The sequence below is a fragment of the Chlorocebus sabaeus genome, chromosome 19 (assembly GCF_047675955.1).
Source record: "Chlorocebus sabaeus isolate Y175 chromosome 19, mChlSab1.0.hap1, whole genome shotgun sequence".
In the NCBI taxonomy this organism is placed as follows: Eukaryota; Metazoa; Chordata; class Mammalia; order Primates; family Cercopithecidae; genus Chlorocebus; species Chlorocebus sabaeus.
This window is the reverse complement of record NC_132922.1, coordinates 21,093,055-21,152,009: the sequence shown is the minus strand read 5'-3', so window position 1 is coordinate 21,152,009 and position 58,955 is coordinate 21,093,055. Positions and strand designations below refer to the sequence as shown.

At 55.5% G+C, this 58,955-nt stretch overlaps 3 protein-coding genes across 7 annotated transcripts; 2 read left to right on the top strand and 1 right to left on the bottom strand.

Moving 5' to 3' along the window:
• The first annotated feature begins 12,064 nt into the window (after window positions 1–12,064).
• On the top strand, window positions 12,065–23,868 carry CABP7 (calcium binding protein 7). The gene is made up of 5 exons (XM_007975350.3): window positions 12,065–12,596; window positions 19,702–19,845; window positions 20,682–20,794; window positions 21,107–21,260; window positions 21,495–23,868. The coding sequence occupies exons 1-5, from the start codon at window positions 12,488–12,490 to the stop codon at window positions 21,620–21,622; spliced, it is 648 nt and encodes a 215-aa protein (XP_007973541.1). The 5' UTR covers window positions 12,065–12,487; the 3' UTR covers window positions 21,623–23,868.
• Window positions 22,976–53,850, bottom strand: ZMAT5 (zinc finger matrin-type 5). Of its 4 annotated transcripts, XM_038007630.2 has the most exons (7): window positions 53,735–53,764; window positions 40,988–41,132; window positions 38,632–38,784; window positions 32,297–32,359; window positions 30,525–30,605; window positions 29,712–29,823; window positions 22,976–23,366 (listed from the first exon to the last, which is right to left on the bottom strand). In XM_038007630.2, exons 3-7 carry the CDS (start codon window positions 38,756–38,758, stop codon window positions 23,237–23,239), a joined length of 513 nt encoding a protein of 170 aa, XP_037863558.1. In that variant the 5' UTR covers window positions 38,759–38,784; window positions 40,988–41,132; window positions 53,735–53,764; the 3' UTR covers window positions 22,976–23,236. The 4 variants fall into 4 exon arrangements, with proteins under 4 accessions (XP_037863558.1, XP_007973540.1, XP_072862929.1 ...); XM_007975349.3 differs by lacking the exon at window positions 40,988–41,132 and having other exon boundaries at window positions 53,735–53,850; XM_073006828.1 differs by lacking the exons at window positions 40,988–41,132; window positions 53,735–53,764 and adding an exon at window positions 43,771–43,793.
• A 108-nt stretch (window positions 53,851–53,958) lies between these two features.
• On the top strand, window positions 53,959–57,028 carry UQCR10 (ubiquinol-cytochrome c reductase, complex III subunit X). 2 transcript variants are annotated; one of them, XM_007975351.3, is made up of 2 exons: window positions 53,959–54,341; window positions 56,762–57,028. In XM_007975351.3, exons 1-2 carry the CDS (start codon window positions 54,192–54,194, stop codon window positions 56,801–56,803), a joined length of 192 nt encoding a protein of 63 aa, XP_007973542.1. In that variant the 5' UTR covers window positions 53,959–54,191; the 3' UTR covers window positions 56,804–57,028. The 2 variants fall into 2 exon arrangements, with proteins under 2 accessions (XP_007973542.1, XP_007973544.1); XM_007975353.3 differs by having other exon boundaries at window positions 54,139–54,400.
• Window positions 57,029–58,955: the final 1,927 nt, after the last annotated feature.

Genomic DNA, 58,955 nt, shown 5'->3' with positions numbered 1-58,955 from the left:
TACTCAGGAGGCTGAGACAGGAGAATTGCTTGAACCCAGGAGGCAGAGGTTGCAAGGTCGTGCTATTGCACTCCAGCCTGGGCGACAGAGCGAGACTGTCTCAAAAGAAGAAAAAAAGAAAGAAAGAAAAGAAAAGAAAAATGCAGGAGCAGATCAGAGGGCCCTGGTGCAAGGGGTACTGGAAGAGCCAGCAAAGAGGAGGGATGTGAAAGCCCAGAACCAACAACGACCAGTGCCAGAAGCCGGGGGTGGTATCTGTCCCATTTTAAAGATGAGAAACTGAGGCTCAGAGAAACTGAGGCTCAGAGGTGAGGAAGGATTCCCCCAAAAGGTCATGCAGGGCAGAGAAACAGAGCTGGGCAGGAGGCAATGCTCCACAAGAGCTCTCAGCCCGTTGGACCCCCACGTCCAGGAGTCCTCCCCCTCAGCCTATAGGCTCAGCAGCCTGAGGACACCCCCACCAGCACCAGCACCTCCTCATTCAGGGAGGCAGCTGTCCCCTTCGCGCCGCCACGGACAGGAGCCAGGCAAGAAATATCACATCATTAAAATGACAGATCCCTTCACTAACTGAACCGGAAGGGCTGCCTCCTTGCCTTGGATCCTCTCAGTCCCCCTGTCCCTCCCCCAGGCTCATCTCCCCTCCCAGACTGGCAGGTGGGCATGGGAGCCTGTGCGGGGTATGGCCTGGTGTGGTCGGGACCATTGCCTTACCCCTGAGATGACCTTGGGTCCCAGACCTCTGCTTCATGGCATGGCTGTGGTGTCTGGGATCCCATCAGCACTTTCCAGCAGGAGCCCGGGAGAAGTAGGGGCTCCATTCTACAGGTGTGGAAACTGAGGCTTGGAGAGGAGACCCTCCAGGTAGGACACCCCTCTGCAAAGCTCCTGGCTTGGACCTGAGCAGAGGCCCTGCCATCCCTGCCATTCCATAGCCCATGTCCTGCCCCTGCTCAGAAGAACAAGAACAAAGCATGACCCACGCCTCAGGATATTTTCCCAACCCATAACCCGCTGCAGAGCCTGTCTTCAGGGTCAACCCTACCCCCACCAGGACGGGACTTGATTTTGTCTGAGCCCCACCTTGTCAGGAGGCCAGAGCAGGGGTCATTCTCCTGAATTGACCAGGCAGGAACCTGGCTGCCTTGGGCAGGCTACTGCCCTCAGTTTCCCCATCTGGCAATGGGAGGCTGCTCCTGTTCCTTTTTTTTTCTTTGAGACAGAGTTTCACTCTTGTTGCCCAGGCTGGAGGGCAATGGCTCGATCTTGGCTCACCACAACCTCCACCTCCCAGGCTCGAGGGGTTCTCCTGCCTCAGTCTCCTGAGTAGCTGGGATTACAGGCATGTGCCACCATGCCCAGCTAATTTTTGTATTTTTAGTAGATGGGTTTTCTCCATGTTGGTCAGGCTGGTCTCAAACTCCCGACCTCAGGTGATTTGCCCGCCTCAGCCTCCCAAAGTGCTGGGATTACAGGTATGAGCCACCATGCCTGGCCAGCCCCTGTTCCTTTCGATTGAGGCTGAGCTTGTGCAGGGCCTGATGGGTGTGGAGTGAGCACCTGTAACTTGTGCATGGTGCACAGCACATTCGATGCCTGTGATGTGTGCACACTCACCACATGTATGTCTCCGCCTGCATCTGCCCTGGCCCCGGGTCCTCAGGGTGTCAGACCCCTGTGTGTGCACATCCCCCCGGCACCCAGACACCCAGCTTCAGGGGCATACATCTGCACCAACAGCCCACGTCCACCCAGACCTGTTCGTGCACATCAGTGTCACATGCCCACAGACATTGAGAGCCTGCGTGGGGTCCCTGTTCCTCTGGGGAGCAGGGCAGGTGAGCAGACGGCAGGAGATGTCACCTGGCCCCGCTGGCAGCCCTGGTTCCCAGAATGACCCCCCTCCCTGCTCCCCCATCCCTCCTCTGGGCCCAGCTAGCAAGGACACACCGTCCGTCCGCCCAGTGTCCTGGTCTCCTTGGACGCAGACAGAGCCCACGGAAGCGTCTGGCGCATCCTGACACGGCCGCAGCAGCTGCACCAGCACCCCCAGCCCGCTTCCCTGTGCCCAGTGCTGTCCTGCCTGCCCTTCCCCACCTGCTGGGCAGCTGAAGCAGCTGCTACACGCCACCCACCGGGAGGGGGCTTCTTGCAGCAGCTACCACGAGGGGCCTCTGTAGCCCTCCTGCCTGACCTTGGATAGGTCCTTCCTCTCTCGAGGCCTCAGTTTTCCCATCTGGAAAATCGGAGGGAGGCAGAACTGGCTTTCCAAGGTCCTGTCCACATCTGGCTGTGGGATTCTCCCAAAGGCCAGGACAGGAAGGTGGGGCCAGGGCTCTGGTGGGGAGATACAGGAGGAGGAAGTGGGGATTTAGGGACAGGCCTGCACCGCTGGGTTCGGGGCTCTGCTTCTAGTGCATTCTCTCAGCTCGTTCCCCCCGCCCCCCGTCTCCCAATGGGGCTTCGTCACCATTTTACAGATGAGGAAACTGAGGCCTGGAGAGATACTACGCAGGGTAAGAACCCCCCGCCTCCAGCTCCCTGCACTCCTGACACTGAGGGCTGGAGCATGGGAGCCATGCCCAAAATATCCCGCACTCGCTGTCCTGCCCTCAGCCAGGGAGGTGGCGTTCCGGGAATGGCTGTCTCCAGAGCCAGGCCTCTCCCCACCCCCTGCTCCAGGCTCCTGGCTCTGAGCCTGCCCCAGCACTGCCCGTCCATCTGCTGTTGCTTCCTGGCAGGGCGAGTGGGCCATACATCACCTGGCCATGCCGAGGAGGCTGGGCCAGGCAGCTGGGCAGGGTGTTCTGGGCTCGGGTGCGACCCCCTCTGTGGGATGGCAGGCACTGACACCTGCCTGGGAACAGGGGTCTTCTTGGGGCCCCAAACCTCACTCCCACCCTGCAGATGGCAGGAGCCTGAAGGAGGCAGCTGGAGGCCACAGGGTGACCTGGCTGAAGGGGAGTGGAAGTCAGATTGACAGCCAGGAAGGTCCGAGGTGGCGCGGCTCTGTGGCATTTGGCAGGAGGACAGAGATTTTTATCTCCCCAACCCCCCCACCTCGCCATGCAATGTGCTGATGTAGGTCGCTGGGGCGCTGTCTCCTGACTGAGCTGCTGCCAGGGGGTTGCGGGGGGGACAGGTGGGAGCCGGGGCAGCTGGAAGAAAAGGGGTCACAGCCAGGGGCGTCTCAGCCACCACTCCTGTCCCCAAACCCACACACCTGCCTCCGACCTGGCCCTGCCTCCCAGGGCTGCTCCCACAGGCAGCCTCTAGCTCTCCATCCATCCCACAACTAGTACAAGCACCCAGTGTGTGTCCCAACATGAGGGACGAAGCAGTGAGCAAAACCCAGCCCCAGGCAAGGAAGGAGTCTGCGGTGTCACCAGGAGAAGGGCGAGGTTTGTCTTTTATTTATTTATTTTTAAAGCTAGGGTCTCCAGAGAAGACCCAAGGAGAAGGTGAATTTTGAGTAAAGACCTTGACTGGGCGTGGTGGCTCCCATTCGGTAATCCTAGCACTTAGCAAGGTTGAGGCAGGAGGATTGCTTGAACCAGAAGTTGGAGACCAGCCTGGGCAACATAGTGTCTCTATAAAAAAATTTTTTTTTAATTAGACCGGTGTGGTGGCACACGCCTGTAGTCCCAGCTACTCGGGAGGCTAAGGCCCAAGAGGTGGAGACTGCAGCGAGCTATGATTGAGTCACTGCACTCCAGCCCCCGTGACAGAGCGAGACCCTGTCTCTAAAAAAGAGAAAAAAAGAAAGAAGAAGAAAGAGGGGGAGAGAGAGAGAGAGAGAGAGAGAGAGAGAAAGAAAGAAAGAAAGAAAGAGAGGAAAGAAGAAGGAAGGAAGGAAGGGAAGAAAAGAGAAAGGAAAGAAAGGAAGGAGGGAGGGAAGGGAGAAGAAAGAAAGAAAAAGAATAGGAAAGAAAGAAAGAAAGAAAAAGAAAGAAGGAAGGAAAAGAAAGAAAGAGAGAAAGAAAAAGAAAGAAGAAAGAGAGAGAAAGAAAAAGATGAAAGAAAGAAAGAAAGAAAAGAAAGAAAAAGAAAGAAAGAAAGAAAGAAGGAAAGAAAGAAAGAAAGAAAAGAAAGAAAGAAAAGAGAGAAAGAAAGAAAGAAAGGCCTGAAAAAGTGAATGTGTTTGGGAGGAGAGCATTCCTGGCAGAGCACACAGCAAGTGCAAGGGCTCTGGGGTGGGACTGTGCCTGCCAGGCGAGGCCAGCAGAGCAGGTGAGCTGGGGGAGGAAATGAGAGTAGAAAGGGGAGGAGGGAGACACTGTGGGTCCTGGGGCAACTTTGCTGACTTCAGCTCTTCCTTGGAATAGGGTGGGAGCCACTGGAGGACTGGGAAGGGGCTGTGCAGTTTGGGGGAGTGATTGGTGGTAGCTTAGGGGCCCAAAGGGAGATGCCGGAGGGTCAGTGGGAGGGGCCTAGAGGACCAGGGTCTGAGCACGTGACAGAGGCCCTCTGCCGTCTGTCTGTCCTCCTGCTCTCCCTTCTGCTCCCTTTTTTTTGCTTCCTCTCACTCATTCATCCAGCAGGTATTTGCCGAGTGCAGGCACAGGTCTAGCCTTTTATGAACTCAATCCAAGGGACACTTCGCCCTCCCCACCCCCTAGCAAGGCACCTCCAATGTCCGCCCTGCAGCCTGGGGTGGAGGCCAGGCCGCCTCAGCCCCTCTCCACACTCCAGATGGTCAGCCCAAGTGCCGCCTCCTGTGGGTGTAGAATGAACACCCGTGTACGTGTACAGGGCTGTCACACACACGTCTAGGACCAGCCTGGAGCACACAGGATGTCCTCTTCCCTCCTGGGCCTCAGTTTCCTCATCTGAGAAATGATTGGAGGACAGGACCTAAAAGCCTGTCCTATTCTCAAATCAAGACACACTGTGGTTACCCAGTGCCCTGGGGGTCACCAGTGCCAGAGGACAGTGCTATGGTTCTGCCTGTGCAGGCTTGGGCACCGGTGCAGGCTGTGGCCATGGGCCAGGCTGCACAGAGCCCTGTGAGCCCCAGAAAGCCCAGGAGACAGGTGTGTGAGGACATGGAGAGGGACTTGGCTGGGGGAGCCCCTCCACCCTGGCCTGTGGGGACCTGGGCAGTGAGCTCTGGAGTCCCTGTGTGAAATGCGCTCATGGCCCTCTTCCTCCTGACCTGATGGGATCCTGAGTCTAGGAGGAGTGGTGTGTAGACCCCTGGCCAGGCCCCCCTCACCCAGCTGCCCCAGGAGTAGCAGGAGAGCAGGAGGTCTTAGCAATGACCCAGTTGTAGCCCGGGAAGGGGCCCCGCCCCTGTTCCCTGCCCTTGGCCCTGCAATAGCCCCCCAGCTCACCCGGACCCCTGCAGCTCCTCTAATTACACAGCCATAAAGCACAAATCTCTAACGATCCAATTAGTAACGCTGTAACTGCTCTGTCCAGGACTAAAATTACCAATTAAACTGCTGTCGATTTTATCATCACTTAGACTCGACACAAATGGGGCACTGCAGGCCTCAAAGTCCATCCTCGGACCCTTGGGTGGGGGGCCAGCCAGGGCTGTGGGCCTAGCTTAGTCCCTCCATCCACCAGGGCCCTCACACCCCACTCCAGTCCAGTCCCCAACATCAGGGACTCCACAGGATTAGAGCCCAGTTCCCTGTAGATCCGCTGGTGGCAGTGCCAGGGCTCCCAGAGCCCAGCCTCTCCCTGGCAGTGCCTCCAGTCTGGGCCTCCCTCATGTTCCCTGGGGACAAAACACATCTATTCTCAGTGTCGGGCTCCTCTCAGCAGCTGAGCTCTGAGACAAGGGATAGGGGTGCTATCTGAAGGCCTGGCCCCACGTCCCCTGCTCTCCTTCCTCTGCTCCTCTCGCTGCCGCAGGCTCAGGGTGCCAACCTCACAGGGTGTCCCCCAGTGTGGAGAGAGGTTCCACTCCGATGCGGTGTCACAGGTTAGTATTGTCCTTCTCCCAGTTGATGAGCAGGTGCCCCTGTAGGGGCCTCCAGTGTTTTATCTCAAAACGCGAAATACATTGGAGCAAAAAGGTCAAGCCCAGGGACTTGATGAATACTAGCCTTTGACTTCAGAGGGGTGAGCTCCCTGTCTCTGGAGGTGTGCAAACAGGCTGCACCCAGGCCACATGGTGGCAGGCAAAGACAGCAGGTCATGCACAGGGAAGGGGCAGGGTTGGACTGGATAACTGAAGCCAGATCAATCATTTGGTCCTCTTGGGAAAGAATTCGAGATGTTCAGTCTCCTGCTCTCCATTCCTGCTCTAGAAGTACTTCCACAAAGAGAGAGGGACAGGGGCAGAGCAGGGCAGCAGGAAGGGTCCAGTCAGCCAAAGATGGGGAGGCAGCCACAGCGTGAACACTCTGCCCAAGGCAGGTGTGCTAAAGGCCCCTGGTCCATGACATTGCCAGCTGACGCCAGAATATTTGTGCTGTCCTGGGCCCTGGGCTCAGTGTCTCTCATCCCTTACTCATCCTGAGAAACAGGTGCCCTTATTCCCAGGTGAGGCACCAAAACTCAGAGCTCCAGTGACTTGCCCAGGGGTTGATGAACCCTTTAATGAAGCCATGCCTGTGCCCCCTAGCAGGACAAGGTGTGCCCGGCGAGGCCACAGAGCTGACCTGGCAGCACCTGTATATTTTAATGAACCCATTGTCCAGAAGAGGAAATCAAAGTGGAGAGGGTGTAACATAGCACCAAGTTCAAGGTCATCCTGGGAGCGTTGATCACAGCCCTACTGGAGCTGCCGGTCCTGCTAGGAGAGAAGGAGGAGGGGAATTACCTGTGGTGGGAAGTGGGTATTCAGGGAGGGCAGAATCTATGGCCTCTGCTCCTTGCTGAGGAACAATGTTGTTCCAAGAACCTGCTGGGGACAGTGTCTGGAGGTGAATAAAATATTAATTTACCCGCAAACTCCTGAAGTCTATTTCAACACCTGCGCAGCTCCTGGTTGAAGTGGAAGCTTATGCACAAACCCTTTATGTGACACAGAGAGATGCAGAGAGGAGGGGGACAGGGCCCTGGGGGACTGCAGGGTCCCAGCCTCGTTCTGCTCCAGGACCTGGCAAGGAGAGGTGACTTTCTTCCACCTATCACCTTAGGCTAATGCCTGGGCCGACGGGAGCCAGGGCCTCTTCTCAGGCAGCAGCCGCCCCAGGCAAGTTGGTCTCATCAGAGGCAACAGACTGAGGCAGGGATCTGGGAGCCCAGAGCAATTAGGAGCTGCCTCTCGCCTTGTCTCCCGCCAGCTGCCACAGCTGTCACTCAGGAAGGGGGCCGGGAGCAAGGGCTAGGCCTGCAGTACCCATGGTCCCCCTCCCATCTGTGAAGGTTCTGATCCCTGGGGCAGCCTCCCAGCCAGCAGCCTGGCCAGGCACTGGGCATAGATGGAGGCCCAGAGGACACAAGGGACAGGATCTCTGTGATTTCCTAAGCGGGACATCCCCAGGTTCCTCTCACCCCTATCCAGACTCAGTTTCCCTCTGGAGCATTGGTTCTAACCCTGGCTGTACCCTGGAAGCATGTAGAGGAGCTTTAGAAGAATACTCCTGCAAAGTTCTGCTCCCAGCCCAGACCAACGGAAGCGGAAACTTTCGGGGGGATGCAGGGCCACGGACTTGAATGTGTGGCAGGGCGAGCCAGGATTTTGCAGTTATTGACATCATCCCTGCCCTGAGGCTGGGAGCTTCTTTCCTCTGGAGAATATGTCTCCCCTCCCTTCCAGCTGAACCCAGTGCAGCCAGGGGAGACTGTCCTGGCATGACCTTGAACTTGATGCTTACACCCTCTCCACTTTGATTTCCTTTTCTGGACAATGGGTTCATTGATAGCCTTGGCCAGCTCTCCTAGGTCCCTCCATAGCTTCACCCTCCGCAGCTGGGCCCTTAGCCTGAGAGGGAGGCTCAGAAGGTCCAGTCTCGGATATCAGCACCAGGCACTGTCACCTCAGCAGATCCCTGCAGCAAGCTGTGTGGTGGCAGCAACTCCATTGTACAGGGACGCAAACTGAGGCCAGGGCAGGGGCTACACTCAAGGCATAGAGCTGGTAGCAGGGGTCAGGCTTCATCCCAGCCACACTGGGCTCCGAGTCCAGTGCTCTTTTCCCATCACTAAGTTCCTTCCCCCAAATAGCAACAAATTCAAGGGTCTGTCCCCTTCACTCTGTTTCCCTCACATGGACTCTTCCCTGTTGTCCTTTCCGCTCCTGTCACCTTCAGGAGCCGGGCATGTGAGTGTTCAGAAGGAGGTGGCCAGAGAAGAGCAGGGATCTCAGCAGTTGGGGCCTCTGGGTTCTGGCCTGCACCCCCTCTCAGCCTGGTCTGCATCTTCGAGTCTATAAATTCCATTATTCATTAGTCGACTTCGGGAGTTTGCCCGGACAATGAATATTTTATTCACCTCCAGACACTGTCCCCAGTGGGTTCTTGGAACAATATTGTTCCTCAGCCAAGGAGCAGAGGCCATAGCCTCTGGCCTCCCGGGACACCCCCTCCCTACCACCACTACCTCCCCTCCTCCAGTACCTTCTCCCCCAGCAGGAGCCCTGGCTTGGGTGGGGCTGCAGTTATTGGTCCCAGCATGACCTTGAACTTGATGCTTACACTCTCTTCACTTTGATTTCCTTGTCTGGACAGTGGGTTCATTGATAGCCTTGGCCGGCACTGGTGGGTCCCTTCACAGCTGCACACTGGGCCCTGGGCTCTGCCGGGAGCTCTCCCTGGTGCTGAATGTGGCAAGCGGATGCTGGCTTCAGACAAGAAGTCTCTGGCCAGGAGGGCAGGGATTATGCTGCTCTTGAAAGGAGTGGGCTCCAGTCTCAGGGGGGAAGAGTCTGGCCTCTGGACAGGGTAGTTCCCACCTCTCTCCCCTTGTCTCCTCCCCACTCGGGGAACCCTATCCCCGGAATCACAGGTTTCAGCGAGTCACCTCTCCCAGTGTCTTCAGCCCCCTGAGCCAATGATTAGTCAGCAAGGCCTGTGGAGAACCCCTCTTGGGAGGACCTGAGGCCCAGGCATCTCCCGGTGGGCACCCAGGGAGTGCAGTGTGATGGCAGCAGCACCTTCCCCAGATGGGGGAGCGACAGACATAATTCACACCCTGTGATCATGCCATCTGCTACCCCATGACGCACAGAGGAGAGGACGGGGCTGCAATGCCGAAGGGCGGGGGCTGAGCGGGCAGTCATTCATTCATTAATTCTCTCATTCATTCATTTGACAGATGTTCATCCAGCCCCAGCCACCTTAGCCCATCCCAGTCCTATGCCAAGCATGGGTCTGGAGAACCCAGACCTAGACCTGTCCTTCAGAGCTAAGAGAGGTCCTCTCACACTTCTGAGCTTTTGCCCACCCTCCTCCTGATTCCTGGAATTCCCTTGACTTGAAAAAAAAAAAAAGCCACCATGGGCCACACTTGTAATCCCAGCACTTTAGGAGGCCAAGGCGGGTGGATCACTTGAGATCAGGAGTTTGAGACCAGCCTGGCCAACATGTTCTCTATGAAAAATACAAAAATTGGCCTGGCGCGGTGGCTCAAGCCTGTGATCCCAGCACTTTGGGAGGTCAAAATGGGCGGATCACGAGGTCAGGAGATTGAGACTATCCTGGCTAACACGGTGAAACCCTGTCTCTACTAAAAAATACAAAAAACTAGCTGGGCGAGGTGGCGGGCGCCTGTAGTCCCAGCTACTCGGGAGGCTGAGGCAGGAGAATGGCGTAAACCCGGGAGGCGGAGTTTGCAGTGAGCTGAGATCGTGCCACTGCACTCCAGCCTGGGCAACAGAGCGAGATTCTGTCTCAAAAAAACAAAAACAAAAAAACCCCAAAATTAGCTGGGCGTGATAGCATGTGCCTGTAGTCCCAGCTCCTCAGGAGGCTGAGGTATGAGAATTGTTTGAACCTGGGAGACAAGGTTGCAGTGACCAGAGATCATGCCACTGCAATCCAGCCTGGGCAACAGAGCAAGACTCCGCTTCAAAAAAAAAAAAAAAAAAAAAATCCACCTGGAGAGCAAGGCCAGGAGCTTCCCCTTCATAGGGCGAGTACCAACACACTCTGCAGCAGCCTCCCAGGGAGTCACTGGGAGCTGGGTTTCCTGCCAACCTCTCAGCAGGCTCTAGCCCATCCTCCCTTGACCCAGGGGTTCTGATTTAGAACTGACAGACCTGGGCCGGCACAGCCTGGACATTTAGTAAACGTGGAACGACTGAGCTGCTGCTGTGCCTCACTCTCTCAATCAATTCTCAAAGCTGTAATTATTATTAATTCCTATTCCTTGGGGGTGATGGTCATGCAATAGGAAACTCCCAAGAGTTTCAGGGAGGTGCTGCCTGGCACCTTTCCTACATTATGTCACTTCATCCTCACCACTGCCTGGGATGCCGCACTGCCACCTTAACTTCACAGGCGGGGAAACTGAGGCCATGGCAGGTTAAGGGACATGACCGTAGTCCCACAGTGAGGAGATGGTGAATGCGGAAGCCCCAATCTGCCTGGCTGTTGGTGCTGGGTTCTTTCTTCCTCAAGTCTCTGCTCCATCAAAAACACTGGGGAAGCTAAAGGCATTCAGCTGTAGCAGCGGAAGTTCAGAATATGGGACAGGTGGGCAAGCAGAGCTTTGGAGTGGGGTGGGAGCTTTTCTGGGGCTGCTCTCACCTCCAGCCCCCGATTCCAGTGGGCAGCCAGCTAGCCTGGAGAGGCCTGGGGAGACGGACAGACAGTTGGGATCCTTCCTGGCTCCTCTGCAGGTTACAGATGTTTCTAGGAGCTCCCTCCAGAGCAGGGCCCAGGAAGTGCTGGGCCCAGGCTGGGCCAACCCCAATTGGCCGGGGCTAGCATCTCTCACTGAGCCCCTTCTCCCCAGACCCTGAGACAAGGCTGTGATTAATCAGTAACAAAAACAGAAACAAGCAGAAAAGTGTAATTAGCTTGGGAAGGGCAGGGCAGGGCTGGGTAGGGCTATGCAATCAGCATTCCTGCTGGGACCTTTAGCTGATTGGGCCAAAGGGGGCAGGGAGGTGGTCCCAATAGGGGGATTCAAGGGAGCACCCAGAGATGGGGCCACAGCCAGGCCAGAAGGTCACCTCCTCCCATGCACATCTGTGCACCATATGCCCACACCACTCCCAGCCCCAGGGCCTGCACACCTCCCCGGGCCTGCCGGCGTACAATCTTTGCACACACAGGTGGCCACACGCTCCCGACATTTGTCCATCTGCATATGGAGTCACAGACACCTGTGCACGTGCCCAGTGGCACACACACGCCCTCATGGATAGCAGACATATGCACACGCAGGCTGCTCCCTCAAACACCTGCCCCCGCCCCAGCTCTGGGGTGCCCACGTGCCCTGGGGCCTGGGGAAGCCCTGCACATACATTAGGTCTGACCTGCAGCCATGTGAACTGGCAGGCCCTCACACCAGACCCCACAGGCACCGGGCCATGTCTCTGTCCCGAACTGCCCTGGGGGCCATGAGACACTTTGGCTTCTCTTCTGCAAGCTGAAAGCGGGCTTGGGAAGGGTCCAGGACTGGGGCCCCATTGTGGGGAGCAAGGTCAGCGGCAGAGTGTCAGTCATAGGCAGGGCAGGAAGCCTACCCCAGACGTGTACCCAGCTCTTACCTGCTGTCCCTGCCCTGTGACCTTGGTCAACGTCCTTCTCAGCCTCAGTTTCCCCACCTTAGAACCTCCTGGCACGGAAACGGTGATTCTTCTTGAGGACCCAGGTGCTTGGTGCCGGTATCACCTCTCTGGGTCTCCTGTTCTTAGTTCCCGGCTCTCCGTTCCTGGTGCGTGGATGGGGGGAGGTGAGCCAAGGGGCAGGAAGGAGGACCCCCGCAACCCAACCCCTCCCTGGTCCTAGTGGCTGCAGACTTAGGGTGAGGGGAGCCAGTGATCAGAGGGGAACCCTAGTGGGAAAGGGGAATTGGGGCCGAAGGGGAGGGGGAGCCCCTGGCAGGTTTGGGGCGGCCGCTCAGGGGCCGGCTGCGGGAAGGGGCGGGCTGGGGGTGGGGAGCGCGGAGGGGGCGGGCGGGCGGCTGGCGGGGGAGGCGGGGAGCGCAGCCAGCGCGGCACAGAGCGAGCGAGCAAGCGAGCGGAGAAGCGCCTAGAGCCTGAGCGCCGGGCCGGTGGCGGCCGCGCCGGCGAGCGGACGAGCGGGCGGCGAGCAGCGCGGAGCGCGCGGGGCACCGAGAAGCGGGCGCGGCGGGCACCGCGGACGGCAGTCGGAGCTCTCGGAAAGGCCAGAGCGGCGCCGCCCACGCCGCCCCTGCGGGGCCCCGGCTGGGAGCCCGACAAGGGAGCGGGCGGCATGGCCTGGCGGCCCGGGGCGAGGGGGCGCTAGGCCCCCGGAGGGGCGCCCCCCGCCTCGTCGCTGCCGCCGCCGCCCTCCTCAACCGCGCGCCCCGCCCGCTCCAGCCGCCCCCGGGGCCGCCACCGGCCCATGAGCCCCGGCCTCAAAGTTTGCGGCGGGCGGGCGGGCGCGGAGCCTCCAAGATGCCGTTCCACCCGGTGACGGCGGCGTTGATGTACCGGGGCATCTACACCGTGCCCAACCTGCTGTCGGAGCAGCGCCCGGTGGACATCCCGGAGGACGAGCTGGAGGGTGAGTGTCCGCCGGGACCCCCGCCCCGCCGGCCCTCCTACCTGTGCGCCCAGGTGAAGCGCCGGCCAGGGGCGCGGGGGCGGGGGGCGGTCCGCAGGTGCCGGCTGCCAGGTGGGCGCCCCAGCGAGCAGCTGCGCGCGGCGGCAGCACCGGTCCGCACTCCAAGGCGCAGCTGTGGGGGTCGCCCAGGCGGAGGGCGGCCCAGACCCTGCCCGCGTGGCCCCCCGCGCTGCGGAAACTTGCCGGGCCCCGCAGCGGGGTCATGGGGCCGCGCAGTCCGCGGTGACGGTGCGGCAACGCGGCAGACTGGGGTTGGGGTCCGCGCTGAGCCCCCAGCGCCGGCCCGGCCGGAGCACCCGCATCCTGATCCCCTCCGCGGCGCCCGCCCGCGGCTTTCTGCTCGCATTGACATTCCGCTCGTGTCGCTTTAAAAATTCAATCTGCTCGGGCAGCAGAAGAAGGGGAGAGGGCGACTGCCCTGCTCTTGCCCGCTGCCGGGCCGCCTCCGTCCCCACCTGCGGCCGTAGCCGCTTCCCTGCAGCCCTGCGGGGACCCCTAGCCCGGCGCGCCGGGAAGGCGGCCCGGGAGGCGGTGGCGACAACAAGTGGCCGGATTGGGCGGCTCAGTCGCGATAGCCAAGCCTGGAAGGGAAAGCTAGAGAGGCCAGGACCCAAACCTGCCCCCACGCCGTTCTCCTTGCCTCTCAGACACGCAGGAGGATGGCAGGCCGCTGGCTGGGCGAGGTCAGAGTAGAGGGCAGGGGCAGGGGTCTGGGACAGTGTGTCCTGAGGAGCAGTGAGACCCCTGGGGCCTGCCCAGCTCCTTCCCTGCTGGGCTGGGGGAAGTGCTCAGGTTTCCCCTCCCCCCAGACCTCCTGGAGCCCCCATATGGAGTGGAGTGGGGGATCTGGGCTGATGGGGGTCATGGCCTGCTGGGATCTGCTTGTCTGCTGTTGCCAAGGGGCTGAGCTCACCCAGAGGATGGGCCTCTTGGGGTACCTTGGATCCAGGGGTCTCTGAGATCTGGAGGCTCATTGGGGCCTGGGAGGGTGCTGTGGAGACCAGCACAGTCAGGGAGGATGGTGGGAGCCCAGGAGAAGACATGGAGGGAGGTCCGTCTTCAACCCAGGCCCAGGTGAGGGCAGATCTTAGAGGAGTCAGACTGGGTCGGGGGAAGATCCAGAGAGAGAAGGCAGCCTTTGCCACGCTCACTGCACCACAGGCATGAGCCACAGGCTCCTCACCAGCTGCCCCGCAAACCCTCAGATGCCGGGAGAGCTGTGGAGACAGGGTCTGGGGTCTGATGCGGACAGGACAGATGAATGATTGGGGCCCCCTGACATGACCTCACCATTCATCCCTAAGACCCAGGGCCAGAGCCTCCTTCAGAGCCTGGGGAAAGGAGGGGTACGATGCGGGGCGAAAGATCAGGAGATGGAGCATAGGCCTTCTCTTCCCCACCTTTGTCCCCTCCAGCCCTGGGCCACCTCAAATCTCCTGCCGGTTTTTCCCTCCAGAGGTCCTGGCCATCCAGGCGGGAGTCACCATGTCTCCCAGACCCCAGGCAGCTTCCACTTCACTCCCTCCCCTTGCTCCCAGCACCCCCACCAGGACCCTGGCACCCCGACTCCAGGCTTTGCTGGGTCCCTCCTCTCCTGATCTCCAGTCCTGGAGTGCACTCCCTGAGGAAGGGGAGAGGCTGAGAGGCTGGCTGCAGGGGCGAGGGGCTGCAGGGTGGGCAGCGCAAGGGCAAGGCCGGAGGCTCCCCAACCAACGACATGGTGTGCTGGCAGGAGCCCAGCAGCGTTAGTCACCAGCCACAACAAGTGCCCTCCCTGCTTCACTCCTGTCCCCTTCTCCTGGGCCCTGGGGAGCTGAGGGGCCCTGACTCAGGGGGCATCTGAAGGGCAGGGCCCTCCCTGGGATGAGCAGGTGGGGTCGTGGAGTAGACAGATGCCTGGGTGGTCCCAGCTCATCTCTGGGCCAGTGGGCAGCTACAGATGAAGGCAAGAAGTTTTCCATGACCAGCCCCCTTCTTGGCTGCAGGTGCCCTAAAAGTCCTCTGCCGGCCCCAGGTCCCTTTCAGCAGTCCTTGAATGCCAGGGCTGGCCGTTCCTGGCACGGATCCCCCTCTGCCCTCTGCAGGGCCTCATGAGTGCTCCTGCCCCAGGGCAGTCTGGGTGAGACCCAGGCCCTTTGCTGGGAGGACGCCATCAGCGGAGGAGCCACATGTGCCAGGAAGAGGGAGCTGGGCAGCCCGGGATGAAATGCTGCAGACAGTACGTGCCTGCCGCAGAAATCCAGGGGGCGGTCAGTCTGAGCGGAAAGGAGGACCAGGCAGGGAGGTGGGAAGCACAGAGTTAAGATGAGGGCTTCCCAGCCAGGCGGCGCTGGGTTTGAGTCTCTGCACCTTCAGCTCATGGAGTGACCTTGGGCAATCGCTCACCTCTCTGAGCCTTGGTTTCCCCACCTATAAAAGGGGGGCTGGTGACGGAGCATGCAGTGAAAGTACCTAGCCCAGGGGCTCAGCGACCCAGATGCAACATGAGGGGAGGCCCTGCAGGGGTAAGAGGCTGCAGCGTGCAGGGCCCAGGCCCATGAGGGTGTGCAGGAGGCTGGGCCAGAAGGGCAGGCTGGCAGGGAGGTCTGGGTGGAAAAGGCCCTGAAGGTCTGGAAAAGGTGCCTGGGGACCTGTGGCCCTGGGGAGGCATGGAGGGCAGTTGGCAGGGTAGGAACATAGTTGTGCAGAGCTGGCCTGAGGCCCACCCAGGCCCTATGAGGGAGAGGCACGGGCTCTCCTAGATCACCTCTGTGTGCCCACCATGGCTGGGACACACCTTTTCCAACATACACACACAGCAAGTCCTCCAGGAACACTGAAGCTGACCCCAGTATCATCAGTGGACTGAGTACCTGAGGGTGGGAACGGGGTGGCCGAAAGTCCTAGCCCTTTCTGGCCGAAGAGAGGAGGAAGGAGTCAGACCTCCAGGCAGACAGTCCCCAGGGCAGGGCTCTGGGGCTGACACTTGGCCTGCCCAGTCAGTGAGTGGAGCCTTCATTGAGAGTGGCCGAATGGGGGCCTTTAGGGCAGGGGAGGCTGGGGAGTCCCCTTTCCTACCTCTCTGCCCTGCAAGCCCAGCAGCCGCCTCTGCACAGCCAAAAGCTCAGGGAGGCCAGAGTGGTGAGGCACGGGGCCAGTGCCGCGGAGAGTAGCAGCCGCTGCGGAGGATGGACACTACCCCCTTCAGTGACCTCCAACCAGTGCCCGTCCTCTGGACTCCGGCTCCCTGATGGAGTGTGGATGTCCCTTGGAGTCTGCTGGGGACTTGGGCTGTGATGAAGCTCCACAGGTTGGGAAGGAGATTGGGGGGTGTCAGGCTGGAGGTGGCAGGTAGGGGACAGGTCAGCCTGGAAAGCTGGTCGCCCTGCCAGCCTATTCCCGGACCAGCATCCCCATGCCAAGATGGAGCCCGGCAGGCTTCCCTTGGCCCCACGGGACGGGAAGGGAGCAAGGCTTTCGGGGAAATGCACCCAGCTGTGAGGTGCTGATGGCACAACAGTGGCAGGAAATTGCGACACCCGCCCCACTCAGGGAGCCCCCAGCAGAGTCTGTGCTTCGGTGATGGTGCCAGAGTTGCTCCCCATTTCACAGATGAGACACCCGAGGCTTAGAGAGGGGTGTGACTTGCCCAGGCCACTGGGCAGCTAAGCAGGAGAGCCAGAATCCAAGCCCACGCCTCTGGTCCTGGCAACCGCCAACAGGAAGGGCGGCCTGGCGTCCCAAGCTCACTCAGTCCTCCCTCTTCTTCTGGCTCTGCTATCTGGGACGTTCTGATTTATAGCATCCATCTCTGAGCCAGGACCAGCCAGACACATGCTTGATTTTCTTGCTTAATCATCCCAGCAGCCCCATTGTACAGGTGAGCAAATACCTGCCCAAGGTCCCCCCGCCAGGATGTAGGAGGGCTGGGACTTGACCCTCTGTCTCTGCCGCTTCAGGCTGCCTCCCTGTCCGGGAAGGTGGTGCCTGAACCTGGCCTTTGTGGGTGGGTGGGAGTCGGTTGGGGCTGGGGCTGGGCTGGGGCAGGGTTCCCAGCACAGGCAGAGGCACCGAGGTGAGACTTTGTGGTGTGTTGGATGCGCCAAGGAGGGGTGTTGAAGGGATTCATGCATGGGGAGGTGGCAGTGTGTGTGGATTTACCTAGTGGCCTGGGAAGGTTAGCCTTGCCTGAGAAACGGCTGCTGGGCCCGCAGAGCCGCCTCTGAGCTCATTGCCTGCCCGTGCATCCCAATATTCACCTGCCCTTCCCTCGCTCTCCTCGGCCAAGTGCATTTTCTCAGGGTCTCCAGCAAAGCGACCCAGGGGCTCCAGCAAAGCAGCCCTGGGCTCTGGGAGCTCCCGAAGTGTAGGAGGGATGGCCTGGAACTCAGCTCACAGCAGGCAGGGGAGGGGCGGCTCCCACTGCAGCCCCTACTGTGAGTCCAGGACTTTGCCATCCCACCCAGACGTCTCCCAAGCTGGACCCCGCAGAGGAGGAAACGGAGGAGGAGGAGGACGCAGAGAACAGCAGTGCCAGACCCTGGTCTTCCTTCCCCACACCAGCATCTGGCCCCCACCCGTCTTCAGCTTGACGCCCCTCTTCCACGGGTGGTCCGCAGGCAGGTGGGGATGGTGACCTTTGGGTCCGGAGAAGGGATCGAGCAGCCTCCTCAGCCTCCCCATCTGCTTCTTGGCTGCTTGGGGAGTGGAAATAAACGCGTCCCCTAATCAGGACTGTTGGTGGGCTCTGAGTAGCAGCCTACAGCGAGCAGCATGTGAACTTGCACTCAGAAGAGCCGGAGAACTCTGTGTGCTCCAGATGGGTGGGCTCCCCACATCATTCATTCATTCATTTCATCATTCATTCAGCAAGTGTTTATGCTTGAAGAGGCAGGCCCCGTTCCAGGACAGGGACACAGCCATGAGCAAGACCAGCCCCTGCCTGCTGTCATGGCCCTCGTAGTGCACAATCCAGCGTGGCCCATGCAAGGGTGGGACAAGAGCAGGGCCTGTGGGGTCCCAGAGGAGGGCCAGAGTTGGCCAGTGGGGGACAGGGAGGGCACCAGGGAGATGGTGCCGTTCAAGGTGAGAACTGGGGTTGTGTCAGGGTTTGCCACGGTGAGAAGAGCACTTCAGGCAAAATGGGCCGCGTGTTCAAAGGACTGGAGATGGAGCAGTCCTGGTGCCCATAGGACCGAGAGGGCCCCTAGCCTGGATGGAGTTCAGGACACCTGGGATGGGCAGAACATGCGGCCGGGCCAGGAGGCCAACAGCAGTGGCCGGAAACCTAAGCGTGTGTGTGCAGATGCCTCCAGCTCTACCTGGAGGCTCTAGGGACTGGAGTCCCCTCAGCAGCCTCCGTGGCTGTCAGGCCTCAGCTCACACATCTCCCGTGACGGGGAGCACACCACCTCTTTGGTGACCCAGGAAAACTCGAGGTGGGAATTGGCCTGGAGTTCCCAGAGTCCAGGATTTGCAGAACCCTGTGGCCCTGGCACAGACCTCCCCGCCCAGCTGCTTCCCTGGCCCCGGGGCCACTGGTTAGGAGACAAGATTCCCAGGTCCTGGTGGGAGTGAGTGAAGGGTAAGTCCAGAGTCAGAAAGTCTAGGGGCCCAGGCAGCCCTGGTGCACACACATGAGCCTGTCTGACCCTCAGGGCTTGGGTATGGACACCGGTGGGATGAGCCTGATAAGGGTGGGGCCTCCGTCCAAGCCACCTTGCCGTGTGGCCTGGGACATGTGGCCATCCTCTCTGGGCCATGGCCCCTAGTCTGTGGTGAGACCAACAGGCTGGGTTAGGCTCCCCTGTCCCCCCAAGACTAGGGAATGACTCCAAAGTGCAAGGTCCTGTGAGCAGTTTTAGGGTTCATGGACTCTGAAGGCAAGGCCTGGGCCAGCCCAAGCAGCAGCAGCTCCGAGCCCACGCTGACTCTGGGCCGGCCACCCGGCCTCTCTCAGCCTGTTTCTGGTCTGCAGCATGGGCACCTCGCCTATGTCTCTACTTTTAAACACACAGATACACACCCTCTCTCGCATGAGAAGCTTGATTCTGCCTGCTGAAAGCTAAAAGCCCACCCAGGGGAACAGCTTAAGCAAAGGCCAGGTGGCTGGCAAGCAAACAAGGGGATCCCCAGGGAGCCGGAGAGAGCGCTTTGAGCCCCACCCCCCGACCCCCAAAGGCAGATGCCCTTTAGGGCCCTGCTGGGGCTGTGATGATTAAGGGACAGCAACCCTTAAAAACAGAGAAACAGAAGAGACAGAAGTATAGCTAAGGTGACAGGTGAGGAGCCCCTCACCTTTGTGCCAGGGAGTCCCCACCATCATTCTGCCCATTTCACTGTGGGTAAAACTGAGTCCAGCCCAAGGTCACAGGTTGGGTTCCTGTTTCCCGGGCTCCCAGCACAGTGCATTGCTCACCACCTGAGTCACCGAGGTTGCCAGGCCTCAGTCTTCTACTCCGTACAGTGTGGAGGGCAACCCCCACCCAGTCTGATCTGGCCTGGACCTGGGGGGCCTCCATCCCCCTCTGTCTTCCCTGAACCAAACAGGTCTGTGCCGCCCGCCCGTCAGCCCATTAGTCTGGAGCGTGCCGCCTCACGTGGCTGCCATTAGCGAGTGTTGGCCGGTGTTAAGGATCTGAGCCTGGGGGAGGAGGCGCAGCGGGATGGGGATGGCGGGGGAGGGGGGATGGAAGGAGTAGGGGCGGGTGGGGAAGCTGTCAGCGGGGCCGGGGAGATCCAGCGTCCTCCCCTGCACGTGGTCCCCACCACATGGGGTCGTTGTGAGCACACCAGCAGAGGCCGTGAGAGCCTGGCACAATCGGATCCCGAGAAGTCACTGCTGGAGGGCCCTTAGCCCTGCTTTGCTGCCCTGCTCAGCCTGCTCAGAAGTCCCAGAATACGGCACCCTTGTGTACCCTCGGGCCGTGCTCTCACCAGATCTGCAGGCTCTGGGTTGGGCTCTCAAAGCCATGCTCAGGCTGCGGGGTCGGTGGTCCTGGGGGTCTGGAAAGGGGGTCTGTTGGGGACCGGGGTGAAGTCCCAGCCTGCTCCATTCTCTCCTCAGAGATCCGAGAGGCCTTCAAGGTGTTTGACCGTGATGGCAATGGCTTCATCTCCAAGCAGGAGCTGGGCACAGCCATGCGCTCACTGGGTTACATGCCCAATGAGGTGGAGCTGGAGGTGATCATCCAGCGGCTAGACATGGATGGTGAGCACCCCCCCGCCTCGGTTTCCCCACCTGGCACCTGGGCCCTGGAGGTGGGGCAGGGGCTGGGGCTGGGGCCTGAACTGCTGAGGCTGCATCCAAATTGGGTCTCTTGCTCCCCTGACTCCCACCCTCAAAGTCCGTGGCAGGTTGCAGCCCGGGCTGGCCCCATTTCTCAGCCTAGAGAATTGAGGCCAGAGAGGTAGTGACAGTCCCAGCCACATGCAGGGCTCAGAGACGGCTCCTCTCACTCTGTGTTGACAAGTTTTAAAGTACAGAGAAGTAAAAGGGTGCAATAAATACTCCAGTTCCCACCACCTGAGATAAAATCGCTACATGAGTTGTGTTTGCCACCTGGCATTTTATTAAGGAAAAGTTCATAAGAAGGAATGGTGATGCCAAGACCCCTCTTTATCGTGCCTGGGCCCTTCTCCTCTTCTCCATCCAGAGGCCAGGTGACAGCCTGGGCAGGTTGCCCCACTCTGAGCTTCAGTTCCTGTCTATATGGTAGAGGACGGCCCACCCCAGGATGGCTGCAGGGTGCTGGGAGCAATGGAGGGTTCTGGGTGAAATAGGAGGGTCACAGCCCACCTGCTGTCTACCTCCACCTCCCCTTGTAAGGCCTCATCACACTGGGTGACTTCAGCGTCAGCCCAGAGCCTGGCACTTGGTAGATGCCCCTGACACTGACTCAAGGCTCAGAGAAGGTGGGTACCTGCCTAAGGTCACCCAGTAGGCCCAAGGTATATCAAGACTCCATCCCAGGTCCTCTGGGCCCTGGGCTGCGGGCCTGGGCCTGGGCCTGACCCACTGATTGATTGGCCCTGTGCCTCCTGCAGGTGACGGTCAAGTGGACTTTGAGGAGTTTGTGACTCTCCTGGGACCCAAACTCTCCACGTCAGGGATCCCAGAGAAGTTCCATGGCACCGACTTTGACACTGTCTTCTGGAAGGTATGCCCTGGCTAGTTGGGACCCAGGGCTGTGCACACTGTGGAGTGCTGTTCTGCGGCCAGTGAATGGCTGGGCCTGCACTGTAAAGGGGGGATGACCACTTCAGGCTTGTGTCCACTGGACATTTCACCTCTCAGAGGGCCATGGGCTCCCTGGGGAGGCTGGTGTTGGTCAAGGACTCTCTGGGGGAATGGAGCTAGTGTTTTCCAGTCCCCCAGAATCTGGAGGCCTGTCACTGGGCCTGTGTGGCCATGGGGTGCTGGGTGGGGGCTGTGGTGGCTGTCAGAGCACCGTATTTTCCCCCTCTGCAAGTGCGACATGCAGAAGCTGACGGTGGACGAGCTGAAGCGGCTGCTCTATGACACCTTCTGCGAGCACCTGTCCATGAAGGACATAGAGAACATCATCATGACGGAGGAGGAGAGCCACCTGGGCACAGCCGAGGAGTGCCCCGTGGACGTGGAGAGTAAGTGACTGGCTCTGGAACCCCACGGGTGGGCTCGATGGCTTGACCAGGGGGATGCACGGTGGGGGGGGCAGTCTGCAGAGGGGGGCTGGGGGCCGCCTTGCCTGTCCCAAGCCTCTGTCCCATTGGGGCACCCCATGGGATGAGCCCATGTACCGAAGGGCAGGCAGCTCCTAATTCCATCGCTTCCATGTCCCCTTCTGTCTCCCTGGTGCTCCCGGCGGGCGGCCACAGCCTGCTCCAACCAGCAGATCCGCCAGACGTGCGTACGCAAGAGTCTCATCTGCGCCTTCGCCATCGCCTTCATCATCAGTGTCATGCTCATTGCGGCCAACCAGGTGCTGCGCAGTGGCATGAAGTAGACGCCACCTGGATGCCCCATCCACCGCATGCGGTGCCCGTGGCCCACCCCACACCACCGCCACCTGCAGACCCCTCCCTTGGCCGGCTCCCTGGGCCGCCATCTGCGTGTACTTCAGGGCCTGGCTATCTGGCGAGCCCTCCCCACCCACCCGCAGGCCTCACCTGGAGCTGTGGTCTGGCTGTGGAGGGTCGGGTGGTGGCTGTGTCCTGTCCCCACCCTGTCCCCACCCTGGCCGGTAAGGAGCACTCACTCTTCCTACCATCCAGGGGCTCCTGGGAAATTAAGGAGGGATTTGCACAAGAACCCCCAGGACCCAGTTGCTGCTGTGGTCCCTTGGGCAGGAGGGGGCACCCTGTGCCTGGAGACAGCAGCCTATCTGGGGCCATACAGCCAACCCAGCCCTGGTCCCTGACGCTTGCCCAGGGCACTGGGCGGGGGGACAGGGGACAGAAAGCCTCCTCCTTGGGGAGGGTGGGAAGCCAGGGTGTCCTGGGCCCTGCTGCCCGGCATGGCCTGAGAAGGCTCCTGGGTCCCTTCCTCTGACCCTTGTTGGACCCCAACCCAGACCCCCTTTTTCCATGTGCCTGCTGGGCCAGCCCATTTCATAGGTGAGGAACCCGAGGCTCAGGGGCTTGAGACTTGGCCTCAGTTCTTCCTTCCACAGGGATTTTCAGGAAAGGCAGAAGCTGAGGTGGCCCTGCAGCCCCCCACCTTCTGGCCCTCCCACCAGAGGCCTGGCCACCAAGGCCACATCGTCCACCACCCCAGCCTAGAGCCTAGAACTGTAGTCCAGCTGAGGAAGGAGGCAGAGCTGGGGCCTGAAGGCTCTGAGCAGCCTTCGGCCAGGGGGCTCCTCCAGGGCTGAACCTGAGGAGGGCCCCTGTACTACCTCCTGGGCCAAGAAACTGGCATAGCCCCGCACAGTCAGTGCCAAGAGGCTGCGCCAGGCCACTCTCTCAGCCCAGGGCCTGCCCTCCTGTGTCCTCTCACTTCTCTACGCCCTCAAGGCTGGAGACCCCGCTCCCATGCCCCAGCTGTGCCATCTAAAACACTTGGGCAGCAGCTCAGCATGGGCAGACATGGGGGCTGTGGATTCTTTGAGGGCGGGGATGGCAGATGGAGCCCCTGGGCTCCTTGGGCCTAGAGCCACTTCTTACTGGGCCACGGGGACAGCCACCCTGGCACACCCTCTGCCTGGCTGCGCTGAACCTCTGCTGGTCCCAAGGGAGGAGGGAGTGAGCTGGGTCACCTGGGGAAAATCTCATCTCATTCCCGCCCTGCCCGACCTCTGCCAGGGGCTAGAGAACAGAGCTCAGAGCACCCAGCGTGGGGAAACACAGCCAGACCACTGTGGCGACAGACTTTCTTTATAAACATCTGGAAGTTTTCTCCCCCATCTTGATAAGGAGGAGGAGGCAGGTGGAGGGGAGTGAGGCAGGAGCTGCCTGGTGCAGACCCAGGGCTACACTTGCTGCGGCCGTGTCCTGAGCCTCAGTGAGGCCAGGCAGATGGTCTCAGAGCCTCCATGGGGCGTCACAGGAACAGGGCTTGGCTTCCTGCTTGTGACTGATGAGAAAAGTGACCACGTGGGGGTCAGTCGGGGGCAAGGGGCTCAGCCCCACTGGACTCTGGGCTGCAGGGGCCACCCCCCAGGTGGGGGTGCCCGCAGGGATGGGGGCAGCTCTTGGACTGGTGGCCAGCCCACGGGGTACTGGAAGACGGTGGTTCTGATGGGTTCAGCCCTAGAGAGAGAGAGAAGGGGGGAGAATTAGAGTGGTGAGTGGGGTACAGCCCAGGCTTATGCCACTCCCGGCCCACCTGCCTCACCACCCTGGCTGTGGGGAGGGTCAGCTGCCTGCACGACTTTTCTGGAAGGCAGAGTCTCGAAAATAGGCAGACCCTCTGAGCCAGCGACCTCACCTCCAGGAACTGAGCCCAAGGAAACAGCAGGGTTGCGGGCAGACACTGAGCTACGAGAACAGCCATGAGACAATGGGAGTAACCTTCGTGTCCACCTGTAGGGGACTGATTCAATACATATGCACGTCCACAGCAGAGAATGCCATGCGGCCTGTGTAAGAATTCAGGCAGACCTATATGCACTGATGAGGAAAGACATACTGTGTGATAGGGAGAAAAAGCAGCTTATAAAATAATGTATATAGCATGATACTATTTTTGTTTAAAAATATATAAAATATATAAATGCATAAAAAAATCCTGGAAGACACAGCAAAATGTTAACAGTGGTTCTATCTGAGTGGTGCCATTATGGGTGAGTTTTTTACTCCTTTATACTTCTCAAAAGTTTTACAAGCACGCAAGCCTTTGAAATCAGAAAAAAATATTGTCTAAATGTTTTTAAAAAGCCTCATTTCTCATGCTACTCACTGTCCTCCTCCTCAACGTCCACCCCGAGCCACCTCCCCTGGAACTCAGGGTCCATGTAAGCACTTGCCCTAAGAGAGGCATCCTCCATGCCCAGCCTGGGGCACCCTGCCAAGGCCCATTGAGGGTCGCCCCCATTCTTCCACCTGTCCCACACTCAGATTCTTCTGGCCTTGGGCCCCACCCAGGCTGCAGCTCCAGGGCCACAGGGCCCTTCTCAGGTTTCAAAGTACTTTGAACCTTTGAGCACTCTGAACTCCCAACACCCCAGCTGCCTATAAACAACCTTTCTGGAAGGCAGAGCCTCGAAAACATGCAGACCCTTTGAGCCAGCAACCTCACCTCTGGGAACTGAGCCCAAGAAAATAGTGAGGTTGTGGGCAGCCACTGAGTTACAGCAATAGCCATGAGACAATGGGAGTAGCCTTCATGTCCAGCTGTGGGGGACTAAATACATGGGCACGTCCACAGCAGAGTGCCATGCAGCTGCCGCCAAAATTCAGGCCGGAACTCATCTGTCTTCCGTGTAGGACTGGAGTTCTCAGAGGATGTATACCAGGGATAGAGGTAGGGTGTATTTGTACCCCAATGCACAGGGCCAGGCCTGGTGCCAGGAGGCCACCCAGTGACTGTGGAACAACAAACAGAATGCTGAAAGATCTTACTGACCAGGCGCTATTCTGGGCCACACACCATGACCAACAGAAACCTTAAGAATCCTCAGGCAAACCCCATTTCATAGATGAGGAAACTGAGGTGCAAGGAGTCAGTCACGTGACCAAGTGACACCCTCAGGATGAGGCCTGAGGGCCTGGAATGCCAGCCCCACATCGGTTGCAGACACAGCCCTCCCACTTCAGCTCCCTCAGCTCCAGCACACCCCCACACCCCAACATCCAGCCTTTAGGCAAGGTGAGGCCCTGGCAGCTCCCGGCAGGTTCAGGGGCCCAGTGGCCAGCCCTCTGCAGACAGAGAAGGGCCTGCTGAGAGGGGTTTGGCGAGGCCTCTGACCTCCGAGGGGGAGAGGGGGAGCCGGGGTCAGGAGCCCTGGGAGTTTCCCCTGCTGCACCCACCCAGCCTGCCCCTCCGTGGGCCAGACCTGCCATGCAGAGTCAAGGACTCCGGGGAGCTCTGGGTGCAGCCTCCAGGACCCCCAGGTGTGAGAGGACAGGGACATCCCCTGCTTCGTGGCTCACTGCCTGCTAGAAAGCGCAGAAGGCAGCTCCTGACATGATTTATGGCACTGGGGAGATTTCATAAACTCCACCAGCCGCAGAGAAGGCGGGGAGGCTCCGCAGTTGCTGGAAGGGAGTGCCCCAGCTGCCAGCCAAGCCTGGACTCCCTGCAGGGCCACAGGGACAATGGGGATCCCCCTGGGAGGGTGTGATCCTGGGGAGCCCCTTCCCCTGAGCCTCAGGCCCTTCCTCTGGAAAATGGGGCAGATTCCCGGGAAGCTGGGACCTCCTGGGTCCAAGTCTCAGCCCCATGCCCCTGCCTGCCCTGAGGCCCCGTCAGTAGAGAGGCATACCCGGTGCCTGCTCACACACACTGGCACATTGCCAGGGCCCCAGACACGTGAGCCAAAGCCTTGGGGACATTGAGGTGCGTGTCTGGCACAACTCGGCTCGTATCTTCTCTAGTGACCTGTTTGTCCTGTGCGTGAGGACAGGAGCCACTCTCTTGCATTTCCCCAGCCTCGGTCCTAATCAGAGGAAATAGAGTCGAGGGAGGAGGATGGGCCAGGATGGCAGCGCCCGCCCAGAGAGGGGTGCAAAGGAGAGATTAAGAGGGATAGAGTCACAATCTGAAGAGCCAACAGTGGGCAGCAGGGCCAGGCCTGGCTCGCCGGGGGGATTAGTCTGTGTGTCTGAGGCCGCCTCTGCTCTTGACAGCTCCCTCAGGGTCAGTCTGTGGAGGGGGATAAGGGCAATGCCACCAGGCTGGGGATTCGTGGACCCTCTGCTTCCCCACATTTACAAGGAGGGCTGGCCTGGCTCACTGGGGAGGCTCGGCTCAGCCAGTGGGGGTTGGAGCCTGCAGGTCTCGGTTTCCCCAGGTGGGGTGGGCAGCCCTCTGTGCCCTGTACCCTGGGGGAGGAAGCAGATACCCTGAGAGGAAAAGGGGGTCCCCCAGGCTTCCAGACCAGGCCCAGCAAGAGGCTCGAGGCTCGCAGCATTAACACCCGGGGAAAGCCCAGACAGCAGCCTAAATGCTCATTCATGCAGTCAACCTGTCCTGGGCCCCCCAAGTCTGCCCAGGCCATGCGGGAGAAGCGGGGGCTGGGAGGGGTGAAGTCTCAGCTAGAGCTTCCAGGACAAGTCTGACTCTGCCAGGCAGAGAGGTGGGAGGCAGTTTCTGGCAAGAAAATAGCGTGCACAAGATGCCCCGAAATCACAAATGATGCCACATCTAAGAAGCTGCCGAGCGTCCAGTGGGACCAACAGTCAGGCCAGAGGCAAGAGGTGAGAATGCGATCCCACCAGCTGCGGAGGCAGCAGGGAGGGTCCCCCCGCCCCAGCCCCAGCCCTGCAAATGGGCCTGTGGAGGCAGAGGTGGAGGAAGTGGGGCCAGGCTGCATCAGGGCTGCTGTGTGGAGGATGCCCTGTGGGAGCAGAGGGAAGATGGGAGACCACGGAGGGGCCGCTATAGCCCCCAGGAGAGCCAGGGCGGAGGAAGAACGCTGTTCCTGCAGCACTGCCTCCAGGCCGGAGAGGGAGCCAGGAAGAAAGTGAGGTAGCTTTGCGGGGGGCTGGGACTGGAATCCACCCCCTCCCATCAAGCAAGGTAGGGGGCGTGGATGCAGGGGAGGGGCTCAAAGCCCGGGGCCCAGGGAAAGGCTGCGAGGCTTCAGGAGACCAGCCTGCCTAGAGACGGTTATGGACGCCCAAGGCAGCAATGGCAAAAGCAGGAATAAACGGTCACCTCCCTTCCCACAGCCCCTTTTTCTCAAGGCTGGACAGGGCTGCTCTGCCTAGAGAATAATTCATTTTGGCCCCAATCCCTCAGGAGGCTGGAGGAAGTCAGGTGGCAGATCCCCTGGAAGGGGCCAGGCTGGGTGGCCAAAGGGAGAATGGCCCAGAGCACAGGGCTCAGATCCCCTAGAGCCGAGGTGGGCCCCAGTTGCAGACCCCACTCCCAAAACAGTCACTGCCATCCGGGCAGTCTGCCACTGCCACTGCCACTACCCACAGCTGCACGGAGCCCTGGGCCAGCCCTGAACTTCGTGTCAGAGGCAGCCTGGGGTCTGGACACAGAGCAGGGACATAGCTCTCTCTCAAGTGAGGGCTAAGGGCAGCAGGGCGCATGTGATCAGGATGGCCCCACCTCCTGGAGAGGTTAAGATTCCTCAGCTGCAAAATGGGGGTGCCAATCTCTCTGAATGCCCCAAACACTGGGAACACTGTAAGCACCAAACTCAATTCTCATATGGTCGCCACTTCAACCTGTGACTGGAGCCAGTCATTCAGCCTCAGTTTCCCCATCTTGTCCCCTAGTCCCCCGAGTCTCAGATTCATAGTGCCTTGTGTCAGCACAGGGATGCATCTGTCTGGAACCCAGGCAAGGACTCTCGGACACCCCATCTCTACCCCACCCATTGGCGCTCACTCCAGCCACAGGCACTCCATGAAACCTTGTCACAGCCCCAAGAGACAGCCGGGCCTCTGTGACTCGCTCCCGGCGGAGGACACCACGGAGCCAGAGCAGGGAGGCAAGGGGCTGGTGTAACCCGGTTAGCGGGTGGCAGAGTGAGGATGGGACCCACAGGGGGCCCTGTCCAAGGAGCGGCACAGGGGCCAGAGCTTTCTGGGCAGCCTCCAACCAGCCCAAACCTCTCGTACACGGGCTGAAGGAGTCTGGGGTGTAGGATGTGGATCCCTGGATAGCAGCCAGTCCCAAGGGAGGTACTCACATTCCCAAAGACAGGATAGAACCCCTTTAGGCGGACCCTTCAGATAGGACCAGAAGGACAGAATGTCACACTCCAACGTTTGAGTCATGTGTGTATCATATATACTTTTAAGGTGGGGAGACAAAAACTGAACACAGATTTAAAATAAAGGTAAAAGACAAAGCTAGTTTTAAAACACCTTCACTGGCCAGGTGTGGTGGCTCACGCCTGTAATCCCAGCACTTTGAGAGGCTGAGGGAGGTGGATCACCTGAGGTCAGGAGTTTGAGACCAGCCTAGCCAACACGGAGAAACTACGTCTCTACTAAAAATACAAAAATTAGCTGGGCATGGTGGTATGCACCTGTATTCCCAGCTACTTGGGAGGCTGCGGCATGAGAAATGTTTGAACCCGGGAGGCGGAGCTTGCAGTGAGCTGAGATCGTGCCACTGCACTCCAGCCTGGGCAACAGAGCAAGACTCCATCTCAAAAAAAAAAAAAAAAAAGGTGGGGGCAGGTGTGGTGGCTCATGCCTGTAATCCCAGCACTTCGGGAGACCAAGGCGGGCGGATCACCTGAGGTCAGGAGTTCAAGACCAGGCTGGCCAACATGGTAAAACCCTATCTCTACAAAAATACGAAAATCAGTTGGGCATGATGGCGGGCGCCTGTAATCCCAACTACTCGGGAGGCTGAGGCGGGAGAATCGCTTGAACCCGGGAGGCAGAGGTGGCAGTGAGCTGAGATCATGCCACTATACTCCAGCCTGGGCAATAGAGCAAGACTCCATCTCAAAAAAAAAAAGAAAAAAAAAAAGGAAAAAAAAAACACCCTCACAGTCTCTTTCACTGGGGCACAGAGAAGGCAAGAAGTTTGGCCTTCACCTTCTGGCAGAGCCCCGAGGGAAGGCCTCACCCCACAGACTGTCTGGCCAGGCCCCCTCAGCCCAGGCCAGGCCAGGCCACCGTCCTGCAAAGCCGCATCACAGAGGTTGTCAGGTCCGAAGTCCTGTTGCAAGATGGGGAAAGCAAGGTGGCCAGGATGGGAAAATGTGTCAAAGTCGTAGGCGGCTCCTGGGCGCAGCTTTATCCCCTTTTCCTCCCCTCCCCCTTCAGTCCCTGGAGGAAGAGCCCAGGAGCTCAGGCTTTGGTTTTGGCCGCGATGCCCCTGCCTGCCCTGTGTCCCATTCTGCTGATGTGAATATCACCTGAGTCCTTTCCCTCAAAGAGGAGGACCAGGGACAGCACGAAGCACACACCCCAAGGACCCCGACCCAGCAGCTCCCCTTTAACTTGTGAGTGTCCCAAGGGCTGGAGCCATCACCAGACCCCCTTCCTTAGAAAGACAGTGGGACCAGGACCTTGTCATCACACCCTGTACAATCCCGGCTCTACATTTTCCTAGCTGTGTGCCCTCGGGCAAGTCATACCCCTCTCGTGAGCCTGTTTTCCCTTCTGCAAGGCCCTAGCGGGTAGCAGTGCATGGTGACCACAGCCCAGGCCCCTCCCTCTGGCAATGGACTTGGTGACGTGCAGCCAATCAGCTCAGCCGCCTGCCTCCCCTCCAGCCAGCACAGACTCCAACAGGAGCCCAGCCTCGGGAGAGGCTCCTTCAAACGCCCTTCAGTCTCTGGCCAGGGCCTGGGGCCCCGAGAGCACCCAACGTGGCCCCTCGGAGAGCTCTGTGGAGGCATCTTTATTTGGCCCCTGGGCCTGGGCAGTTCATGGAGATTCCTGAGCCTCAGGAAGGGGCAGGCGGGCTGGGGTGTTGCCCCTGAGGGCACAGGGGGAGGGAACCCTGGGGACCTGTACCTGCTGCTTGGGGCTGAGCTCAGCCGCTTGGCTCTCTTCTCCAGCCAGTCCTCCAGATGGCCCTCGGGGAGCTCGGGAGCATCTAGCAGCCACTCCCTGGCTCGCCTCTCCTCTGTGGGGACAGGGAGACAAAGGCAAGTGAGGGGTACACGCCTGCCTGCCGGAACCCTACCCTCCCACAAAGCAGAAGCAACTGGTAGGCCCTGAGCAAGCTCTGGGAAGTTGCAGCAACCTTCCAGGAAGATGCACCTGGACCACTTCTCCAGGCCATCTGTCCATGAGGGCCCAGCACTCAGCCTCGCTCCAACTAGAGGAGTGAATTTCCCAAAGGCGAGATGTCAGCTTCCATGGAAGCTGAACTTGCCCCTCCCTGGAATCACCAGGCTGTGAGACTCCAGAAGGCAGGGAAGGTGTGTTCCTAAACTCCTTGCTCCCAGACTGTTGTAAGAGGTCTGCTTGGTGCCACGTGGAGACTGGGTATGCTGCCTGATTGAGGGAGGGACGGGGTGTATCTGCCAGTGACTGCTGAGCTGGCCACAGGGTCCAGGTGGGGCTGAGGTGCACCTTCAGGGCTCCCGGGCAGGAAGCCACGCAGGCTCCCTATCAGGGTACACAGGCCTGCCTTCTCCACTCATGCTGAGGCTGTTCCTGACACCTGGCCCAAACCGGGGGCTCAGGGCTCCCCGTCACCCTGGGTAGCCCTTGGCTGCCAATGACGGGGAGATGGGGAGGCACAGGCCAGCTTCCCCGGTCTCAGAGCCCACGTGCCCTAGCACCCCACTCCCGCTTAACCCAGGGCATCCCGAGACGTACCCTCCACCTGGATGCTTAGCTCCTGCAGGTCTCGCTCTGACATGTGGGAAAATCTGCAGTTGGAGCCAAAGTCGCACTGGCCTGCAGCAGGAAAACAGAGTTACTCGCTGCTCAGGAGAGGCTCCCCATGGGGGCTGAGGGGTGCCCTGGTGAGGGGCCCCAGAATCTTAGGGTCAGGACTTCAGGGCCTAAAGAGTAGCAACCGTGACCCTGGACAGAAAATGGAATCTCTCTGGCCCTGCCCACTCAGCAGCCAGAGCAACCTCTTACCCATGATGCCACATGCTCACGACCCTTTTCCAGCTGCCCCCGGTGCTGGGGATCACTTCTAACTGAAGCCTGTCACGAGTGGGCCTCGCAAGCCTCTACAGCCTCTCTGTCACCAGCCCTCCCAGCCCTGCCTCAGTGAACTACATATGGGTTCCCGAAAGGGCCATGTTTCCTTTCTCCACTCCAAGCCGCAGCACGTGCTATGCCCAGCCTAGTATTCTGCCTGCCTACCTGGCTCACGGGAGCAGTTGGACTGCTCCTTAGAAAGGCTTCAGTGGCAGCCTTGCCAAGGAGGCACCAAAATCTGGGGTGGCTTCCCCTCTCTCAACCAAGGAGACCAAAATGTATGTCGAGATACTGGGAGGCTGGAGGTGTCTCAAGCCAGGGTAACCTACCAGTGACATATTCACATCAAGGCAAAGTCCGTGGGGAAGCCCCTGATCTGCAGGCTTGGTGCCCATCCTAGGGGAGCTTGGACATTCACCCAGTTTCCCTAGTTCAGCTGAAGCACCTCTCCCCAGTGCTAAGCTCCCTTACAAACCATATGAATCATCATAGTTTTCCTCTTTGCCGTGGCTGCCAGGAAGCTCAGAGTCAAACCCTTAGAGAATACATAGGACCTCAAGGGCATGCATGGAGGAGACTATTCTCTTGGTTTTATCTTACTTTTCCTACCCTTATTTTTATCTGTCTTTGGTTCATTCACTTACTGAGGTTTTTATCGCTTGTTCTCTCTTTTTTTAAAAGAGACAGGGTCCTCACTCTGTTGCCCAGGCGAGAACGCAGTGGTGCAATCATAGCTCACTGCAGCCTTGAACTCCTGGGCTCAAGTGATTCTTCCACCTCAACCTCCCTAGTAGCTGGGACTATCAATGTGTGCTACCACGCCCAGCTAATTAAAACAAAACTTTTTTTTGGTAGAGATGGGGTCTCGCTATGTTGCCCAGGCTGGTCTCAAACTTCTGGCCTCAAGCATTCCTCCTACCTCAGCCTTCCAAGTACTAGGATTACAAGTGTGAGCCACCATGCTTGACCTTTTATCTCTCTGACCTATATGCGTCTCTAGTAGCTGAGTATTGAGCAGTCAAATCTATACCTAGCATCCTTGGTTCTGATCCCGAACTTCCTCAGATCATCAACCCTGTTTCTCTCTGAAGTTCTGCCTGCTGGGACGGAGGCCAGGCTCCCAGGCTAACTTAATCAACAAGTCTATTCCACCCATAAGTGTCTCTTGGATTTACTTGTAATCTCCCACGGCTTGCTTGTTCTAGGTGAGCTGACACAATCACATTCTAGATCTGAAGAGCTGAGGACCAGTCTCTAGGAGGTCCTAAGACACAACACCTGGGAAGGCCCTGACTGGCCAGTCAGCTGGAGCCACCACTGCAAAGTGGGCTTAGGATGGTGGCCCAGGTCGGGGAAGACACTCTGCAGAGGTCCAAGTGGGCCAGGTTGGACATCGCAGGTCCCCGCAGGGACCTGAGCTGTGCAGAGCATTTTACCTGTCAGTAGAAACTTCCTGCAGGGCCGCTTGTTCTGCTCATCCAGCAAGATGGCAGCTGCATCTGCGAGAGAAGAGAGGGACGGGATTCAGACGGTTCAGGCTCTACCAAGGGAGGCGGGAGGTGGAAGCCACAGGGGCGTGGACTCTTTATCCTGACACAGCTGCGCAGAAAGAAGAGTTTCCCATCCACGGAGGAGTGGAAGCAGGAGATGACCACAGGTGGGAGTCCTGGGCAGATGGATCCAAGCTGCAGGTGACCTCAACCCCTCCCACCCGACGCAGGACCGGCCAAAGGCAAGGACCAGGTTTCAGGCCAGAGGTTCTCAACTTGGCACAAGGGAGTCACCTGGGAAGTCTGGGGACTTTCGGTTTTTTGTTTTTTAGAGACAGGGTCTCGCTCGGTCACCCAGGCTGGAGTGCAGTGGTGCAGTCATGGCTCACTGCAGCCACTGCCTCCTGGACTCAAGCGATCCTTCTCCGGTCTTGGCCTCCCAAGTAGGTAGGACTATAGCTGTGCGCCACTATGCCTGGCTAATATTTTCTATCTTTTTGTAGAGCTGGTGTCTCATTATGTTGCCCAGGCTGGTCTTGAACTCCTGGGCTCACATGATCCTCCCATTTTGGCCTCCAAAAGTGCTGGGAATACAGGTGTGAGCCACTGGGCCCAGCCTGGAGGTATAATACTTTAAAAAAATCCTGGCCCTATGAAACGTCTCATTATTATCTTTGCAACTTCCTGTGAATCTATGATTATTTCAAAATAAAATGGTAAAAAATTTAAATAAATCCTAGTGCCCAGGAAGCCCATCGGCTAATCCCAGGATCCAGGCATTGCTCCACAGGCAAGACTGCAATCCCTGGCTTCTGTCTTCCCTCCTTCCACCAGCTGTAGGGTGCTCAGGGCCAGACCAGTCACTGGACAGGACAGGACTTCCGACAGTCATTCTGTAGCATCGGCAATCACTCTGATCCTAACCTTAACCCTAGTTTCCTCTAGGGTTGTTCTAGGTGAGCTGATACAATCAGCTGATACAATCAAAAATGGGATTTTTTCCTATTTTTCTTTTCTTTTTTTGAGACAAGGTCTCACTCTGTCAGGCTGGAGTGCAGTGGCACGATCTCAGCTCCCTGCAGCCTCGACCTTCCTGGACTCAGGTGATTGCTTCCCTCCCAGCCTCCCGAGTAGCTGGGACTACAGGTGACTGCCACCACGCCTGGCTAATTTTTTTATTTTTTGTAGAGATGGGGTTTTGCCATGTTACCCAGGCTGGTCTCAAACTCCTGGGCTCAAGTGATCCTCCCCACTTGGCCTCCCAAAGTGCTGAGATTACAGGCACGAGTCACCGTGCCCAGCCTATCTTTACTTTCATCATATAGTTATGGTTTTAAATTTGCTTCTTGATAGGCAAGCTATTAATCAGTCAAAATCTGTAAGGAAGTAGGGTACCTGAGGGTGGTACCCTGACTCAGCAGCCCTTATATCCACCACAGGGGAGGGGAGCAGTCAGGCCTGGGCTGGACATTCACCCACCACCTTTTCTAGAGGCCAAGGAAACACCACGGGCTTCAGAGTCCAGGAAACCTGAGCTCTAATCCTAACAACATATGATCACATGCAAGCTGCATAATCTCCAAGTCTCAGTTTCCCCAAATGTCAAATGGGAGGATAGTTCCCACCCGGCAGGGCTGCTATGAAAATGTCATCAGATAATGAATGGAGAGTGCTTTGCAGAGGAGGCCCATGGTTCCCAACCCTGGTGGCACATGAGAATCACTAGGAAAGTGACCAGGTCTGCCTCTGGGGCCAGCAGTGGCCTTAGCACCATGTTCTCCAGGTATGCGGCCAAGACTGGGTGGGTGCACAGCAAATGGTAGCAATTCTTCATTTTTTCCTCACAAACCCTCTGAACAGCACAAACATCCCCATTTTGCAGAGGGGAAAATGGAGGTTCAGACAGGGGAAGTGATTTGCCAAGGGCAGGTGGTGGTGTGAGGGTGTGAGGGTGTGGTTTGCTGGGATAGGGAGTTGGTTATCAGAGAACTCATGCCAGGGGGACCAGCAGGGTGGGGAGGGTCCATCTGTCAGTGCTGGGCTTGTCAGACTCAGTGCACCCAGCTGGTGCTACAGACACCACTGCCTGCCCTTCCCTGAGGGGGTAGGCTAGTGGAGGGCACGTGGACATTGCCCTGGACCCCCCTGAGGCTGTGACGGCTGAGGCTGGCAGCAGGGCTGAGCCTGAGTCCTGGGCAAGGGGCTCTTCCAGGTGGCTTGGTGTGGGAGTATTCCAGGCTGCCTGCATCTGCTCAGTAGTTCCCAACCCTAGCCACACATCAGAATCACCAGGCAGTTTTTATTTTTTTATTTTTTTTTTTTTTTGAGACGGAGTCTCGCTCTGTCGCCCAGGCTGGAGTGCTGTGGCGCAATCTCGGCTCACTGCAAGCTCCGCCTCCCGGGTTCACGCCATTCTCCTGCCTCAGCCTCCCGAGTAGCTGGGACTACAGGCGCCCGCCACTGCGCCCGGCTAATTTTTTCTATTTTTAGTAGAGACGGGGTTTCACCATGGTCTCGATCTCCTGACCTTGTGATCCGCCCGCCTCGGCCTCCCAAAGTGCTGGGATTACAGGCGTGAGCCACCGCGCCCGGCTACCAGGCAGTTTTTAAAGTACATGGACACCCAGCCCCAGCCCTCCCAGGTTCTGCTTTAATTCATTGAAAGGGAGGGCATCAGAATCGTTTAAATCTCCTCAGTGACTCTGAAGTGTACTCAGGGTTGAGAATCCCTGGCCCAGGCCCTGCACGAGGAAGCCCATGCTCTTGCAATGGGTATTCAAGGCCCCTCGTGATCTGACCCTATGGGTCCTTCTTGCTTCATCTCCCAGAATTAACAGCTGCCCCTGGTGCCCCATGTTTCTTTGCTCATTCACTTAGACATTCATCTGCCAAACATTCACTGAGCATGTCCTGTGTGCCAGGCACCACGCCAGGCCGAGGATTTAAGTGGAGAACAAGTCGGAGCTGGTCCTTCCTTCTGGTCCAACAGTCACACTAATCCCCATGGATGTAAGCGGGGTAAACATCTAGTGTGTAGCCAAATGACCTGACCCATTCTAGGGGTCGGGGAGGATGTCCCTGAGGATTTGCTGCCTGACTTGAGTTCTGAGGTGGGAGGGCCTGGCTTGGGGCAGGGAGGACAGCAAGAAGGGCATGTCTGCAGAGGGGACAGCTTATGCCCAGCAGATGCAGTGGCCAGGGTGGCTGCAGCTGGGAGGGAGAGGCCGGCAGGACAGGGGCTTTGCCCAGAACACACCTTCGTAATTGGGCACAAGCTTGCTGAGGAGAGGGGCCCTATTTTATCCACCTTTGAATCTTCAGAGCCTGCCTGGGAGCCGAGGATATGCTGAATGAATGAGCCGTGAGATGGCCGGAGGGAATCCTTTTGAGGACCCACAGGCACCATGCCTACTTAGTAAGCTCTTATGTGCCATGCAGTCATCAGGAGGTTACTGAGCCCCTGTCATAGCCCTGGGAGGTGGGGACTGTTGTAGCTGTTTTACACATGACAAAATGAAAGCCACAGTGTTAGTGAGTGACACCTGGGGACTGGTGCCCTGCACCTGACCACGGCAGATAGATCATCAGCCCCTCTGAGGGCTAAGGGATGTGCCCCAAGCCACGAAGCTGGGAGCAGAGCTGAAGTCAAGTTCAGTCACACAGCATATCTTCAAGTCCCTGCAGTTGCTCAGGATGAGCAGAAGCCCTGGGGCAGCCTCCTGAGGAAGTGGAAAGACGTCATGTGCCAGCTCGGCCCCTAGTAGCTGCGGACCCAAGGCGAGGCAACCCACTGCTCTGGATTTTATTTCATTTATTACTAATTTTTTTGAGACCGGGTCCCACTCTGTTGCCGAGGCTGGAGTGCAGTGGTACGATCTCGGCTCACTGCAGCCTCTACCTCTTGGGGTCAAGTGATCCTCCTACCTCAGCCTCCTGAGCAACTGGGACCACAGGAATAGGCCACCACGCCTGGCTAATTTTTTTATTTTTGTTTTTATTTTTTATTATTTAGAGATGGAGTCTTGCTCTCTTGCCCAGGCTGGAGTAGAGTGATGTGATCTCAGTTCACTGCAAGCTCCACCTCCCAGGTTCAAGCAATTCTCCTGCCTTAGCCTCCCAAGTAGCTGGGATTACAGGAACCTACCACCACACCCGGCTAATGTTTATATTTTTAGTAGAGACAGGGTTTCGCCAGGTTGGCCAGGCCAACCTGACCTCAGGTGATCCACCCACTTCAGCCTCCCAAAGTGCTGGGATTACAGGTGTGAGCCATGGAGTCTGGCCAAATTTTTTTATCTTTAGTAGAGATGGGGTTTCACCATGTTGCCCAGGCTGGTCTTGAACTTCTGGACTCAAGCGATCCTCCCATCTCAGCCTCCCAAAGGGCTGGGATTACAGGTGTGAGCCACTGCGCCTGGCCTGCTCTGGATTTTGAAGTCATCACCTGTAACTGGGGATGCCTGGCCTGGCCTGCCCAGCCTCTTACAGAGCTGTTCTAAAGACTGAATGTGTTGGGGATGTGAGGACGCTGAGAACGCAGGAGCCCTGGGGAACTCCTGTTGCCTGCTGCTTCATCTTTTCTATAAGTGACACAGGGACCTCTGCCAATCAGCCCTGGATCCCAGGATCCAGCTGTTCACAGCTGAGAATCTGGGACTAGGTGATCTTGGCCCAGCTCCCTCCAGATCACAGCCCACAATGGATCTGCACAACAGAGAGAGCCTTAGTGTAACACCAGGGTTAGAGGCCTCCTAGGGACCTAGGAGACCCCACTGCCCATGAATTTTCCTATGGCCTTCCAACCACAGCCATGCCTGGCCTGCTGAGCGGCCTGGCCACCCCCTCACTTGAACCTCTGAGCCTCAGCTCCCTCATGTGAAATGCGGGGAGTCTGGGAAGCCTTTAGAAACACCATGCCTAGTCCCCAGACCTGCCTCTGGGGAGGGGATGGGGTCGGGGAATCAGTGGTTTTAACCTAAAGGTCTGCAGATGATCCTAACCTGCAGCCAGAGTTAAGAATCGCTGCCCTAGAGAGTTACCCAGAAAAGCAAATGAACTATGAAAAGCACCCGGCATGTAGCAGGCACTCGATCCATGCTCATTCCCTGTTCGTGAACTCTCAGTTTCAGGCCTCTTTTTTTTTGAGACAGGGTCTCACAGTGTTGCCCAGGCTGCTCTTCAACTCCTGGGCTCACACAATCCTCCCACCTCAGTGTCCCAAAGTGCTAGGATTACAGGTGAAAGCCACCACACCCAGCCCCAACCAGAGAACTCTCTCTCCACTTCTCCTCCCTTCTTGGCTGCTGGATTTGGTTTCTTCTTCAGAGGCCCTATCCCAGAATCCTGCTCACCAACCTACAGGGCATTGGCCCCACTCTGGCTCATTCCAGGAGCTCTTGGCCCACCCTCGCCCCACCACTAAGTGCCCACACCTCTCAACCTGGCTCCTGCCAGTCATGCTCTGGAACCTCCCTGGCTGTTCCTCAGGGTGAACGTCCAATGACAGCCACGCAATAGCACAACTCCCCGCTCTGGGCACCTCCCGGGAAACAGGTCCTGTGCTAGGCACTGCTGACCTTAGCTCATTCACCCCAATTGTTCCTGCTCTGAGAGGCCTTTCTCAGAAGAGCCTGCCCCCTTCTGCAACTGGGTTATTCACCCGTGCCTGCAGCCAGTCATTCAAATGCCACTGACCGCACCCAACTGCTCCCCACGAAGCAGTCTGCGCTGTCAAGGTAGGTCTGGGCACGGCAGCTAAAGCCCTTCAAAGGCTGCTCTCTGCCCTTGGAACAGGGACCCCCCCTCCACCCCCTGCTTACGACGTCCTCCACAGGCTTGGAAGATCCCTGTCCCAGAGCCAGCTTGAGCCCTACCATTCTCCCCTGGCCTGCTCTGCCCAGCCACACCCTCTCCCTCCTGCTCCGAGAGCCCTGGTGCTGGACTCAGGGCTGCCTGCTTCTCTGCACACCCTCCACCCAGAGCCACGTGGCTGGCTTTCCCCTATTTCAGCTGTTGGCTCAAACATCACCTCCTTCTAGGGCCTTCTTCCCGTCCACAGAGCCTGGCAGGTGCCTGGAGCACAGAGCCTTCAGTCAGGGTTGCTGGGGAAAGAGCTCATCTACCAGCCTGCTCCTTTGAGGGTCCAGTGGCCCAGGCCTCCCTCTCTTTTGATCCTCAAAGAGCCCAGACCCAGACGGTCACTGACCCACGAGGGTCTTTGAAGATAAGAAAGATCAGAGAGCAGGGCTCCAGGAGCCCGGCCCCCAGCCAGCGGCACCCACCTCGGAACATGTCGTACCAGACCTTCTTGGCCTTGAGGTGCTGCAGCCCGTTCAGGTGCTTCTTGCGGTTGTGGAGGTTGTCCTGGAAGGAGCGGTCGCAGTAGTCACAGAAGTATCGCTTCCCCATGGCCACTCAGAGCACGTGTTTGCTGCCTGGGAAGCCACAAAGAGCTCAGATCAGACCATTGGAGAAAACACACCCCTCACCAGCCCCCCGAATCCTTCCTGAGGACCAGGCCTGAGCCCAGGCTTTACTCACATGCACCCCGCCCCATTAGGAGTGTCAAGCTGATGAGTATGGCCTAAGAGGCCTCATGCCAGAGGGATCTGTTAACCATTCTGATGCCCAGCCTGCAACTCAGACCAGTTAAAGCAGAACCTCAGTGGGTGAGACCTGGGCACTGTTTTGGTTTGTTTTTGTTTTTGTTTTTTGAGAGGGTCTTGCTCTGTCACCCAGGCTAGAGTGCAGTGGTGCAAACACAGCTCACTGCAGCCCCGATCTCCTGGGTTCAAGCAATCTTCCTGTCTCAGCCTCTCAAACTGCTGGGATTACAGGTGTAAGCCACTGTGCCTGGCTGCTATTTGGTATTGTTTAAAGTCTATCACGTAATTCTAACATGTAAGTAAGCTGAAGGACTGCCACCTTACACCCTGTGGCTGGCCTCCCGTGTCTCCTACCACATAGGGTTTTCTATGTTTGAGACAGAGTCTCGCTCTGTCACCCAGGGTGGAGTGCAGTGGTGCGACCACAGCTTACTGTAGCTTTAACCTTCTGGGCGCAAGTGATCCTCCCGCCTCAGCCTCCCGCGTAGCTGGGACTACAGGTGTGTGTCATCATGCCTAACTTAAAAAATCAATTTTTTTGTAGAGATGGGGTCCTGGTATGTTGCAGAGGCTGGTCTCCTGGGCTCAAGTGTCCTCTCGCCTTGGCCTCCCAAAGTGCTGGGATTACAGGTGTGGGCCACCACCCCACCCCCTACCGTACCTCTGACCTCCACATTTGCAACATATAGACCACATCAGCCTCCCCTTTGCTCCTCACACATGCCAGGCACATGGCCACCTCCTGGCCTTTGTACCCGAGGCTCCCCAAGGAGGGGTGTGCCCTCCTGCAAACACCCGCCTCACTTCCCCTCTTTACTCCTTCCATCTTTGCTCCAATGCTACTTTATTCAAGATGGCAGTATCTTCCACTTAACTTCCTCCACTCCCTGCTTTATTTTCCCTCATAGCATGTATCACCCTTTGATACCATTAGGCTTTGTATCCCCACCCAAATCTCATCTTGAATTGTAATCCCAATAATCTCCACGTGTCAAGGGAGAGACCAGGTAGAGGTAACTGACATGGGGGTGGTTTCCCCCATGCTGTTCTCATGACAGTGAAGAGTTCTCACAGGATCTGCTGCTTTTATAAGGGGCTCTTCCCGCTTTGCTCAGCACTTCTCTCTCCTGCTGCCTTGTGAAGAAGGTGCCTGCCTCCCCTTTCCCTCCTGCCATGATTGTAAGTTTCCTGAGGCCTTCCCAGCCATGCGGAACTGTGAGTCACTTAAACCTCTTTCCTTTGTAAATTACCCAGTCTAGGGTATTTCCTGATAGCAATGTGGGAAGGGACTAATATACCCTTCATGCAATAAGTTACTTGTTTATGTTTATTGTCTTTCTCCCCCAGTAAGAATATAAACCCATGAGGGGAGGTTTGTGTTTTGTTTACTGCTGGAGCCCCAGAACCTAAAATAGCACACACTGTACAGAGTAGGCATTGAAGTACTTGTTACATGAATCAATTCCAATTTTCCCTTTGGGAAAACTGAGGTTCAGGGAGGGGGTGTGATTCCTCCTGATAAGCAGAAGGCAAACCAAGTCTCCCAACGTCACACTGCCGGGTGTCCTTTCTTCCACAGCCAGTTCAAGGCTTAGAGAAGCCAGAGGGCTCAGGCAGTGAATGCGGACAGCTTCCCAAGGAGATCACTAAATTATCAGGTGGCAGATCCGAATCCAGTCACAGAGGGAAATGAAAACATTTTGGGGTCTTAAGACCCCTCAGCCATGGTGATCACAGCCACCACTCCTGACCCAGGAGACCTGCAGCCCAAGGTGGTTGTCAATTCAATGACTCTCGCGGCCAGCCCTTGGGTCCGCGAGTTTGGTGCCGCAAGACAGGAGGACAGATGGGTCCACTTGGGGCCTCAAGGGGGATCTGCCAAGGCTGAGCCCAGACCAACTGCTCACCCAGTGGTCAGACCCCTCACTTCACAGAACAGGTTCCTGAGGCCCAGGTGAGGAAGAGCAATGATCTCCCCCAGGTCACAATGTAGCTATCGGGGCTAGCAGCCAAAGCCCCAGACTCCCAGGACCTGATCACCACAGTGGACTGATGGGGGAACACAGCTCAGGAGGAGGAGACTGTGGAGAGACGCAGAGACAGTCCCAGCAGCCAAGCAGGTTGATGGAGAAAGCCACTCTTGCAGAAGACAGGGACAGCAACCATTAAGTCAGGGGCTGTAATGGGATCAGGAATAGCCAGTCATTCAAAATGAAAACATATAAAACCTCTCTTCTCCCATTACTGCAGAGAGACCGTGTCCCAGACACGCAAACTTGATATATTAAATTTGGCAGCTCTAATACACCTCGTCTTGCCAATAAACTTATAGGAATTGGATTGAAATTGTAAGAGATGAACGTTTAACGGCCGAGTGCTAAACCAAGCCATTCAGAAAGCATGAAGCTCCAAGAAGCTGCTGGCGCCGGAGAGTAATGGGGAAGGGAGGGGACGGGGAGGGTGGTTCTCTGACAGACTGGAACAGAACGGTGGCTCTGCAGCCTACTTAGCTGGACAAAACCACACAGGCATTGAGAAGCTGCCTGTGTGACCTTGGGCAAGTCACTTCCCGTCTCTAGGCCTCTACTTCCACTGTGGGAATATGAGGCAATGGCTGCTTGCTCAGGAAGTGGTACAGAGAAGTTTGCTAATGCAAATGGTGAAAAAGACACTGATAATGTCTGGCATTAAGCAAGTGCTCAATAAATGTTACCTATTATTAGGGCTAGTGGTTTATTGAATACCTACTATGTGCTGGCACTAAGCTGAAAGCTCTATATGCATCATCTCATTTAATCCCCAGGACAACCTGTCAGGTAAGGCCTGTTATGCGTTTTTAGATGGGGGCACTGAGGTTCCAGAAATGAAGTGACTGAGCCAAGGTCACACTGCTAGGAAGGAGCCCAGCTGGGCTTGGAATCCAGGTCTCAGGCCTCTAGGGTCCCCACTCCTAATCACATAATGAATGTCTCCTCCTTAATCCCAGCACTTTGGGAGGCCAAGACGGGTGAATTGCTTGAGCCCAGGAGTTCGAGACTAGCCCGAGGGAAACCGCATCTGCACAAAAAATGCAAAAATTAGCTGAGCATGGTGGAGCATGCCTGTAGTCCCAGCTACTCAGGAAGTGAAGTGGGAGGATGGCTTGAGCCCAGGAGGCAGAGGCTGCAGAGAGCTGAGATTAAGCCATTGTCCTCTGACCTGGACAACAGAAGAAGACCCCCATCCAAAAAAAAAAAAAAAAAGGCTCCTCCCAACAAATCATACTAATAACAATTTTCCAATTTTCCTTTATGAACCACTAACTACACCCTAGGACCATGCTAGCCCCTTCAAACCCCAAGAGTTGTGGATTATAATCTCACTCATGAATGAGGGAACTGAGGCTCAGACAGGTGCCATGAGGGACCCCAACTCACACACGTAGGAAGGGCAGAGCAGGCCTCAGGGTTCCTGTGCTCAGGTCTGCCAGGAAAGCCTGTGTTCATGCTGCAGTGCTAGCTGTCCCAAACACCAGCCCACCAGGAAACTGCACCACAGGCTCCTCGGCCTGCCTCCCCAGCCAGGAGACCCAAATGGTAAGCCCCTTCGGTGGGCTGTATGTGTGTGTATATGTGTGGGTGTTTGCGTTCCCCCCCCCACCCCCTCCACTCCACAGGGGGCAAACCAGCTAATGGTTCCACTCACTTCATCACCTGGTCAGCCTCAGTTCAGGGCCATGGCTGCCCACCCATGCCCTCCTCTGCCCATCCATCATCTAGCACATGGGAAGTGCTTGGCCATCCTGAACGGGTCAACAGGACCCCACATTCTAGTCCCAGCTCTGCCACGTGGCTCAGTCTGTGACTCAGCCACCTGTTGTCTCTGAGCCTCAGTTTCCCCATGTGGGAAGCGGCAGGACCGGGTGATCTCTAAAGGCCTCTCTGGTTCTAATATCCAGTGATCAGATGGGAAGCTGCCCACAACAATGCTTTTTTAAAAAATTTAAATAATGGTCTCGCCATGTCGCCCAGGTTGGTCTCAAACTCCTGAGCTCAAGTGATCCTCCCATCTCTGCCTCCCGTAGTGCTGGGATTACAGTCGCGAGCCACCGCGCCCGGCCAGCAATGCTTTCTATTTACCTGTCACAGACACGTGTGCAGTGTCAGGCCAGGGAGACCAGCGGGCAGCACAGTCCCTCTGAGACGGGAAAGCATGGTCACTGAGCACCACCTGGGCGGGCCCCTCCCTGACCCTCTCGCCTGAGAAGCAGGTCACAGCACCCCCATCTCACCTCTGAGAGCGGGATACCCAGCCTGGGGACAGCACTGAACACCAGGACCGGCTATCTCTGCACTTCCGTGCCTGGGGAGGCTGTCCGGGGACAGGGTTAAGAGCTGTCTCTGGAGTCAGATGTCAGGGCTAACATCCAGTCACCACTGCTTCCTAATTTTCTCACTCGGTGATCCTGGCATTTCTGGCCTTGTTTTCCTGCTATGAAAACTGGGATAACAACAGTGTTCAGGCCAGGTGCAGTGGCTCACACCTGTAATCTCAGCACTTTGGGGGCTGAGAAGGGTGGATCGTGAGGTCAGGAGTTAGAGACCAGCTTGGCCAACATAGTGAAACCCTGTCTCTACTAAAAATACAAAAATTAGCTGGGCACGGTGTATGTGCCTGTAGTCCCAGCTACTCAGGAGGCTGAGGCAGGAGAATTGCTTGAACCCGGGAGGCGGGGGTTGCAGTGAGCAGAGATCACACCACTGCCCAAGCCTGGGTGACAGAGCGAGACTTCATCTCAAAAAAAAAAAAAAATTAGCTGGGTGTGGTGGCACGTACCTATAATCCCAGCTACTCGGGAGGCTGAGGCAGGAGAATCACTTGAATCCAGGAGGCAAACAGAGGTTGCAGTGAGCCGAGATCGCACCACTGCACTCCAGCGTGGGTGACAGAGCGAGACTCCCTCTCAAGAAAAGCAAAAAAAAAATTTAAAAAAAACCCAACAAAACAAAAAAGAACCAGCTGTGCAGATCCCCCACTGCCCAGGAATGGCACTGGCATAAGGGGGCACATATTCCACCTACTTCACAGGTCTGTCCCCACAGGCATGTGACTGAGGCCACGTTCCTAGACAGAGGCTGGCCTTCAACAAGATGACCTCGCTCAGGTGTAAAATTCTAGAGCTCCTGAACCAAATGCCTCCCGTTCTGATGCCTTTGCCCATGTTAGGATAGGGTTCAACTTGCAGAATCCTCTGGACACATGCAGGGACCTGCCAGACACACAACTTGGCAAGCAGAATGCTGCCTGGAGTTCAGCTCCAGCTCACCCCTCAGCCAGGTGCCCTTGCACAAGGTGCAACCTGCACCACTGTACTTGGCAGCCAAGGCGGGGGTCAGGGATGGGGAAGGGAGGGGACAGCTGGAGTGTCTCTAAACAGCGCCCAGACACCAGCATGGGGTGCTGACTAAGCTGGCCCCCTCTGCTGTGATTCATCCCCATCCTCTGAGGGTGGCACGCACAGCAGAGTGTGAGCGAGGTCCCGTCCGGAACACAGAACCATCCGGCCTCACTCCCTGCCAGAAACACAGGTGGTGCCATCCACCCACTCCCAGGGACCAGATGCATGGCTGCAAAGGCATCTGCTGGATCCCGGGAACATTGGCTCCGGGGTGACAGTGCTGGCTCCTCGTGGCCAAGGGGCAGTGGGCAAGGCTAGTGGGACAACCTCTGGGTCACATGGGTCACATCTGAATTCCAGCTCTGCCGCTTATAAGCTGGGTGACCCCTGGGAAGTCATTTCATCTCTGTGGATCTATCCTTAGCTATAAAATATGGATCCCACAGCTGCTGAGATTTCCCGAGGCAGTAGTACATTAAGATGCCTAGTAGCCAGCTGCAATGGCTCAGGCCTGTAATCCCAACATGTTGGGAGGCCGAGGTGGGAGGATCACTGGAGCCCAGGAGCTCGAGACCAGCCTGAACAACATGGGCAGACCCCATTTCTACAGAAAGAAAAAAAAAATTAGGCAGGCATGGTGGTGCACACCTGTAGTCCCAGCTATTTGAGAGGCTGAGGTGGGAGGATAGCTTGAGCCCAAGGAGGTCAAGGCTCCAGTGAGCTGAGATTACACCACTACACTCCAGCCTAGGTGACAGAGACCCTGTCTCAAACAAAGAAAAAAAGGTGCCTAGCATACAGTTCCCACTCAATAACGGAGGCTGTTACTGTTGTTACTATTATCATTCAGGTTGCCCATCCCCTGGCCCTCTAAGTGAACACACTCTGAATACTGCTTTAAAACCGCAGTCAAGGCCGGGCACGATGGCTCATGTCTGTAATCCCAGCACTTTGGGAGGTGGGTGGATCATCTGAGGTCAGGAGTTTGAGACCAGCCTGACCAACATGGTGAAACCCCATTTCTACTAAAAATACAAAATTAGCTGGGCATGGTGGCACACGCCTATAATCCTAGTTACTCGGGAGGTTGAGGCAGGAGAATTGCTTGAACCCAGGAAGCAGAGGTTGCAGTGAGCCGAGATTGTGCCACTGCGCTCCAGCCTGAGTGACAAAGCGAGACCTTGTCAAAAAAGACAGACAGAAGAAAGAAAGAAAAGAAGAAAGGAAGGAAGGAAGGAAGGAAGGAAGGAAGGAAGGAAGGAAGGAAGGAAGGAAGGAAGGAAGGAAGCAGGGAAGGAAGGAAGGCAAAAACTAGTCAAGGCACTGTGGGGTGGCAAAGGTGAGAAAAGAGGCTGGGGATGGTGGGTGAGGGGTGACAGCTTCAGATTTGATTCCCGCTTGCTTGGCACTTCACTTTCATTCCCTTATTTAATCCTCCTAGAGACGCTCTGAATAGATATCAACATCAAGTGTCCATTTTGCAGACCAGAAAACAGGTTTGGGAATCCTCAGTCCTAATTTGTTCACAGCCACATCCAGAAGGACTCTAACAATAATCATAACAATGACTGTTAGTGTCGGCAACAGTAATGACACTCACATTAGTAACCAATAACAATTACGTCTCATCATCCTGAGCTGCCAGTGGGCCAGGGTGCCAGGGACCCCCACATCCCCTCCTGTGAAGCCTTCACCATGACACTGTGAAGCCACGTCCCCAAGGCCTCACAGTCAAGGCACACCAGCGCTGGCACGCACACTTGGGTCTGGCTGACCCCAGAGCCCACTCTCTCCCCATCCCACTGTCCTGCCACGAGGCTGTTACAAGGCAAACATTTGTGCTTCATCAATATTCTCCATTCCTTTCATTGTGTGTGTCTCAGGTACAGACAGAGCTGGCTTTGGCACAAGGCAAAAATAAGCCAACAGCTCGGCCTTTGGCCAGGGGCTGGGATGCGCACTGTAATTATCCTGGACTGGTGCTCACCACGGGCGACCCTGAAGCTCACCTGTTATTTTTTCTAATTATGGCACCTCCAGACCCCAGGTAAACAGTAAACCACAGCCAGAGGACAGTTTTATTGCACGCCCACTAGGAGCTCAGTAATGTCCCAGTGTCACATATGCCTGCCATCTGGAGTTGATGGCATCAGAACCACCCTGTGGGGGTGGCCTGCAGACTGCTGGTGCAGGACCCTGCTCCGAAGGAAGTGCCAAGGAAATCCAGAGGTCTTTCCTGACCGGATCCCCGTATGCTAGAGGCATCCCTGAGATCCTTGGGTGGCAGCTGCATACCTTTTTCATCCTGACCTCATCCCTGCGTTTGCCTCCTGCCCTTCCCTGGGGTAAGACACATCATCTTATTCCCACAGGTCTAAGGCAGCGAGGGGCCCACCCACTGCAATTTCTAACTCGGCAGGTCTAGGACAGGGCCAGGATCTAAGAAAGTCCTGATTCAGACTCCACAGAGAAATGCGAGTCCAGGCCAGGCACGGAGGCTCGCACTTGCAATCCCAGCACTTTGGGAGGCCAAGATGGGAGGATCACTTGAGCCCAGGAGTTTGAGACCAGCCTGGGCAACATAATGAGACCCCATCTCTACAAAAAAAAAATTTTTTTAATTTGACCAGGCACGGTGGCTCATACCTTTAATCCCAACACTTTGGGAGGCCAATGCAGGTGGATCACCTGAGGTCAAGAGTTCAAGGCTAACATGGTGAAACCCCACCTCTACTAAAAATACAAAAATTAGCTGGGCAGGATGGTGCATGCCTGTAATCCCAGCTAGTCCAGAGGCTGAGGTAGGAGAATCACTTGAACCCGGGAGACGGAGGTTGCAGTGAGCTGAGATCACCACCGCACTCCAGCCAGGGACACACACACAAAAAAAGACACTGCCACTTCCATCTCAGTGTCTTCTTTCTCTGATCACTTGGTCTAGCGGTAGCCAGCTGCCACACTGTGAGCAGCCCTGCAGGGTGGCCCACGTGACGAGGCACTGAGACCCTCTGCTAACAGCCATGTGAATCAATTTGGAAGCAAACCCTCTGTCCCCAGTTAAGCTTTCAGATGACTGTACTCTGGCTGGTATCTTGAGTGCCACCTCCTTAGAGACTCAGCCAGAACCACTCACCTAAGCAGTGCCCAAATTCCTGACCCTCAGAAACAGTATGAGAGAATAAAAGTTTGTTGCTTTAGGTTGGACACAGTGGTTCATTCCTGTAATCCCAGCGCTTTGGGAGGGCAAGACAGGAGGATCGCCTAAGTCCAGGAGTTCAAGACCAGCCTGAGCAACATCGTAAGACCCTATCTCTACAAAAAGTTTTTTTTTTTTAAAATTAGGTGGGTGTGGTGATGCATGCCTATAGTTTCAGCTACTTGGGTGGATGAGGTGGGAGGATTGCTTGAGCCCAGGAGATGAAGGTTGCAGTGAGCCGAGATCATGCCACTGCACTCCAGCCTGGGTGGCAGAGCAAGAACTCGTCTCAAAAAAAAAAAGAAAACTTAATAGGATTACGTGCAGATTTTTTTTCATTTGATAGCTGTCTATTTTTTAAAGTTTCTATATTTGGCATGTACTGTTTTAAAATTTGCACACACACAAAAAATAAATTATCTTCAAAAAAAGTGGGGGCTAGTCCGAATGCAGCGGTGTTGGTGACTAACTGATCACAACCAGATACAGATTTCTTTGTTCCTTCTCCACTCCCACTGCTTCGCTTGACTAGCCTCTAAAAAAACAGAAAAAGAACAAGTGGGAAATTTGTAAGGCAGGGATAAATCCTATTCCTTCTCCCTCTGGAGGCTGCCATGGAGGGTTCCAGAGACCTGGTTCACTCGGATGAACCAGCCAGGGGTGGTGAGTGAAAGAAATAGAGCAGACATTCCCCGCAGCCCCTGGATGAAAACTGACAAGGCAAACCCTGATTCCAACCAGACTTGGCCTAGCATACCCCAAGGCCTGGTGAAGGTCGGTTGAGCCTGAATCTGGGCTCCAGGGACTGCGGGCTGGAGACACAGTTTCTCCATAGCTAGTTACAGGTCCCAGGAGGCCAGAGTTTCCAAATAGGAAAGGTAAAAATAGTCTGAATGAGGCTCCTGAACCAGATACTTGGACTCAAAACTGTCTCTGCCTCCCGCTTCTTCTCTCCCCAGTCTGGGCGCCAAATATCATCTGATCCTCTATCTTCACTGTCACTACTGCCCAAGACAGAACTCAGCTCCTCACCTCTGGACTCCTCACATCTGGACAGCCCCTTCCGTTCACTGTATCATAAGCACCATCAGATCAACTCTCCTTAAATCATCCCTGCTCAAAATTTTCCATGGCTTCCAAGTGAGAACCTTATTAAAAATGAATCTCAGCTAAATGCAGTGAGGCCAAGGCCTCCCAACTCCTGATCAGTTGAGGTCAGGAGTTCAAGACCATCCTGGGCAACATAGTGAGACCCCGTCTCTAAATTTTTTTTTTTTTTTTTTTATTAGCCAGTTGGGGTGTCATGTGCCTGTAGTCCTTGCTACTCGAGATGCTAAGATGGGAGGATCACTGGAGCCCAGGAGTTTGAAGTTATAGTGAGCTCTGATCATGCCACTATACTCCAGCTTGGGTGGCAGACTGAGACCCTGTCTCGAAAAAATAAAAAATAAAAGGGGGCCGGGCACGGTGGCTCATGTCTGTAATCCTAGCACTTTGGGAGGCTAAGGCGGGCAGATTACCTAGGTCAGGAGTTGAAGACCAGCCTAACCAACATGGTGAAACCCTGTCTCCACTAAAAATACAAAATTAGGCCGTGCATGGTGGCTCATGCCTGTAATCCCAGCACTTTGGGAGGCCGAGGCGGGTGGATTGCCTGAGCTCAGGAGTTCGAGACCAGGCTGGGCAACATGGTGAAACCCCAACTCTACTAAAATACAAAAAATTAGCCGGGCATGACGGCATGTACCTGTAGTCCCTGCTACTCGAGAGACTGAGGCAGGAGAATTTCTTGAACCCGGGAGGTGGAGGTTGCAGTGAGCTGAGATCGCATCACTGCACACCAGCCTGAGCAACAGAGTGAGAGTCTGTCTCAAAAAAAAAAAATTAGCTGGGCATGGTTGCAGGCGCCTGTAATCCCAGCTACTCAGGAGGCTGAGGCAGGAGAATCACTTGAACTTGAGAGGCGGAAGTTGCAGTGAGCCAAGATTGTACCACTGCACTCCAGCCTGAGTGACAGAGACAGACTCCTCTGTCTCAAAAAAAAAAAAAAAAAAAAAAAAAAAATTAGTTTAGCGTGATGGTGCACACCTGTAATCCCAGTTACTTGGGAGACTGAGGCACGAGACTGAACCCAGGAGGTGAAGGTTGCAGTGAGCCCAGATCATGCCACTGTATTCCAACCTGGGTGACAGAGCAAGACTCCATGTCAAAAACAAAAAAAAAAGTCTCCTGGGTCAGGTCCCCAGAAATCCTGATTTAGCAGATCTGGAGGGGAACCTAGAAACCTGCATTTTAACTAGCAAGTCAAATACCCCTTAAGAAGCAAAAGCCTGGAGGAATGAGCTTTCCCTCAAGTTCCAAATGCAGTCGCTGCTGGGGACAGTTACTCTGGGTAGACACAGCCCCCTGGACTCATGTCCCAGCTAGAAATCAGTTCAATGATGAATAACCTCAGGTCACTGAAGTGGTAATCCAACTGCATGCTAAGCACAATTAGTTAAAGTGGATAAAGCTGTTTTCTTACTAGATAAGCGTCTTGTCACACTCCTGGAAAGTTTAGAATTAAAAAATAGAAGCATAAGGGCAAATCAAATTCACTGTATTAATGTTCTTATCCTAAACTGAGTAATAATCAGTATATTTTTGGAATTAAAAAGTAGCTGTAGGCCAGGCATGGTGGCTTACGCCTGTAATCCCAGCACTTTGGGAGGCTGAGAGAACAGAATCGCTTGAACCCAGGAGGCGGAGATTGCAGTGAGCTGAGATCGCACCACTGCACTCCTGCCTGGGCAACATAGCGAGACTCTGCCTCAAAAAAAAAAAAAAAGAAAAAAAGGTAAATAAATAAATAAATAAATAAATAAAAAGTAGGCTGGGGAGATGGCTCATGTCTGTAATCCCAGCACTTTGGAAGGCCAAGGTGGGTGGATCAGTTGAGCTCAGTAATTTGAGACCAGCCTGGCCAACATGGTGACACCCCTAAAATTTTTTTTTCTCTACAAAAAATATATAACAAAACCAGAAAACCAATGAGTGAAGCATAGTGGCATGCACCTGTAGTCCCAGCTACTTGGAAGGCTGAGGTGGGAGTATCACTTGAGCCCAGGAGTTGGAGGCTGCAGTGAGCTATGATCATGCCATTACACTCCAGCCTGGGCAACAGAGTAAGACCCTTCTCAAAATAATAATAATAATAATAACGCAGCGTGGTGGTGCACAGCTGTAATCCCAGCTGTTTGGGAGGTTGAACCAGGTGAATTGCTTGAGCCCAGGAGTTCCAGGCTGCAAGGAACTATGATTATTACAACCAGGAATTACGTGCCACTGTACTCCAGCCTGGGAAATGGAGGGAGACCCTGTCTCTACAAAAATAAAACATAATAAAACCAAATAAAACAAGCCACACCTTTAACTCCCTGTGGTCTTCCCTACTTATTGCACCTAAAATGATTCTCTCTCCTCTGAACTTCCCATCAGCCAGATTGGTTGGAAATGATCAGCAAGACCTAAGTAGTCTTCCCCAGAGTCTCACAACTTCCTGCTCTGAGGGGCTCCCAGGATGCTTTGCAAATAGTAAAAAACCACAGTAAGGATAACTCATGGATGTAAAGCATTTCACTTTTTACCTTCTGATCCCCTAACCTGGTATGACTGTTGCTATTTACAGATGAATTACAAGATGGCCCAGAGAGTCAAAGCCTGATCAATGTCACAGAGTCAGAGGCAGAGCCAGGCCTGCAATCCAATCCCTGGTTTTTGTTTGTTTTGTTTTCGTTTGAGCTCTGTCACCCAGGCTGGAGTGCAGTGGCGCAATCTTGGCTCGTGGCAGCCTCCACCTCCCAAGTTCAAGTGATTCTCCTGCCTTAGCTTCCCAAGTAGCTGGGATTACAAGCAGGTACCACCACACCCGGCTAATTTTTTTTGTATTTTTAGTAGAGACAGGATTTCACCATGTTGGCCAGGCTGGTCTTGAACTCCTGACCTCAAGTGATCCACCTACCTTGGCCTCCCAAAGTGCGAGGATTACAGGTGTGAGCCACCGCGCCCGGCCCCTAGTTTGTTTTTTGTAGAGATGGTCTCACTGTGTGGCCCAGGCTGGTCTTCAACTCTTGGCCTCAAGTGTTCCTCCTGCCTTGGTCTCCCAAAACGCTGGGATTATAGGTATGAGCCACCATGTCCAGCCCAGTCCCTGGTTTTGAATGCCACCCCTATCCGGATGACTCTTCTCAGGCTCATACCTCTCCTCTAAACTCCAGATCCGTGTCCTCATTTGCCTCTAGACACCTCCACTTGATGTCTGTGGGCCAGCTCAAACTGACGTGGACAAAACAGAATTTAAGATAATTCCTGTTGATTTTAAATTGTTGAGGTCAAAACTTAGATATCAGCTGGACGCAGTGGCTCACACCTGTAATCCTGGCACATTGGGAGACCGCGGCAGGTGGATCACTTGACACCAGGAGTTCAAGACCAGCCTGGCCAACATGGTGAAACCCTGTCTCTACTAAAAACACAAAAATGAGGTGGGTGTGTTGGCGTCTGCTTGTAATCCCAACTACTCAGTAGGCTGAGGCATGAAAATTGCTTGAACCTGGGTGGCAGAGGTTGCAGTGAGCCGAGATGGCCACTGCACTCCAGCCTGGGCAACAATGCGAGACTCTGTCTCAAAAAACAAACAAACAAACAAAACACACAAAAAAACTTAGATTATCCTCCTTGATTCCTCTTTCCTGTGCACCCTACACACATCTGCTAGCTTGCTCTGTCTGCCCTACCTCCCAAATTACATCCCAAATCTGATCACTGCTCTGCTCCACACCCTAACCTAAATTACCACCCATCAGGCCAAGCATAGTGGCTTGTGCCCGTAATCCCAGCACTCTGGGAGGCCAAGGTGGGAGGATCAACTGAGGTCAGGAGTTTGAGACCAGCCTGGCCAACATGGTGAAACCCCATCTTTACTAAAAAAAAATTAACTAGGCATGGTGGCAGGCGCCTGTAATCCCAGCCACTCAGGAGGCTGAAGCAGGAGAATCACTTGAACCCGGGAGGCGGAGGTTGCAGTGAGCCGAGATAGCACCACTACACTCCAGCCTGGGCAACAGAGCGAGACTCCATCTCAAATAAATAAATAAATAAATAAATAAATAATCACCCAACTTCCCTCAACTGATCTACTACAATAACTTCCCCCTTACAGTCCACTCTCCATAGACCAGCCAGGATGATGACATTAAAGTGCAAATTAAATCTTGTCGTATTTCTGCTGAAAACCCTTCAGTGGCCTCCTAGTGCAATTAGGAAAAAACATGACTCCCTGGCCAGACGCGGTGGCTCACACCTGTAATTCCAGCACCTTGCAGGGCCGAGGCAGGATGATCGCTTGAGCCCAGAAGTTGGAGACTAACTTATCAAAAACAAAAACCAAAGAAAACAAGACTCTGTAACGTGGGTTCCAAGGCCAGATATCAGCTGACCGGAGTCCACCTCTTCATAATCCACTCTACTTCTTTCCCTCAAACATCCCAGGATTGTAGCTGCCTCAAGGCCTTTGCACCAACGTTTTCCTGTTCAACTCTACTATTCATTCAGGTATCAAGTGTCACCCCCAGAGCAGCCACCCAGGGTGCAATGTCACCATCACTGCCTCTCCAGTCAACCAAAGCACTATGTGTTTGTTGCACTGTACCTCCCCGACCTGCCCACTCAGTAGATTGAGTGCTCTATGAGAGCAGGGACTTGTTCACTGCTGGGTCCCCAGAGCAAGGACCAGAACAGGCGCTGGGAAAACATCTGTTGAATGTCCCAGGTACTCCAAACCCTTGCTCTTTTCAATACCAAGCAGGTCCCAAGTCTCCAGCCTTCTAGACCAGGGTTGCCGGGTGCGAAGCCCAGGGGTGAGAGTAACAGGAAGCAGGGCAGATCCCTCCCTGCAGTTAAGCCAGCGTGAAGGGTTTAACCTCCAGGACAAGACTTTTGCCACAGGCTCCAGCTCCTGGCCTAGACTTGGGGCTGATGGAGGAGACAAGGTGAAGAGATGAGCCAGGGTTTCGGGAACCCAGATCCCCTCACCCCTCTATCCACTCCCCATCCCAAGGATTGGCGCGTCCCGCCGCAGGAAGTATGGACAAAGAGGGAAGCGCTAAAGTCTTCCAATGCGGGCAAAAGATACTAGGACTCTCCCCTCGGCGTCTGGCGGAAGGTACCTGGCTCCCCGCTGGCTGCAGCTCCGGGCTCCTCCTCCTGCGTCCCCACGTCGCGCACTGCTTGCTGGGATTCGTAGTCTCGCCTTGGCCATCAGCTCGCCCTTCCCAGAGAGCTTTAGGAATCCAAGCCAGGACGGCGCGGAGGGCGAGGGGAAAGTGATGGCGCGCGAGGGCTTCTGGGAGTTGTAGTTTAACATATTCAAACAGCCAGGAATTCTGGAGAGGAAAAATTGGGTAATAAATTTTATCAGATTATTTGTGTTGTCCTGATATGGATCTTATGAGATTTTGTTTTCTCATGCTCAGGACAGCAGTACCTCTGTGGTTCAAAACACCCAAAGCCGAGATTCAGAGGTACTACAAATCCCATAAAGTGTTGCACGTCTAGGGCCCTTGGAGAACGAGGTCGGCCCCAGCGCAGGCGCGGTGGCGCGAGTTGGACCGTGAAAAAAGAAACATGGCGGCCGTGGCGTTTACTTCGAAATTGTACTCCCTGCTGTTCCGCAGGACCTCCACCTTCGCCCTCACCATCGTCGTGGGCGTCTTGTTCTTCGAGCGCGCCTTCGATCAAGGCGCGGACGCGATCTACGACCACATCAACGAGGGGGTGAGGGCCTGTGCCATCCTTGACCTTGGACCTGCCTGAGGGGTGACAGTGGAGTAGAGGTGGGACGGGACTCAGTAACCTTTACCAGGAAGGGGGTAAGGGGTAAACCGTCGGCGTCTTCTGTCTCGAGTCCGCCGTCTGTCCCCTTGGCTTGATGTGAATTATAAAACGTTAAGCGAGGTTAATATATCTCACTTTACAGGGGTTGTAAGTATCGCTGTGTGCCACCCCACGTACCCACTTGTCCATTATCGGAAGCAAAAACTAAAGGCTAGTGAGAGCAAAGGACTTACTAGGTGCACAGGAAGCCAGGGGCAAGTCAGGGCCAGAAACGGGACCCCTGTCTCTCAGGATTTCAAGGGCAGATTTGAGCAGGCGACGGTCGTGAAAAGGACATTAGACACCTTAGACGCCGTGGCTAAAGTGTCAGGTGACGCTTTCGGTCCCCAAGGCTTCCCACGTAGGCAGTTGTTATTAGTGGTTGAGAGTGGGAGCTATGAAATCAGAAAGCCTTGGATAGGAACACTGGTCCTTGTCACTTAACTGTGGCATTAAGTTGAGCAAGTTTCTTCTCTGAACTCCGTTTTAACTGTGAGATGGAGATATTAATAGTAGTAACCTGAGCACTATTGTGAGGATCACAGGAGATGCAGCAGGGTGCCACATGCCTGGTAGGTGGCACCACTGAAAAATAATCATTGCTTACATTCCTCAGGAGAAAGTGGAAGCATGAGGTAGGAATGGCAACACATTTTTGACTTTTATGTATCACGCACTGTGCTAGGTGTAGTGCATGCTTTATATCGCTAAATTATGACTGTACTGGAGTAGGCTTTATACATCTAGCCCTGTTCCACCACTCACTTGTGTTTTTGAGACTGTTTGACTCTGCAGCCTGGGAAGGTACTGTCCACTAGTGCTATGCTGCCTGTGAACAGTGCAACTTCCTGCCCATATGAAAGCATTGCCACTGTACCCTCTCTTGCAGTTGGTTCTGTTGACCACTCCCACTGTTGTGGAGAGACATCCAAGTATGTTGTTATAACTCACCCATTTTCCCTGTGCTTTTTTTTTTTCCTTTTTGAGACAGGGTCTCACTCTGTCACCCAGGTTGGAGTGCAGTGGCATGATCACAGCTCACTGCAGCCTTGACCTCCTGGGTTCAAGTGATCCTCCCACCTCAGCCTCCTGAGTAGCTGGGACCACAGGCAAGTGCCACCATGCCTAGCTAATTTTTGTATTTTTTGTAGAGATGGCGTTTCACCATGTTGCCCAGGCTGGTCTCGAATTCCTGAGCTCAGTCTGTCCTCCTGCGTTAGCCTCCTAAAGTGCTGGGATTACAAATGTGAGCCACTGTGCTCAACCTCTTGTGCTTTTGGGAATGAGAATTTTGGCCAATTTAGGTCCCAGGAAATGTTTTAAATGGCTCATGGTGAAATATTTTGGGACTACACACAACCTCTTCAGTAATACCCGGGAGTTAAAGAACTGAGACATCTTCCAGGCTGTTTTCCTTAATAATTGTGTGTTTTGGGGCACTTCCCTCGATCTCAACCTGAATTTCCTATAAAATTAAAATCACCCCTTTCTACTTCACCTGGTGATTGAAAGCATCATAGTATTTTATAAATGCCAAGAATTATGCATGAAGGCTCAGCACGGTGGCTCACGCCTGTCATCTCAGCGCTTTGGGAGGCTGAAGTGGGCAGATCACTTGAGGTCAGGAGTTTGAGACCAGCTTAGCCAACATAGCGAAACCCCATCTCTACTAAAAATACAGAAAGTAGCCGGGTGGCGCACACCTGTATTCCTAGCTGCTCGTGAAACTGAGGCAGGACAATTGCTTGAACCCAGGAGGCTGAGGTTGCAGTGAGCTGAGATTGCACCACTGCACTCCATCCTGGGCGACAGAGGAGTCTCAAAAAAAAAAATGTGCATCAAGCATAGGATTGCTTCGAGTTTGCCCACCACAAGTGTATCTTTTTATTTTTATTTATTTATTTTTTTGAGACGGAGTCTCGCTCTGTCGCCCAGGCTGGAGTGCAGTGGCGCGATCTCCACTCACTGCAAGCTCCGCCTCCCGGGTTCAAGCCATTCTCCTGCTTCAGCCTCCAGTATAGCTGGGACTACAGGCGCCCGCCACCGCGGCCGGCTAATTTTTGTATTTTTTTAGTAGAGACGGGGTTTCACCGTGTTAGCCAGGATGGTCTCGATCTCCTGACCTCGTGATCCGCCCGTCTCGGCCTCCCAAAGTGCTGGGATTACAGGCGTGAGCTACCGCGCCTGGCCAAGTGTATCTTTTTAATCACGACATGGCATGTGTTTCTCCCAAGCTCATTTTAGAGACCAGGGCAGTGGGAGTAGTTGTAAAATGTGAGAGGCAAAGGTCAAAGTTTGTGGCTCTTGTCTTTAAAATGCAGAAACTGTGGAAACACATCAAGCACAAGTATGAGAACAAGTAGTTCCCTGGAGGCCCCCATAGAGGCCAGAAGGACCAGGTCCACCCAGCAGCTGTTTGCCCAGAGCTGGAGGCTGAGCTTGAAGATGATGCTCAAGTTACTCTTCATGGACCACCGTTCGCTGTTGGCAAGAAACGGCTTTACTTACAAAACAGACTCTTTACCTTCTGCTGTGTTTGAAGTATGTTTAGTCAGCATGCTCAGGAAATAAATCTGAATTGCCCTTGAGACCTGCTTCTGCATTGGTTGCTTTGTTAACTCTACCTGATCTTCACTTGTCAGTAATTTGAGACCACTTCAAAGCCCTCTGCAAACACCCCAAGGGCAGAGTCTGCTATTTTGAGTTTTCCATTAACTTCCAAAGAATTCTGCTTTTCAAAACAGGAGCCAGAGTTGGAGATACTACAGTCAACTCTGGCTTCTGAGCCAGTAATTCCATTCTTAAATAACTCACTGTCTTGGCCATGAGGAAGCACTATGGCCTCAGCTGGGGGAAAGACCCTGGCCTGGAGGTCTTAGCCACTCCCCACCCTAGGGTCTAGTTCAGGGGTATCCAGTCTTGGCTTCCCTGGGCCACGTTGGAAGAATTGGCTTGGGCCACACATAAAATAACACTAATGATAGCTGATGAGCTAAAACAAAAGACAAAACAGTTTGTGCAAAAATCTCATAATGTTTTTAGAAAGTTGACGAATTTGTGTTTGGGCCTCATTCAGAGGCATCCTGGGCTGCATGCAGCCTGCGGGCCTCGGGTTGGACAAGCTTGGTGTATTCTGCCTCTTACTGAGTATCTTTTGGTAAGCTGCCATACCTCTCTGGCTCACAGCCTCCTGCCACTGTTCCACTCTGATGAGTTCAGTTCGTAAAGGTGCTTAGTTGGTGGGTTTGAATCCTTACTCCACTGACTCTAGCTATGGGAACCAAGGTGATATGGTTTGGCTGTGTCCCCACCCAAATCTCATTTTGAATTGTAGCTCCCATAGTTTCTATTTGTTGTGGGAGGGACCCGCTGGGAGATAATTAAATCATGGGAGTGGTTCCCCCACACTGTTCTCATGGTAGTAAATAAATCTCACTAGATCTGATGATTTTATAAGGGGTTTCCCCTTTTGCTTGGCTCTGATTCTTTCTTGCCTGCCGCCATGTACAACGGGCCTTTCGCCTTCCACCATGAGTGTGAGGCCTCCCCAGCCACGTGGAACTGTGAGGGCATTAAACTTCTGTTTCTTTATAAATTACCCAGTCTGGGTTATGTCTTTACCAGCAGCGTGAAAATGAACTAATACACAAGGGCAAGGCACTTGAACTTGCTGAACTTTGGTTTCCTTATCTGTAAAATGGGGTAGTAGAACATACTGTATGGGATTTTGGGGCGTATTAAAGGAGTTGTGCCTGTAATCCCAGCACTTTAGGAGGCCGAGGTGGGAGGACTGCTTGAGGCCAATAGTTTGAGACCAGTCTAAGCAATACAGTGAGATACCCCACCTCTATAAAAAAATTTAAAATTAGCTGAGCATGGTGGCACAAGGCTATAATCCCAGCTACTTGGGAGGCTGAGGTGGCAGGATTACTTGAGCTCAGAAGTTAAGGTTACAGTGAGTTACGATTGTGCCACTGCACTCCTGCCTGGGGGACAGTGAGACACTGTCTCTAAAAAAAAAATTTTTGGCCGGGCATGGTGTCTAATACCCGTAATCCCAGCACTTTGGGAGGCCAAGTCAGGTGGATTGCTTGAGGTCAGGAGTTCGAGACCAGCCTGGCCAACATAGTGAAACCCCATTTCTACTAAAAATACAAAAATTAGCCATGTGTGGTGGCATATGCTTGTAATCCCAGCTACTAGGGAGGCTGAGGCAGGAGAATTTCTTGAACTCGGGAGGTGGAGGTTACAGTGAGCTGAGATCGCACCACTGCACTCCAGCCTGGGAGACAGCAAGATTCTGTCTTGCTCTGTCACCCAGAATGGAATGCTATGGCGCGATCTCAGCTCACTGCAGCCTTGACCTGGGTGCAAACAATCCTCCCACCTCAGCCCCCCAGGTAGCTGGGACTACAGGTGTGCGCCACCACTCCCCACTAGTTTTTTTGTATTTTTTGTAGAGGTAGGGTTTTGCCATAGTTGCCCAGGCTGGTTTCGAACCCCTAGACTCAAGAC

What these genes read in the sequence shown, in the direction of transcription:
- UQCR10 (XM_007975351.3), top strand. Translation starts at nt 54,192, where the DNA reads ATGGCGGCCGTGGCGTTTACTTCGAAATTGTACTCCCTGCTGTTCCGC. An exon ending in ACGACCACATCAACGAGGGG is followed by an intron (nt 54,342 to 56,761) that starts GTGAGGGCCTGT and finishes TTTAAAATGCAG; the next exon opens with AAACTGTGGAAACACATCAA.
- CABP7 (XM_007975350.3), top strand. Translation starts at nt 12,488, where the DNA reads ATGCCGTTCCACCCGGTGACGGCGGCGTTGATGTACCGGGGCATCTAC. An exon ending in CCCGGAGGACGAGCTGGAGG is followed by an intron (nt 12,597 to 19,701) that starts GTGAGTGTCCGC and finishes TTCTCTCCTCAG; the next exon opens with AGATCCGAGAGGCCTTCAAG. An exon ending in TTGACACTGTCTTCTGGAAG is followed by an intron (nt 20,795 to 21,106) that starts GTATGCCCTGGC and finishes CCCCTCTGCAAG; the next exon opens with TGCGACATGCAGAAGCTGAC.
- ZMAT5 (XM_007975349.3), bottom strand. Translation starts at nt 38,758, where the DNA reads ATGGGGAAGCGATACTTCTGTGACTACTGCGACCGCTCCTTCCAGGAC. An exon ending in CAGGAAGTTTCTACTGACAG is followed by an intron (nt 30,606 to 32,296) that starts GTAAAATGCTCT and finishes TTCCTGCTGCAG; the next exon opens with GCCAGTGCGACTTTGGCTCC. An exon ending in AGCTCAGCCCCAAGCAGCAG is followed by an intron (nt 23,367 to 29,711) that starts GTACAGGTCCCC and finishes CTCTCTCTCTAG; the next exon opens with GGCTGAACCCATCAGAACCA.